We start from the raw sequence: 72089 nt of genomic DNA, 5'->3' as shown, positions 1-72089 counted from the left end.
GATGGATTTTAAAGGAGAAAGGTGGATCTTGGGGAGGCTGACAAGGAGTAAATTACAATAGTCTAAGATTGAACAATGTTCAGCAATGAAGGGCAAAGATAGGCCAGACCTTGGCCCGGGAGTGTTCCACGCACATCCTGTGTAGCAGGTTCAGTGGTGCATTTAATAGCGGTGTTGATGCTGGCATGTGGGGCCCTCTTCATACTTTCCACCCCTTTCTTTGCACATAGTTTTTTGTGGCTTGCAGTCTCTTGTGAGAGCACACTCTACGCAGTGGGGTTTGTGGCACATTTTATCACACAGTTGATGCTGGAGTGTGGGGATGTCCTTCTTTCTGTCCCCTCCTGTGCAGGCAGTGTTTCTGTAGCTTGTATTTCTTTAACAGAGCAAGTCTCACCCAGCGAATTTAGTGCCATGCTTTGTAAAACTGTAGTTGCTGGCGTGTGAGGCTCTCTTCCTTGTTTCTGCCCCCTCATATCCCTGCTGCAAGGGTGGATTTCTTGCCCAATGCGTAGTCAGAGTATGGTCGAGGGTGTCATCCCAGTAATCAAGCTGACTAGGGCGCATTGTCTGATTATTTAAGTGCTTCTGGGCTTTGAAAAAATTACTAATCTTAATTAAAATTAGGAGTGGACGAAGAATTCCGCTATGCCAGCAGAGTTCACTGAGTTTTTCCTATTCCGGGTTCCGCAAAACTCTACGAAGTGCTTGGAGCTGAGTTTTTTCTCTGGAGTGGCTCGCCATCATTAATGTGGCGAGCGCTTGTGATGAAAAATCAATCTTTAGACCTCCTACAGGTGAGGTTTCTCAGCATTGAGAATTATATTGTTTGAGTTGAAGTAGCTGATGCTTGAATACAATGTCTACTCGAGTGGCCGAAAGCAACAGCACACTCTGGTGTGATGTCGAGTGCCATTCTGCTTATTTTACAGAGCAGGACAAGCTCCCAATGCTAAAAATCAGTGCTAGCAGTGCAACTTAACAGACTCCGCCGCTGGAGTAACTCCGCAGAGCGTGGCAGAGTTTTTGTGGAACTTCACGAAATTCCGCGGAGTAAAACTCCACAAACAACTCCCAGGCCTAATTAAAATATTTTTGATTGATAACCACTATGCTCCTGACTACATGTTCATTTTGGAGAAATTGGTTCACAATTTTGTTTACCCACTGCATGAAACACACCGCTATGAAGTATCTTTCAACTGCCGTTTCTTTGACAAATTTACTGTCACTGGAATCAAACCAAGTGCTAAGGACTCTGCTGTGAAGATGTTTGTAGGTTTTATTACCATTCTGAGCTTGCTAGAGGTGATGACTACACACTATGTCGCAGGATAGTTTCCCATGACATTGAAATCCTGTCCTTCTTGCTCACCACCCCATGCTTCTATCAGCTGAAATATTTCTTTCTCACTAGCAGCTGTAATGTTTTTGCTGTACTGTGCCCACACATTTGCATATTGATTTTCCAGATGTACCAGTTGGCCCTGGTACCAAATATCCACCTGGCTTACCATGATGAACTTTCTAGGCAAAATCCGCATTCTGCCATGCGCACCTCTTGTGGACCAAATGTAAGGAAGTTTAAAATTGGAAAAACTTGATCAAGCTGACCTGAAGTTCCACCAAACCCAACTGCTTCCAACTTGTCAAAACCCTCCACCATCACAAGTTCTTTAGGCTTTGGCATTGAAACTGGGCTGACTACCAGCGTTTTGGTGTGCTGCTGAGCTGGGGGCTGATTTTGTTGATGGGAACCTGCGTGTGCTGACAAAAAATAATTTTGCTTTGTTTATATTCGAAGCACACACAGGTCCCCATCAACGAAATCAGCCCCCCACCACAGTGAAATTGGCCCCCAGCTCGACAGCTCACCAAAAAGCCCGGTAGCCAGTCCAGCTCTGATGCCAAAGCCTAAAGAACTTGTGATGGTGGAGGGTTTTGAAAAGTTGGAAGCAGTTGGGTTCGGTGCAACTGCAGGCCAGCTTGATCAAGTTTTTGCATCGCCTTAACATCACACAAAGCCGACATTAAACCTTAGTAGGATTTATCAAGCCACTCAAGGCCAATGCGCATGGTGCTGCATGGCTTGATAAATAAGGAGTAACGCAATATAGAGAAAATCACTAGTATAGTATGCCTCACTGCTGACATGAATCTGTGGACTCTTCCTTTGGAAATTACTGGGATCACTGACATAATGTCGAGGGATCAATTATCGAGGTACCAAAATATTGACACAAAAATATCGAAGTCAAGAATATCAACATCTTATCTGCATCATGGTAAGTACAAAAATATCGGGAAATAAAAATTGATGTCAAAAAAATTGTTGTAAAACATATAGTTTTTTTTTAAATGTAAAAAAATTATGTAAAATAAAGTAAATAATACATATATTTAAAAGAAATATAGTTAAAAATATTAAAACATATTTAAAAATGATAAGTAATACATACAATGTTAAAATAAATGAAACATATACGTATAAAAAATAATATATATACTGACTCCACAGAGAGTAACAGTAGGGAAAGTGTTGGATAGCATAGGGATACAAATTACTATTCCCACTCCAGAGAGTGCAACAGTAGGGAAAGTGTTGGATAGCATTAGGGTAAAAATTACAACCCAGCGAGGGCGATCCGGCCGCCATCCTATTGGGCCCCTTAGTTTTGTTTTTCAAAACAAATTACCTTAAACTTTGTAATTTCTTCCACAAATTTCTCAGTAGTACTATCTTCCACCTCTTCTTCAACACCTTCACTTATCAAACTCTCACTTTGTCTACACTCTTCTTCAGTACTAAAGAAACAAAACTCTATATCATCACAAACATTCTTTATTTCCAATACTGACCCATGCAAAGGAGCAGAGTTTATTTCACTTAAAAATAATGCAGGCCTTTTTACATAGTACAATCTTCTTAATAAATACTGCATTGCAAAGTGATGTACTGCTAGCATTCTCAAGTGATGAAAAACACTTTGACACACATTTCTAGAAAGACAAGCCAGAGAATGACCCTACAAGCCAGTATTTGTTCTCACTTTACAAGGATCTAGTCCTTGCAACATCTTAATCTTTTTTGTTTAATACTTTTTTTTTAGTATAATCCTGTAAGAAATGTTGTAAAATATTGATAGACTCCTATTGTATACTACAAATAATACTACAGCCCCACGTATACACTGGAGATTGTGAACGTCTCCCTTGAACTTCTTCAGCTATCTTCCACATTTCTAGGAACCATCTTTTCTTGTTTAATTGCACAACCATTCTTAACTTCATAAGCACGACCACTGGTATCAACTGCATGAAGTAATTAAATTAAAAATAAGGTTCTGAACTAGAAGTGTGCTTCCATTCACCCAATTTTTTTTTACAGAAGGTAGGTCTGTTAATTAGCCTTTTCCTTTTTCTTTTCTCCTTCATAGAATGCATTGGTTTATCCAAAGTTCGCATACTTTTCAAAACTTATATAAACAATCTTCTTTTCAATTAAAAAGTCTTTTCAACTAAACTTTCAATCTGTTGTTTCTTTTTGTAAAATGCAGATATTTTTAATATTCTTGCAATCTTTCAACAAATTTTGTAGTACTCTACTCTTATAAATGCGTTTCCTAATATCGCGATATGGTTTCATCTTTCTTTCAATATAGATTGTTTTCCCTGGACGTAATTTTCCATTGATTTGTCCATTTTTCATTTCATTCTTCTTTGTTCTACAACTATTCTTTCTATTTTCTGAATTTTTCAAATTCTTTCCAGTCCTTAAAAGTCTTTTAACAAATTATTTTGTTCTCTTACCATGAGTCTTTTTCTCCATTGTCACATGTTTTAGTTCATCCAAGTCCCGCGTTTGTCTCTTCTTTAAATAGTACTGTTTTCTTTGTTCTTTTTTCTTTTGTGTTTTTTTGTCGTGGTGAATCTTTCTGAATAATAATGGAAAATATCTGAAAAAAATAATTTTCAAAATAATGTAATCTTATTAAAATAATTATATACAAATATTCTTAGAATATAGAAGGACTTGTTGTGCATTATAACATTGCTTGTTGGAATTAGCGTTTTGTTTCTTAACAGTGTTACATACAAATCATAATTTAAGAAAGAGACAGTGTGACAAAAAACCAACTAGATTCTTTAATATGAATGTGAAATTCTCTCTGGAGCATAGTGTTTATGTAATCACGAGATTGATCATAGAGTCAATATTGTTATATTTTGTGTGGAAAAGTTAAGGAACAGCCATTTCATTCCTTGTGAAGAAGGTATTAGTGTTCCATAAGTAAACTGCTTTTCTTTACAGGTATGTTGTTATTTAACCATGCTAGTTTAGTTCAAGAGTTCACACGGTTTATCAGGAAAGCTAACTGAGGAGAACGTCTCGTTCCAGGTCTCTCTCCCTGCAGTACCCTTCCCAAATTCCTATCCCCAAATAGCCACTTTTTATCCTCAGTGCAATTAAACTTGAGTCATTGTTACTGGAAGTTGGACTTCTTGAGGGTACTGGTCCTGAGCAACCCAACAATATTTACGAGTTCTGACATTTATAATTAGCACCTAAAGGCATAGATGAGTCATTGAGTACTGCCTAGGTGAATGGATGAATGCAATAGTAGGGCATGGGCCAATGCGCGACTGCAATATTAGTATGTAGGTAATTACATGAGTGCATATGTACACCTGCATGATTGCATGACTGTAGGGTTAGTGGTTCAGGAGCAGATATTTGAATGCTCAGATTTCCAACAACATTAGAAGAAAGGAATTTGCATTTATATTACTCAGGCCAACAGCAGTTTTAGAAACAATTACCAACCACCTAACATTAACACGTTCTTTATGAAGGCTGGTGTAAATGGTAAGTTTGTGGGACATTTAGCAATTATGTATTATCAGCTAAGATTTTATGTGTTTTATGAAATTTCATGTTAATGGTAATATTGTGATGGTTTGTATTAACTTCAACCAATAAAATATTTGCTGGACTGTTCACATGTTTTACCTCAATGGTCACAATCATCAAAGTATCACGTGTCATCTGTAATTGCAGCTAATGCCTTTTATCATAGCAGGCGGTTGCTTCAATTCATAGATTGAAAGCTATCCTGCATTTCCTTGTTTGCATTTGCATGTGTGAGACTTTGTGTAACTTAGAGAAAAGTGTCCAATCTGTTGACCACAACTTTCCTGAGAAGTCAGTGTCATGTTTCTAGGCTGCCACAAATCACCGTAACTTTCTAGGTTTGAGTGAGGTATTGCTAGCTAGCCGAGGAGGTCAGTCCGACCGCTTGCAGTTGGTGTGGGGTTTAGTCAGTCACCCACACACGGTGGTGCTACTGCCCGAAACCAAGCCATCCTATCTCTAATGGAAGAGACCTGTGATGGAAGGAAGCAGCATACAATTTTTTCAAATGTAATCTGGATTTGTGACTAAAACTAACAAAAGTTCTGCTCATTTATGCAGTTGACTTTCCATTTCAATTTACAGCATTCACAATAGGAATACAACTGCAATAACACCAACAGTGAAACTCATGGCAGCACTTCATTTTGTGGCCATGGGATTTTTCAATACACTGTGGCAGTATCTGTTTGTGTGCTACTAGAAGTTTTTTCTTCAATGATGAGTCGCATCTGTAGCTTCATCCAGTTTCCACATAAATCCAGGATTTTGCAAATGTGGAGGGATACATTTATTCTTTGGTTGGAATACCACATGTGGTTGGGGCAATAGATTGTATGTATATTGCCTTGGTGCCACAACACGCCAGGGAACAGGTCTACCGCATGTGGAAGAACTTTCATTCAATCAATCTGCAAGTTATCTGTTTAGCCGGTTTGTATATCTCAAGTGTGTGTGACCATTTCCCAGGGTCAAAACGAGAAGTTTTGCACTATACCCCTGCAAATGTCACAACTTGGACCTGGCTTGTTGATAAGTACAATATGATCTGAGGGTCATATGTTTTATTCCCAGTTTAGGAATGTGCAATGGTATTATTTTTTTTCCATTTGTATTTTTTGTAGTTTAAAAGGCAAAATCTGTCTGTGTTCTTATATACAGTGCAAAACATACGTAATTCAACAAAGTAGACAATTTTCCTAAAATGTAAAGATAAAGCATAATTGTGCAATATTAGGCATACATTTTTGTTTAATCCCTTCCATCATTACAAGTGCACTAACCTGACAAGTAGTCATGACGTCCCAATCATACAATTAATCTACAAAAAATACAAATGGGATTCTTTTTTTTTACTAGTACAATAAAATCATAACAGAAGATAACTGAGACAAATAAAATATATGAGTTAATGAATTGATTAATAAACAAGTGTTTATAAAAAGTACAATGAAATCATAACAGAGGATTACAAAGACAAATACAATATATGAATTATTAAATTGGTGCTTTACTTAGTCATATCTGCAACACAGGGATAGCCCATACGAGCTACATTTAGCCATTGAGAAAATAATTGTTGTCGAGTGGAGACATAATTCCAAATAACGAAAGACTGCCTTGTATGGACTGCCTTGTATGGACATCATGCCTTTTAAGGTCTGCAGCATTTTATGGACTAAACCTTTCACCTAGTTCATGACGAGGGTGGTATCTGCCCGATCGATACTGCTAATAATAACTACACATATGAATAATTAATGAGTACACTCTCCAGGAGGTACACTTCACCATTGACACACAAGGTTTAGTCCCCAAATGTCATCCTCATACTGAACAATGGATAACACACATACATAGACAGTATAAATACAGCACCTCTTTCTATCAGTAAGCAGGAGGGAACCGAGACTTCAAGGCCGACAAACTGATCAGAGACGCTGCGGTTTTGGCATGACATCGCTCCAGCTGACAGTGGTCTAACAATCCCTTGTGGGGTGCCTATATGGAGACCAGAACGGAGTCCCACACTCTGGCTCTTGGATTCTAGGCTATTAGGCTATTAGGCTCATTAGCTCTTTTGCACCTACTCACATGCTAGGTACACTTAGATACGACTAGACAGGCATCTTAGGAGTACACACTTTATTTTATAAATGCATTCTATATTCATGTATAGGTTCATGACCGTTGCATAATGGTAGAACACTACTATTTCTTCTTATTCACTGTACTGCTGGCTCTATATCTCTGTTACAGTGTTACTGTCATAACAATGCACTTATTCTACATGGGAAGAATTACTGTACAATAAATTCTTATTGTAAACACGTTTGACAGTTTTTTCTCTGTATCTCACTGGGATCAAGAACAAGCAAACACGAGTGAGTGGGTGAAAAGTAGTATATTGTTTCCACGAGTTATTGTGTTCTACAGTTTCACAAACTAATCTCTCTGATAACAGGAGATTCTAGTGGCACTTTGAGCTAGCTAATGCCAACCATAGGCTAATATATGCAGCGGGGTGTACAGTCAGTCTGCCACCAGACCCACAGCGTGTGTTATCCGTAATCATCGTAGGTACTTTATGACAGGTTAGTTTTTGGAACTACACTACAATGTGAGAGTTTTATCTTGATAGCGAGAAATTCACGTATGAAGGGCTTTAGGGGTGATAGAAGCAGTCTTGTATATTGATATGGTTGTCTCTTTTGCCCCTGTCGAGGAAACATCCCACTGAATTAATGATGGATTTTAAAGGAGAAAGGTGGATCTTGGGGAGGCTGACAAGGAGTAAATTACAATAGTCTAAGATTGAACAATGTTCAGCAATGAAGGGCAAAGATAGGCCAGACCTTGGCCCGGGAGTGTACCACGCACATCCTGTGCAGCAGGTTCAGTGGTGCATTTAATAGCGGTGTTGATGCTGGCATGTGGGGCCCTCTTCATACTTTCCACCCCTTTCTTTGCACATAGTTGTTTGTGGCTTGCAGTCTCTTGTGAGAGCACACTCTACGCAGTGGGGTTTGTGGCACATTTTATCACACAGTTGATGCTGGAGTGTGGGGATGTCCTTCTTTCTGTCCCCTCCTGTGCAGGCAGTGTTTCTGTAGCTTGTATTTCTTTAACAGAGCAAGTCTCACCCAGCGAATTTAGTGCCATGCTTTGTAAAACTGTAGTTGCTGGCGTGTGAGGCTCTCTTCCTTGTTTCTGCCCCCTCATATCCCTGCTGCAAGGGTGGATTTCTTGCCCAATGCGTAGTCAGAGTATGGTCGAGGGTGTCATCCCAGTAATCAAGCTGACTAGGGCGCATTGTCTGATTATTTAAGTGCTTCTGGGCTTTGAAAAAATTACTAATCTTAATTAAAATTAGGAGTGGACGAAGAATTCCGCTATGCCAGCAGAGTTCACTGAGTTTTTCCTATTCCGGGTTCCGCAAAACTCTACGAAGTGCTTGGAGCTGAGTTTTTTCTCTGGAGTGGCTCGCCATCATTAATTTGGCGAGCGCTTGTGATGAAAAATCAATCTTTAGACCTCCTACAGGTGAGGTTTCTCAGCATTGAGAATTATATTGTTTGAGTTGAAGTAGCTGATGCTTGAATACAATGTCTACTCGAGTGGCCGAAAGCAACAGCACACTCTGGTGTGATGTCGAGTGCCATTCTGCTTATTTTACAGAGCAGGACAAGCTCCCAATGCTAAAAATCAGTGCTAGCAGTGCAACTTAACAGACTCCGCCGCTGGAGTAACTCCGCAGAGCGTGGCAGAGTTTTTGTGGAACTTCACGAAATTCCGCGGAGTAAAACTCCACAAACAACTCCCAGGCCTAATTAAAATATTTTTGATTGATAACCACTATGCTCCTGACTACATGTTCATTTTGGAGCAATTGGTTCACAATTTTGTTTACCCACTGCATGAAACACACCGCTATGAAGTATCTTTCAACAGCCGTTTCTTTGACAAATTTACTGTCACTGGAAACAAACCAAGTGCTAAGGACTCTGCTGTGAAGATGTTTGTAGGTTTTATTACCATTCTGAGCTTGCTAGAGGTGATGACTACACACTATGTCGCAGGATAGTTTCCCATGACATTGAAATCCTGTCCTTCTTGCTCACCACCCCATGCTTCTATCAGCTGAAGTATTTCTTTCTCACCAGCAGCTGTAATGTTTTTGCTGTACTGTGCCCACACATTTGCATATTGATTTTCCAGATGTACCAGTTGGCCCTGGTACCAAATATCCACCTGGCTCACCATGATGAACTTTCTTGGCAAAATCCGCATTCTGCCATGCGCACCTCTTGTGGACCGAATGTAAGGAAGTTTAAAATTGGAAAAACGTGATAAAGCTGACCTGAAGTTCCACCAAACCCAACTGCTTCCAACTTGTCAAAACCCTCCACCATCACAAGTTCTTTAGGCTTTGGCATTGAAACTGGGCTGACTACCAGCGTTTTGGTGTGCTGCTGAGCTGGGGGCTGATTTTGTTGATGGGGACCTGCGTGTGCTGACAAAAAATAATTTTGCTTTGTTTATATTCGAAGCACACACAGGTCCCCATCAACGAAATCAGCCCCCCACCACAGTGAAATTGGCCCCCAGCTCGACAGCTCACCAAAAAGCCCGGTAGCCAGTCCAGCTCTGATGCCAAAGCCTAAAGAACTTGTGATGGTGGAGGGTTTTGAAAAGTTGGAAGCAGTTGGGTTCGGTGCAACTGCAGGCCAGCTTGATCAAGTTTTTGCATCACCTTAACATCACACAAAGCCGACATTAAACCTTAGTAGGATTTATCAAGCCACTCAAGGCCAATGCGCATGGTGCTGCATGGCTTGATAAATAAGGAGTAACGCAATATAGAGAAAATCACTAGTATAGTATGCCTCACTGCTGACATGAATCTGTGGACTCTTCCTTTGGAAATTACTGGGATCACTGACATAATGTCGAGGGATCAATTATCGAGGTACCAAAATATTGACACAAAAATATCGAAGTCAAGAATATCAACATCTTATCTGCATCATGGTAAGTACAAAAATATCGGGAAATAAAAATTGATGTCAAAAAAATTGTTGTAAAACATATAGTTTTTTTTTAAATGTGAAAAAATTATGTAAAATAAAGTAAATAATACATATATTTAAAAGAAATATAGTTAAAAATATTAAAACATATTTAAAAATGATAAGTAATACATACAATGTTAAAATAAATGAAACATATACGTATAAAAAATAATATATATACTGACTCCACAGAGAGTAACAGTAGGGAAAGTGTTGGATAGCATTGGGATACAAATTACTATTCCCACTCCAGAGAGTGCAACAGTAGGGAAAGTGTTGGATAGCATTAGGGTAAAAATTACAACCCAGCGAGGGCGATCCGGCCGCCATCCTATTGGGCCCCTTAGTTTTGTTTTTCAAAACAAATTACCTTAAACTTTGTAATTTCTTCCACAAATTTCTCAGTAGTACTATCTTCCACCTCTTCTTCAACACCTTCACTTATCAAACTCTCACTTTGTCTACACTCTTCTTCAGTACTAAAGAAACAAAACTCTATATCATCACAAACATTCTTTACTTCCAATACTGACCCATGCAAAAGAGCAGAGTTTATTTCACTTAAAAATAACGCAGGCCTTTTTACATAGTACAATCTTCTTAATAAATACTGCATTGCAAAGTGATGTACTGCTAGCATTCTCAAGTGATGAAAAACACTTTGACACACATTTCTAGAAAGACAAGCCAGAGAATGACCCTGCAAGCCAGTATTTGTTCTCACTTTACAAGGATCTAGTCCTTGCAACATCTCAATCTTTTTTGTTTAATACTTTTTTTTTAGTATAATCCTGTAAGAAATGTTGTAAAATATTGATAGACTCCTATTGTATACTACAAATACTACTACAACCTCACGTATACACTGGAGATTGTGAACGTCTCCCTTGAACTTCTTCAGCTATCTTCCACATTTCTAGGAACCATCTTTTCTTGTTTAATTGCACAACCATTCTTAACTTCATAAGCACGACCACTGGTATCAACTGCATGAAGTAATTAAATTAAAAATAAGGTTCTGAACTAGAAGTGTGCTTCCATTCACCCAATTTTTTTTTACAGAAGTTAGGTCTGTTAATTAGCCTTTTCCTTTTCTCCTTCATAGAATGCATTGGTTTATCCAAAGTTCGCATACTTTTCAAAACTTATATAAACAATCTTCTTTTCAATTAAAAAGTCTTTTCAACTAAACTTTCAATCTGTTGTTTCTTTTTGTAAAATGCAGATATTTTTAATATTCTTGCAATCTTTCAACAAATTTTGTAGTACTCTACTCTTATAAATGCGTTTCCTAATATCGCGATATGGTTTCATCTTTCTTTCAATATAGATTGTTTTCCCTGGACGTAATTTTCCATTGATTTGTCCATTTTTCATTTCATTCTTCTTTGTTCTACAACTATTCTTTCTATTTTCTGAATTTTTCAAATTCTTTCCAGTCCTTAAAAGTCTTTTAACAAATTATTTTGTTCTCTTACCATGAGTCTTTTTCTCCATTGTCACATGTTTTAGTTCATCCAAGTCCCGCGTTTGTCTCTTCTTTAAATAGTACTGTTTTCTTTGTTCTTTTTTCTTTTGTGTTTTTTTGTCGTGGTGAATCTTTCTGAATAATAATGGAAAATATCTGAAAAAAATAATTTTCAAAATAATATAATCTTATTAAAATAATTATATACAAATATTCTTAGAATATAGAAGGACTTGTTGTGCATTATAACATTGCTTGTTGGAATTAGCGTTTTGTTTCTTAACAGTGTTACATACAAATCATAATTTAAGAAAGAGACAGTGTGACAAAAAACCAACTAGATTCTTTAATATGAATGTGAAATTCTCTCTGGAGCATAGTGTTTATGTAATCACGAGATTGATCATAGAGTCAATATTGTTATATTTTGTGTGGAAAAGTTAAGGAACAGCCATTTCATTCCTTGTGAAGAAGGTATTAGTGTTCCATAAGTAAACTGCTTTTCTTTACAGGTATGTTGTTATTTAACCATGCTAGTTTAGTTCAAGAGTTCACACGGTTTATCAGGAAAGCTAACTGAGGAGAACGTCTCGTTCCAGGTCTCTCTCCCTGCAGTACCCTTCCCAAATTCCTATCCCCAAATAGCCACTTTTTATCCTCAGTGCAATTAAACTTGAGTCATTGTTACTGGAAGTTGGACTTCTTGAGGGTACTGGTCCTGAGCAACCCAACAATATTTACGAGTTCTGACATTTATAATTAGCACCTAAAGGCATAGATGAGTCATTGAGTACTGCCTAGGTGAATGGATGAATGCAATAGTAGGGCATGGGCCAATGCGCGACTGCAATAGTAGTATGTAGGTAATTACATGAGTGCATATGTACACCTGCATGATTGCATGACTGTAGGGGTAGTACATCACTAGACTCTGGGTGATTCCATGCCTGCAAGGGTAATATCTGGGGGATTACTGAAATACATAGCAAGTGAGTGGATGATTTTATAAGTTCATGAGTACCGCCTGGGTGATTACTGAACTACTAAGATACTGCCTCAGTGATTACAGAAGTGCAAAGTTAGTGACTGAGCGATTTTAAAAGTACGTGAGAAATTACATAAGTACACAAAAAGAGCTTTTGTGATTGAAAGAGTACAAAGGGACTAAAGGACTATATAGGTAACGCCTTGGTGATTGCATGACTACAGGGATAATGCCTGGGGATTTACATAAGTACATACCAAGTGACTGGGTGATTTTATAAGTGCATAGGTACTTCTTGGGTGAATACAGGACTATTGAGGTAGAGCCTGAGTAAATAAAACAGTGCAAAAGTAGTGCCTGGGTGATTTCATAACATCATGACTCCTGCCATATTGATTACATGAGTACAAAGGTAGTGCCTCCATGATTTAAAGAGTGCAGCAGTAGTGCCTGGGTGATTATATAGGTAAATAACTAATACCTTAGTGATTGCATAACTGCATAGATAGTGTCTAAGTGATTACATCAGTGCAGCAGTAATGCCTGAGTGATTACAGCGCTGCATATGTAGTGCCTGCAGCATTGTAAGACTGCATGGCGAGTACTTGGGTGTTTTTATAGGTGCATGGGAGTTTTGCCTAGCCAAATACAAAACAGCAGACTATTACATAACTCATAAATATATAAATAACTACAAAGGAGTGACTACAATTTATGGCAAAAACACATAAGGGCTAATGTCTTCAACCAAAGAGATAAAAGGCAAAATGAAGAAACGTGAAATGTGAAAAAGTATACAGAAAAACCGTAGAGGTTTTTAAGAAAACCCTCACTCACCCACCTAGTGGGTGACATGATTCATCATCGGATTCCACCGGGCGTGCCGAATGCCTACCCGGTGTGCTACAACACCTGTAATTGCAGTGGAGCTGGTTTTTCGTGAGTCAATAGTGAAATAGTGATAAGTGTAGTTAAAATAGAGTGAACTGTGGCCAAAAAGTTATTTTAATGAAGGCACAGCAAGCTCTAGTTAAAATCAAATGTGGACAAACAATTGACCATTAGTTTGAGCCAACTGTGTCCATATAGTGATCAAACGGTCGACATGTTTCTGCTCAAAATAGCCAAGTCGGCTGAGTTTTCATCAGGAGCACATAAATAGTGAAAGAAGTGTCCACTGGGTGGTGTACACACGCTAAGAAGTACCCTTACCTCAGTGGTGAATGTGAAAACATGCACAAATTGTAAAACTCACAATTTTGTACCGGACTGTCCTGGCAATTCCAGGTGTCCGAAAGTGAAAGCAATTCGCGCTTCACTTCATGGGACCAGTGGTGGGGGCTACTTCGCGTTGGAGGTATTCGCTCCAAACGACTCCCCACATAAGACCTAGCTTGCTCGCATCCACCGCCCGAATGACATAACTGAACTATAAGTGTGTCCATATTGTGAAAAGCATGCATATATATGTCTCTACATTTTCAAATCATCATGCAATTGAAAAAAATATGTATAAAATATTTCTGAAAGATAGTGAAACCTATAAACTGAGACATATACTACATTAATAACACCTTATATGAGCATCTTTAAAAACACAATTTTGTGCTGCATCTTCCCTATTCTATCTAAAATTATGTGGCATCATTCATCTATACGTGTCTACAGACTAGAAAAAAGAAGCCTAATTAATAACACCTTATATGAGCATCTTTCAAAACACAATTTTGTGTTGCATCTTCGCAATTCGATCTAAAATTATGCGGCATAATTCAACTATACCTGTATTCAGACTAAAAAAAAAGCCTAATTAATAACACCTTATGGGAGCATCTTTCAAACCACACTGTTCTGCTGCATGTTCATCATTCGATCTAAAATTATGTAGCATCATTCAACTATACCTTTCTACAGACTAGGAAAAAAACAATTAATAACACCTTATGGGAGCATCTTTCAAAACACAATTTTGTGCTGCATCTTCACCATTCTATCTAAAATTATGTGGCATCATTCAACTATACCTTTCTAAAGACTAGAAAAAAGAAGCCTAATTAATAACACCTTATGGGAGCACTTTCAACCCATTTACTAGTCCTCACAGTCTGGAACGTACCACATAAAAAGCAACAACAGTTCTTTGTTATATATCATGCACCTTCAAATGTATAAGACAAATGAAAATACATAAATAAGTAGAAACATACTTGGGACAGAAATCCATGCACACCGAGAACATTCGACACAAACCCAACCATCTAGTTTTTAGGAAACGGCTGAAGACTCTCCTGTTTCGCTGAGTTGTGGTTTCATGCCTGGGTCTAAAGTGCTGGGATGCCTTCGGGTAGCCATGCGCTATACCAAGTTTGTAATCATTCATTCACACCTTAAAACTTTTTATTTTTTTATTTTTTTATTTTATTGAAGTTCTTGGTAACATCTTGATCAAAACATAAAGAACATATTTCCTAAACACACAAACAAAAGAAATTTTTATACACAGATTAATCAAACTACAATCCCCAAATTTTTTCAAACTTTTTCATCCCCCCAGTTCTCCGAGCATAAAGTTGTTCTCTTGTTCGAACTTTCTTCATTTTCTGCAACCATTCCTGAAACAGAGGAACCTAAGTTGAACGCCAATTCTGGAGTACTAATGACCTAGCCACTGCCATTACAATATATATCAGTTCTACAGGATGATCTAAAAGTAAAAGTTCCGGATCAAAGCCATATAGCATTAATTTAACATTCCAAAAAATCCTAATCTTATAATATAGTTGAAGAAATGTGAAAATGTCATCCCAAAATAGCTTAATTTTATGGCAATGAACCATTATATAAGACCAGTTGACTGGATCATAATGTAGACATCTAAAGCAATTTGATGAGGCATTGGTATACATTTTGGCAATGGCCGCCGGAGTACGATACAAAAGCCATTTGCCAAACAAAAGCATTCTGCGCCAATTGGCTCCCCTTAATAAACTAAAATTAAATTTATTAATGGTTTTCCAGGTATTAAGGGATAACCCATGGTTCTCCTGTTTCTGCCATTTTTTCATTGCTTTAGAGCTCAGACCCCCTCCCTACTCTGTGCTAAACAGCTTTTCCATTCCCCCGGTTTCTTTACCCGTATAACCCAAAAAAGATCCTTATTCAACTGTGTAGGATTGCTAATGTGTAATGGGTCCATTTGTTCCAGACTTTTGTAAATCAGATTGTAGGAACCTATCAACAAAAAATTCCCCTGAATTAAACATACCATTTCTGCCAAGGTTATCCAGGATCCATTCTTAACAAAATCTGACAATGTGGTGAACCCAGCACGCTCCCAATTTGCAATTATTCCTGAGCCAATTTTAATCCCTATAAATGCAAAAACACTCATAAGGAGAGGGAATATCTTTTAAGCATAACATTACGTCTTTTAAAAAACCAATTCAAAGTCTTGTAGCGAACAAATTTAGGTGATTTGGGAACCTGAAGAGGGGAGGGGATTTGGATCTCAAGGCAAATTAAATCGTAAACATTTTCTGGCTAAATACTGTGCAAAATAACCATTGTAATAATCTTTAGGATTGGGTAGGGAAAGACCTCCGTGCTCTGTGTCCTCATAGAGTGTCCCTATTGCAATTTGAGGCGTCTTTTTTGCCCACACAAAGCCTGAAAACATAGATTCTACTTTCGAAAAAAATGCACCAGACGAAAAACAAGAAATGGTAGAAAATAAAAAATTAAATAGAGGGAGTACTCTCATTTTTATCAGTGCTACCCGACCAAGAATTGATAATGGCAACGGGTTCCACCGTGCAAACATTAAGCGCACCTTCTGAAGAAGAGGAACAAATTAAGTGTATATAAATGTAGAACTGAAGCCGAAAAAAAAAAATATATATCTTTTGGGTCTTTGATTAATGCAGCCCCCTATATCAGGCTGTTATTCGGGGTCTATCCCCCCACAAACCAGGATTTTCGTCTTTTTTTTGTTAATCCGATAACCCCCTAAGGCCTCGAATTCTTCAAAGATCTGTAAGGCCTGCGTTTGTGATTGCATATCAGGTTTAATTAGTAACATAATATCGTCGGCATATAATTTAATTTTGGCCATAGAGGGAATAGGGGGGTCGACACTCACACAATTCCAAATTGCGGCCGCTAATGGTTCGAAGAAAAAAGCTAAAAGAATAGGTGACAAGGAACAGCCTTGCCTCGTGCCCTGCTTGACTAAGACTGACCCTACCATGGCTGCATTGATTACCACATTGGCTTTAGCACCTGTATATAGATTCTGAATTAAATTATTAATTTGTTGTGGGATCCCAAAATCCTGCAAAATAATGAAAAGTGTTGCCCAAACCACCAAATCAAAAGCTTTTTCCGCATCAAATAGTAAAATTAAAGCCGGAACTGCCCGTGTCTCAAAAATAATCCAAGGCCTCAGTCAGATAATGTGTGTTCGTAATTAATTGTCACCTGCAATAAACCCATTTTGATCAGGGTGAATCAAATTTGCGGCAATAGTGTTAAAACGTATTGATAATAGTTTTGTGGTGATTTTGTAGTCGGAATTTAATAATGTAATGGGTCTATATGAATTTGGATCCTTGGGTTCTTTCCCTTTCTTTAAAAAACTCACTACGGTGCCTTCCTGAAAAGACTCTGGAATTTGACCGCCATCCAATATAGAATGTAATAATAACAAGAGAAAATCAGAAAAGGAACTAAAGAAGACCTTAAAAAACTCGTCGGGAAGCCCATCCGGGCTATAAGCCTTGCCATTTGGGAGGTCCATTATCACCGACTCCAATTCTTCCTTAGAGAATGGGCTGGCCATTCTCACTTGGTCAGCTTGTGTAAGAGTGGGCAATGCGTATCTACCTAGAAAATCGAATAACTTATGATGATCAATAATATGATGCTTACTATAGATCGTTTGATAGTGAGAGAACATTATTGAACCAATTTCTGCCGGCTCTGCTGTCTCTCTATGTGTTATTGGGCATTTTAAAGAACATATCAAATTTGCCGCAGCTTGCTCTTTAGCCTGCCAGGTTAAAAATGTACCTGTGAAGTTACTTTCTTCATAGATTCTTTGTGTTTGTCTATGAAAGATCTCTTCGCTCTGGGCAAAGAAATTGGCACTGAGTTCCCGCTTAGCTTTATTTAATTGTTTTTGAACGCTAATAGAGGGGTTACATTATCGTTGTGCATTTAAAACCTATTTCTTATTTCTCTTAAAGAAGACCAGTCTGCTGCATCTTTTCCAATAACTATACCCCGGATAAAGGCTTTCAGGGAATCCCAGATAATATGGAGAGGGGCCGTGCCAGTGTTGCGAGCAAGAAAGTCTGTAATCTCTGATTTTAATAGGGCAACCCAGGTTTCATCATGCAAATGTGTCTTATTAAATACCCATTGTTTAGGGACTCTAAAATTTTCCCCCAGATCAAGCTCAATAGCTAACATCGCATGGTCAGAAAAGCCATTATGTAAAAGTTTCTGATAAGAAAAATTAAGTTGCCTGGAAACAAGAAAAAAATGAATGCGGGAGAAAGACTTAAACCTGCCAGACCAACAGGTGAAATCTTTTATTTGTGGATTTGTGTTCGCCAGGGGTCACATAGATCAAGTATTGTCATATTATTGGAAATAGATTTAAGTGATTTAGGTTTAAGCTGTTTTTTTGAAAAAGTAGTAGAATCTAATTTAACATTCATAAGAATATTAAAATCACCTCCGATAACAATATCTTCTCCCACCATTAGCAAAGACTGAAACAAATCATCATAGATCCGGGAATTGTCATCCACTGGGGCATAAAAGCTAACAAAGGTAATCGCCCTTTGTCTATTTTTAACCTTACATGTGTCCCAGCACCAACGACCTGAGCCACAGAGCCTGTCTGTAGAATGTCAACACCCAAATTTTTATTTAAAAAAAAAAGTGCAACTCCCTGTTGGGATGCTGTAAACGAAGAGAAACCCCGATATGAGGCCCAGATTTTAAACACGAAGAAATCGTCTATTTTGGCAGCTGGGATGTGAGTCTCCTGTAGCATTATTACAGCAGATTTTCAGTTTTTATCCATGTCTCTATAGCTCGCATTTTTTTCTTATTGTTTAATCCCTTGGCATTAAAGAAGATTATTTTAAGACACCGACTAATAGACATTCATAATTACAAAAATAAACATTTTTTTGAAAGATGATGCACATTTTCTATTCTACCGCCCTACCTTATGTTAGATATATCTGGCCAATAAGGCCCATAGCACAAAAAGACCAAGCAACGAAAAGCACCAAAAAGTTCAATTTTCTTTTTCCCTTTTCAACCCCTCCACCCGTGTTCCCCAACCCCACCTTCCCCTCACCCGTGGCCCATCTCCTACTCCTATTTTACTACCCCACGCCGGCCACTGAGCCTTAACCCCTAACATTGAGGTGTCTTGTTATTAAACCCCTTAACCCACCAAACACCCTTCCCCAAGCTCCATCCCCCACAAGAATAAAAAAAGTTCCTATTCAAAGAGGAAACCAAGCTTATTTTTGGGAATTTTCTAAACCTTTTGGAAAAAAAAGAAATTAAGTAAGGTAAAGTCAAGTAAAGTCCTTCTAGCCACACCAGATCTTATTGAGCAGCTCCTGTGCTTCATCGACATCTGTCAGCATGTAGAATTTGCCCTTGACTAGAACGTTTAATTTTGACTGCTGAGCAAACGTAGCTTGGGCACCCTTGGCTCTGAACGGCTGAAGAAATTTTACGAATTCCTTCCTTCTCCGGGCTGCAGCAGCGGACCTGTCCGAAAAGATTCGACACATTGTAGTGGCATTGGCGGGGAACTGTCTCTGTTTAATGGCTCTCGACAAAATCGTCTCTTTTACACGGACATCCGCAAAGTTAATCAAAATAGTGCGGTGGAGCGTAGAATTGGGAAAGCGCTGGGCTGGAACCCGATGAGCTCGGGTGATCGTTAAGTCTCCCTTGAATTCAGGAATTCAGGAATTACTTCATGCTGAAGAAAAGAGGTAACCCAGTGAACCATATTTGACCCCTCTATTCCTTCCGGAACCCCTATTATTTTTAGATTGGATCTTCGGTTATAATTTTCCAAATCATCCAGTTTGGTTTCTAGAGCCTTAGAGGTTTGGATCATGATTTTAGCATCCCTCTTAACCTCCGTCATTTTATCCTCCAGACCAGAGATTCTACTCTCAGCCTCCTGAAGACGAGCGGGAAAAGTGGACACCAGATCATCGATTTTGTCCAATCGTTGATGTATCACAGTCAGTTTAGATTTCTGAAACCGTTTCAGTTCCCTCACCTCGTCTAAAATCAAATTCAGCATATCTTTAACTGACATCTGAAGCACCCCCACAGTCTCAGTATCCATCCCTAAAATTGGGCTAAATGGATCCGCAATACCCGCAGATTTGAGGTCAAGTTGTGGTACTGTGGATTTTATCAAAACATTCCCTCCTTTACCTACAGGTGGTGAGCTTTTTCCAACAGAAGGTAAGAAATTAAATGGTATGGTATCAGCTGACTTTGATGTTAAGCCCACGATTCCAGGAGGAGCCATAACTGCGGATGTCACTGGTATTTCTAAGATATGGCTTGAACCTGTAAAAACTATGGGTTGAACCCGGCTACTGGGTACCACCATGCTAGGCTTTTTCTCGAACAGAGGAAATTGTTTGGGGATTTTAAATACCGCAGGCGTCTGAGCTTTTCTATCTTCTTTCAGGCCGTTTTGGATAGATAACCCGATCTGAGCCGCCTCAGAAGCAGTATGATTATCCATTCCCTCTGCGGGCTCCTCCAATGCCATGTCACCTGAGCTGGTTAGAACAGGTAAAGGTATAGATATGAGGGGATATTCCAGCTCATCTGAGCTCTCAGAGGAATGGGCAGAGACCTCGTCCTTATCCGCCCCTTTATCTGTCTGTTTAGCTACTTCAGCTGCCTCTCTAGCTTGTTGGCGACGGGCTCTTGCTTTAGTACGTGCATTCAGTAGTTTGGACATAATGTATTAGGTTCTCTAGCAATATTCTTTGGCAATGTCTTGGAACAACACATAAAGACTCAGCCAGAAGCGCCAAACGTTTTGGGAGCGAAGGGCATAAGATCAGAAAAGAAAAAGGCCTCAAATCTGCTGTCAGCAGTCTCGAATTGACGAATCGACGAATCCTGGAATCCTGAATGCTGTGACAGATGCTTAAGTGCTGCCCCAACTTTCACAGAGCCCCCAAGAGTACACAGGGCATCCCGTTGATGCTAAGCGCGTAGGGTCCCGTTGCCCCCCACACGTCGGCCGCGGCAGTTGACAAGAGGCTTGCGGCGGCAGAGATGAGACCGGCTCTGGACACAAGAAATAAGGAAAAGCAGCAAGCTTTCAGGTAAAGTTCAGGTAGGCTTATTTACACAAAGGAAAAAACCATGACCGGACTTAACTGCATCAGGCTGCCAGTCATCAATAGTCTCTCATCTACGAATCCTCCATAGATAAATCAATGATGCGCTCGGCAGGGTGAAGCAGGGCTTATTGTACAATTTTCACCCTTCCCCTCGAGTGCCCGCAATTCCACAGAGTCCTCCGAGGAACGGAGCTTTCGACAGGCTCCTGCCGCTTAGAATGCTGGGACAGGTATCCCCCCTCACACAGCAGCTAGAAGGCTTGAGGTGGCGGGGGAGACCAGCTCCGGATACCAGGAGCGAAATAGCAGCATCCTCCTGAAGCAGACTATAAATTGCAGGTAGTCTGTCTCTCCAAGCAGTTATAATATAAAATGCTGTAATGCTTATTCTGTGCAGTCACGCCAGCCAGTTTATCCATTTGTTAGCATGCTAGCATCCAAAGACAGAGTCGGCTCAGCAAACACCAGCACAAAAACAGGAGCAGTACGAACGCCAGCCAGCTGCCGCCATCATCCTCATGGGGGGGAGGAGGGAGGGAACAGGATGCTCAGGTGCTACGTGGAGGCGTGGAACTCAACCGTAGTGGCCCCCATACCTTAAAACCTGACAGACTCCACCTCCAAATGTAAACCAACAGCTAAAATCATACAGTATACTACAAATGTACATATCCACATACTAAAACAAACTTACATAATCACTAATCCATCTTCCAAAATACACATAATACTATACAGAGTCTTTTCCAAACAACATTTAAGTACAATAAAAACAAATTACAATATACATCTCTACATTTAATAATATATTTCAAACACCACAGATTTTGAATAATTGTAAAATGTGTAAAATATACCTAATACATAATACATCCTCACAAATTTAAAACTAGCCTTCCAAAATTGATTGGTAGAATTTAAAATATTACAAACTCCTAAAAGGTTTTCTTTTGCACACAATACTTATAGGGCACTAGTCTCAGCAAGGTAAATCCAGTAATGGCAAACTTTCCCCTTCTTTCTCCACACAAATACATGTAACAAATCACACTGCTTCCTAGATTATTTCAAATTGTAAAACACATTTCTAATGGTTACACATATTACCCCTTACCAACTGACTTCTAAACTGCTTCTAGATTTTTTTAAAGGCACAACTCTACTGTGCACCTCTGCGATGGAGCCGTAAATTCATACAGGAGTTCAAAAATATATTACAAATAAAAATACCACTCTCTTTCAAGAACACACCACTTCTAAATATACTATGGACTTGGGAAATCCTACTTTAACAACATTTCAGTTACATATAAATTACAATTTCACATTTTAAGTCCACAGTGAAGTTTCAACCCTACCTCTTTCTGCCTAATTCCAGTTTCCATGGTAACAGTTCATGGAACATTCAACTAAACTGACAGGTCACAAGTTCACCATATTTTAAAGTTCATCACACAATGTTGCAAATGCAAACAGCAGGTGTGGTTGACTTTGCAAACTATGACGTTATCCTTTCTACTGTACCTTTCAAACATTTTTTACTAACCAATACGAAACATGCTTTATAAAGAAATTAACATGCACCCTAGTTTTGAATACACAATGGGGCATATTAGCAAAGACCGGTGTTAAAATTATCGCTGTTTTATCAGCAGGAAACTGTAGATAAAACAGCGATAATGGGCTTGAAAATATGCCCTTGTTAATTCCCATAGAAGCCCATGTTCACACAAGAACATGGGCTTCTATGGGAATTAACAAGGGCATATTATCAAGCCCATTATCGCCGTTTTCTCTGCAGTTTCCGGCCGATAAAATGGCGATAATTTTAACACCGGTCCTCGATAATATGCCCCACTGTTCTTGAACAGCCAATCAATTCAGTGCCATGAAACCATCCGGTGTACGTGCGCTTTATAAATCATTTTTAACATTAACATTAACAGTTCTCTACTTTTTAAAAAACAGCATCTTGTCCACCATTTTACATACCTCTCATTTTACCAACTTACTACCTCAGCTACAGACACCTTTTCATTGCTTCCAGGCATCCTTTCAAGGCGCTTACAGTATGGATTGTTCAGCACAGCTATGTTTTCTGTTGCAAAAGGTATGCTTAACGCAGAAGTATTGACAAAGACCTAGCTGTGCAAAATGTGGATATTAAATGGATTGCACAGAGTTGATTAAAGTGGTAAAAATGGATGCCTTTGGTTAAAACCTTTTTGCATCACCAACCCCCTGACCTCATGAATGTGCACTGTGGTGGCAATGACCTAGGCACATTGACTGGGGTAGGTCTGGAAATGCTTATGAAGGAAAGCTTTGCAGAATTGATGTTGCTTTTTCCCTAAACTGTCTTTGTATACTCTAACGTATGCCAAAGACAGAAAGGGATCTGGTCCAATCAATCCTGTGCACAGATTGAAAAAGCTACAAAGAATGTCAATAAAGCTGTTTCTGCTTACCTCAGAGACCATATGATGGGCTCCATATATAACAACAATCTACGTTTTGATATGGATGGCATCTATAAGAGTGATGGAGTGCACATCACAGATCAGGGAAACAGAGTCTTTCTCAACAACCTAATGCTCTGCATCTGCACTTGCATGTACAACACACTCACAATAAAAACAAGGGTCTTTTTTTAGAGCCACCCTATAACTTAACACAATTTTTTTTTTACACATGTAATTTTTTTTTTTGAAGGGGGGATTCGCACCTAGCGAAAATTCACAAAACAAAAGCAAAAACTCAATGCACTACACCACAACACACTTCAAATATAACTCTTATTTTTAAATTTTATATATTTTTAATAACTCTATCAATTGTAATCTTGTCCTTAACTTCAATCACAGTACCTTTTTAAAAGAACTTCAGAAATACTACCTTCTACATTATATACTACTTAATTATTTATTTAAGGTGGGGCAATTACATGGGCGGCTGCGCTGAGAGCTGTGTTGGAGTTGTGACTCCAAACTCGAAACAAAAAAAGGAACCCCCTCCAATTGTTTCATTCTCTCACCAGGGACCCTATCCCCTGGGGCCTGTCCTCACCATTGGGGACTTTTGGGGGAGCCCCAATGTCCCCACGGTCCTGCGGCCTCTTGCGGGAGCCGGCATTGCTTTTGAGCAAGAAGAGCTGCTGACATGCAGCTCCCCTTGCTCAAAAGCAATCCTGCTTTGCTTCGTTGAAGAGAGAGCAGGTTCTCCTGTGTCAGTCAGTGGGTACGTAGTAAGTCATTTTGGTTTGTCTATGATTTCAAAAATGGTAGTCTCTATTTTAGAGTGGGTGTTTCAAAGCTTATATTAGGGTGTGAGGAGGTGCCTAAAATTATCGGATGGATGATGTCATCAGTGATGTCATTTGAGATGTCATCAGTGATGTCACCAGTGATGCCACTGACCATGTTATGAGCGATGTAATATGTGACGTCATTATCAATGCATTGCGGGGCGCAAGTTATAGCTAACTCTACTAACTATAACGGTCAAATTTCTCTGGTTTGTAGGAGTGAAATGTCCAACTAACTATAACGTCCCTGAAACCTATGGTTTTTTTCAGTGAATTTCTAAGGTTTCTTAAATGCTAATTTCTAAATATAACGTCCCAGAAACCTATGTTTTTTTCAGTGAATGAATATGTGAAATCGTTTTTTTCTACAACTATATTTTTTACATCAATATTTTTTCCTGATATTTTTGTACTTACCTGTTTAGGTATAGGGAGTGGATAGTTTTTCATTCTATATTTTTTCATCAATATTTTTGCATTCTGTATTTTTTCATCAAGATTTTTTCATTCTATATTTTTTACATCGATATTCTCTCCATGAACCCTCCGTGAGGGGTGCCCAGTTTGTGTCCAAGATGAGGTCCTACACTCTTACTAACCAGGTAACAGCGTTAGATCATCCACAAAGGGGTTTCCTGGCAGAACTTACATTTACACCTGAGATGCTTAGGTTTATATTTGCCCTGTAGAAGTACAGTAAATTGCTATAATATTGTGTATAATATTGCATATGCCTTCATATATGAATTGTCTCAGCAAGATGATGTAAGTCTTTGTATTATTCACCCTCTTAACATTTATTATAACTTTTGCCTGCTTCTGATAACCAGTCAACTAACAAAAATAGACAGTATGATGCTGGTGTAATGATGGTGAAATATACACAACCTTTCAGCTCACAATAGTCGACAGTACAATGCTGGTGCAATGATGGTGAAACATACACAACCTTTCAGCTCAGAATAGTTGATAGTACAATGCAGGTGCAATGATGGTGAAACATACACAACCTTTCAGCTCAGAATATTCGACAGTACAATGCTGGTGCAATGATGGGGAACATACACAACCTTTCAGCTCACAATAGTTGACAGTACAATACTTTTCAATGATGGTGAAACATACACAACCTTTCAGCCTTCCATCTAACAACAGTAGACAGTACAATGCTGGTGCAATGATGGTGAAACATACACAACCTTTCAGCTCAGAATAGTTGATAGTACAATGCTGGTGAAATGATGGTGAAACATACACAACCTTTCAGCTCAGAATAGTCGATAGTTCAATGCTGGTGCAATGATGGTGAAATACACACAACCTTTCTGCCTTCCATCTAACAACAGTAGACAGTACAATGCTGGTGCAATGATGGTGAAACATACACAACCTTTCAGCTCACAATAGTTGACCGTACAATACTTTTCAATGATGGTGAAACATACACAACCTTTCAGCCTTCCATCTAACAACAGTAGACAGTACAATGCTGGTGCACTGATGGTGAAACATACACAACCTTTCAGCTCACAATAGTTGACAGTACAATACTTTTCAATGATGGTGAAACATACACAACCTTTCAGCCTTCCATCTAACAACAGTAGACAGTACAATGCTGGTGCAATGATGGTGAAACATACACAACCTTTCAGCTCAGAATAGTTGATAGTACAATGCTGGTGCAATGATGATAAAACATACACAACCTTTCAGCTCAGAATAGTCGATAGTACAATGCTGGTGCAATGATGGTGAAATACACACAACTTTTCTGCCTTCCATCTAACAACAGTAGACAGTACAATGCTGGTGCAATGATGGTGAAACATACACAACCTTTCAGCTCAGAATATTCGACAGTACAATGCTGGTGCAATGATGGGGAACATACACAACCTTTCAGCTCACAATAGTTGACAGTACAATACTTTTCAATGATGGTGAAACATACACAACCTTTCAGCCTTCCATCTAACAACAGTAGACAGTACAATGCTGGTGCAATGATGGTGAAACATACACAACCTTTCAGCTCAGAATAGTTGATAGTACAATGCTGGTGAAATGATGGTGAAACATACACAACCTTTCAGCTCAGAATAGTCGATAGTACAATGCTGGTGCAATGATGGTGAAATACACACAACCTTTCTGCCTTCCATCTAACAACAGTAGACAGTACAATGCTGGTGCAATGATGGTGAAACATACACAACCTTTCAGCTCACAATAGTTGACAGTACAATACTTTTCAATGATGGTGAAACATACACAACCTTTCAGCCTTCCATCTAACAACAGTAGACAGTACAATGCTGGTGCACTGATGGTGAAACATACACAACCTTTCAGCTCACAATAGTTGACAGTACAATACTTTTCAATGATGGTGAAACATACACAACCTTTCAGCCTTCCATCTAACAACAGTAGACAGTACAATGCTGGTGCAATGATGGTGAAACATACACAACCTTTCAGCTCAGAATAGTTGATAGTACAATGCTGGTGCAATGATGATAAAACATACACAACCTTTCAGCTCAGAATAGTCGATAGTACAATGCTGGTGCAATGATGGTGAAATACACACAACTTTTCTGCCTTCCATCTAACAACAGTAGACAGTACAATGCTGGTGCAATGATGGTGAAACATACACAACCTTTCAGCTCACAATAGTTGACAGTACAATACTTTTCAATGATGGTGAAACATACACAACCTTTCAGCCTTTCATCTAACAACAGTAGACAGTACAATGCTTGTGCAATGATGGTGAAGCATACACAACCTTTCAGCTCAGAATAGTTGACAGTACAATGCTAGTGCAATGATGGTGAAGAATACACAACCTTTCAGCTCAGACTAGTCGATAGTACAATGCTGGTGCAATGATGGTGAAACATACACAACCTTTCAGCTCAGAATAGTTGATAGTCCAATACGGGTGCAATGATGGTGAAACATACACAACCTTTCAGCTCAGAATAGTCGATAGTACAATGCTGGTGCAATGATGGTAAAACACACACAACCTTTCTGCCTTCCATCTAACAACAGTAGACAGTACAATGCTGGTGCAATGATGGTGAAACATACACAACCTTTCAGCTCACAATAATTGACAGTACAATGCTGGGTCAATGATGGTGAAACAAACACAACCTTTTAGCCTTCCATCTAACAATTGTAGACAGTACAATGCTGGTGCAATGATGGTGAAGCATACACAACCTTTCAGCTCAGAATAGTTGACAGTACAATGCTAGTACAATGATGGTGAAGAATACACAACCTTTCAGCTCAGACTAGTCGATAGTACAATGCTGGTGCAATGATGGTGAAACATACACAACCTTTCAGCTCAGAATAGTTGATAGTCCAATACAGGTGCAATGATGGTGAAACATACACAACCTTTCAGCTCAGAATAGTCGATAGTACAATGCTGGTGCAATGATGGTAAAACACACACAACCTTTCTGCCTTTCATCTAACAACAGTAGACAGTACAATGCTGGTGCAATGATGGTGAAACATACACAACCTTTCAGCTCACAATAATTGACAGTACAATGCTGGGTCAATGATGGTGAAACATACACAACCTTTCAGCCTTCCATCTAACAATAGTAGACAGTACAATGCTGGTGCAATGATGGTGAAACATACACATACTTTCAGCCATCCAGCTAAAAAAAGTAGAATAGTCACATCCAATATATATGTCTATATGTACGGTGCCGTGCTAGCACAGTGATGATGAAACACTCTTAAATCAATTGCAATGCAGCTAATTAAAGGCACACTTATAAGAAACTAACAAGTCTGGATAGAGCACCTCCTCCTGGAACATAACTTTCCACAGAGCTGGGAGGCCCACTTCAAACTCTCCAACACCCTCTGTGTGAATGGCACAACTGAGTGGAGTGGCAGGTTTGGGCTGATGGCCGCTCAGCACAACTCTGTTGGTGAACTTTACTTTTGCAAACGCATCCCCACTTTTTATATATTAAAATTTGGCTCACACCACATTCAGTTCCTTCCCACAGGATCTCCGCTGTTATCAGTGTTTACAACTTGCTCTTACCGATACTGATTGATATTCCAAACTAGGCTACTCCCAGTCTCGTTCAAGGTCACTACACATGTGTTTACCTAGTGATTAAACACAACACCTGGGTAGCACATTTAATTTTGTCTTGTGGAAAATAGCAAAACATGGGCACTCCTGGGCATTCAATATCTGGGAGAAATTTGGAAAATACAAAAAATGATAGACTTAGAGGAAATGCAATTATAATATCAAATGTCAGACTCGCAAACATTCCGGTACATACAACTGAAACATGTTCTAAAGACACACCTGAGCCGGGAGAACAATTGCCAGAAGAAGCCATGCTCAAATATAAAATATTGGTAGACTCAATACCAGATAAGGCAACCTCCCTTATCAAAAAAAAAATATGAATATCACCCCAGTCCCTTAACTAGTCCTCAGGGAGAAGTGGGATTCGGATGATGGATCCTAGAAAAGGATGACTGGTTGGAAGTTACCCAGAGCCCCACAGAGGTAGCAATAAGGGTATATTTTAGACTGATTCTAATCAGAATTATACATAGATCCTACATAACCAGAGCAAGACTCAAGACTCAATAAAATAGGCAAATGCGACTCAAACAAATGCACAAGGGGCTTTGGGGAGGCGGGCACCTTCTTCCATAAAATATGGGGCTGCCCCGGGCTGCATAGATTCTGGAGCACAAATATAGCGCAAAGTCAATTCAAATTCAAAAATATCTTTATTCGATTGTTTCGGTGCAATCATAAAAGTACAGATAAAATATCATGTTTATATAAAAATGCACAAGTTCATTATATTCATAAACATGAATACAAAGGGCGAAAACAATTTCATTTATAAAGTGCAAGTTAAATGTCCCTACGTTTCCTAATATTCATTGCATTTTTTTAAAGACAAAGTTGTTGTTGCTACAGATACATGATTGTCCAGGGCTTGAATATTGATCATCGCCACACGACAATGACGAAGTCCTAGTTCTCTTAATAAAGGCAATAAAACAGTTTTCCTCATTTCATCATATAATTTAAAAAAAGAAATACATGAATGGTACTCTGGGGGGAGATATTATCGCAAGGGCAGAAAGGTAGATCGTGCGTCCAGTTATTAATTGTAGGAAAACTAACCAGTCTGTGGAGGATATTAAATCTGAAAGATGTAAGCAGAAAACGCTCATAATTATTTGTTACATGGATTAAATAGGGATGAATCTTAAAAGTTGTTAAAACCAATTGATGCTGCTGGATAAAGGGTTTTAGGACCTCCACAGCAGTCCTATTGGAGTCCAAAAGGGCTAAACACTATTTCTTCAGATCTTTTCGTGAAATTGCTGAAATATCAGTGGGATTAAATAAGTATTCTTCTCTCCCAATATCTTTAAGTAAATTAAAAACATACTTCACCCATGGGATTTTTGTAGCACCCTCCAATGTCAAAATATCAGTCAGGACATCTCTGTTTAAGTGTGTCGCTTCTCGGGTCCAGACTCTGTGCCATAGTAAAACTGGCTCTATTTTAATGAGAGAAGTAATGTAACAAAGGCCAAGTTCTGAATGACAATTAAAATTAGATGAGCTTTTGGGAAGTGCCAATATATATTTTAAAAAGGAATTTTCAGGAACCTGTATGGGCGCGGGGTTAGCAAAACCCCAGACCCCGCTGCCATAGGTAGCGCCAGCTACACATTTAGCTTTATAAATTTTAGTCAGTTCCACAGGGGGTCTAGTTCCTAGCCTACTGGAAAAGATTTTGAGAGCGACCGTAGATCTTAAAAGCTCAAGCTTTTTGACAGAAATAGCTTGAGACCACATCTCATTTTGGGCAAAATGTATCCCAAGATAGGGAAAATGTTTAGCAAATCTCAATTTTTGCCCCGCTTTGAAGATTGGTCTCTTGGATTTATTTTGCCTGCCACAATACATAGTGAAAGTCTTTGATGTATTGACTTTCAGGCCCAACTCTTTCATAAAGCGGCAGAAACTGTCGACCACGCGCTGTAGGCCTACCTGAGTACATGACATGAGTACAGCGTCGTCAGCGTACAAAAGTGCGGGTATTGGGCGGCCGCCTACAAAGGGAGGATCCAAATTATCTTTGCACAAGACACCTTCCAGTCCGTTTATGTACAAGTTAAAAAGGAAGGGGGCCAGGACACAACCCTGCCTGACCCCGCTACTGATTGGTATTGTGTCTGTGCGCTCTCCGTTTAGGTCAAAACGTACGCGGGCTGACGCGTTACTATAAAAACGTTTAAGATAATAAATAATGTTGGATTCAACCCCAAGATGTTCCAGTATAGACCACAGTTTAGAATGTACCACACAATCAAAAGCGGCCGAGAGATCCACAAAGGCCAAAAACAAGTTGCCCTGTTTTGCCCTCGTGTATTTACCGACCAACATGAGCAAATTCAAACCCTGCTCTACTGTCCCCAGACCAGAGCGAAAGCCATACTGGAGATCAGACAGGGCAGAGTTTTCCTCAGCCCATTCCAAAAGTCGGTCTAGGATAATTCTGCCCGCAATTTTAGTGAAGGAGTCCAATAGGGAAATAGGCCTATAACAGGCAGGATCCTGTCTATTTCCCTTTTTGTAAATCTGGACGATTACAGATTCCTCCCACGTGGGCAGGAATTCAGCAACGCAACTGACGTTAAGCACCTGAACCAGAAGGGGCGCCCACAGAGCTGGAATACTCCTAAATAGATCTATGGGAACCCCGTCTGGACCCAGGAGCCTTTGCGCCCTTACTTCTATTCAGGGCCTTTTCAACCTCCTCTAGGGTAAAATACAAATTACTATTAAGGGGATAGTCGTCAAGGGAGGTCAAAGACCTCACTTGACCTTCTTCATATTCTTCTCCTTCATAGACTCTTGCGAAGTGTCTGACCCAATCTGAGTTGCATATAGCAATATCTATTTTCGGACCAGTCTCCTCACTAAGAAAGGGAGTTCTCACAATTTTCCAAAAACTCACACTGTTATTTGTTGTGGAGGCTGTATGAAGAGCTTCCCAAGCTTCGGACCTCAGAGTATTTTTCTTATCTTTAATTGTCTCTTTGTAATCCTTCCTAAGTCTGCGAATTTCCTCGGCTGATCTAGGATTATTATGCAGGGCCTTTTTTAGAGTTGCATAAGCCTTGGTACATCTAGAATCCAACCATCCTCCCTCCTTCTTCCTATTCTTAAATTGCCTAGGAAGGGGGTATTTAATTTCATTCGATATTACCAGGAAGGATGCAAGGCAAGTTTCAGGTGATAAATCTGTCTCTAAACACTTATTAATTTCTAGTGAACATTTTTCAACCACTGGTTTAATTATCTCTGCCTCATTTATCATGGCCCATTTTAAAGTATATCCATTAGTTTTGCCAATTGCCAAGTCAGCATCTAGGCTATTACATTCTCTATTGTTGATTAATATTGGGGCAGTAGGTAGAAAAATAGACAGGCATAATGGAAAGTGGTCACTCAACGCTATATCAGGAACATTAAAGGAGTGGATTCTGTTCCTGCAGTTATTAGAAATAGTGATAAAGTCTATAGTTGTAGAACAACCTCGACCATTAAATGTTGGAACTACTATCGGAGCGGAAATGCACATTTCATTAACGAACCCTAAGTCAAAATTGGCTAACAAAGAATTAAATTGATCCCCTAGAAAATTATGCTTAAAATGAAAAATGTCCCTGGCCTTCATCTCGTGCTAGGCCACACCTGTTATCCTTAGTTAATTCGCACAAATTACAGTTAAAATCTCCTAACATGATTACCATCAATTTCTGTTTAAAAATGTTTCCTTGCTTAAGTAAAACCTTGGTCAATTTCCTCAAAGACGCTAGTAACATCGTCAACAGGAATATTATTATATATATTAACAACAATTTAGTTTGTTAGATAAATAAATACTCAGACCACCCTTATGTCTCCCATGGGGGACGGCTACAGCTGGGGTACAAAATGTTCGATAGCCGTTCAAGTGCACTGGTTCCAGGGTCCATGTTTCTTGAAAACAAAGCAGGTCTTGCAATTCAACGAAGTTCCTCCAGATAGCATGATCCATGATGACATTTTGAGAACCGGTCGATCTTTTGAAGGGGTAGACAAGGCTGCTGGGGACAGAGGGATAGAGCTAGCATGTAAAGGGGGGGCTAGCTGGTTGTCTCCCCAACCCATGTGATCTTCTGTCGCCAGACCTCCCCCCAGGGCTCCCCATCTTTACACATAGTTGACACTGATAATGGTGTATTCTCCCCAAGTACAGCTATGTTTTCCCTCGTGCAGAGTTCACAGTAAGAATCGTTATCTGTGCCTTGGACAGTGGGGTTAATAGTAGTTAACCTCAGTCAGTCAATGTTTTCCAGACCGCTAAGAGTGTCAAAATAATTGAATGTAGGAATTCCATAGCTTCTAGCCCATGGCTCTTCCGAGTTCCTAATCGGGTAACGGACAGAAGCAATGCGTCTATTTGGTCGAGGAGGAGGGTAAAAGTAGCCAAGGGGAAGAATATTGACAAGATGTGGGTCGTAAATCCCCGTGGCCGCTCTCTCCATCACAGTGTTAACCAATTGAGGGGATCGAAATGATAGGACCACACAATCACCCCTCAGTGTTTTAGTTGAAGTGCCTATCCATCTTGCTCGTCTAACCATTTTAAACTCTGAGAAAAGATGGCTTTTAAATCCTACCCTGGATGACAAGAAGTAAAGGGATTTATTTCTCAAAGTTTCCCAATTTTCATCTGTATTAGGTGAAAATGGAGGTACATTTGCCAAGAGCACAGTATACGGTGTTGCTTCTGGTGGGAGATTTCAATTAAAGAGGTTCGGCGTTACTCCTTCCTCAAATTGATCTTCTGATGTTCTATGTTTGTGAGGTGGTATGAGCGAAAATGCATTCGGGGCTACAAAAGGTGAGTCAATGGGCCCCTTATTGTGGCTAATATTATCTCCTCTTGAAGTACTGTGATCAGGTCAATCAGTAGATTTTGGATTGATATGTTTAGTTTTAGCTAGCACTTTGGATGGGGCTGATGTTTTGACTGGAGCTACCACTTTAGGTGGAGCTGGCACTTTTGCAGCAGCTGGGGTGCCAGTTTTAGAACAAGTAGCAGTAGGGTGAGGTAGGGTCTTAGTCTTGCTTGGAGACAGCTGTTTATCAAATTTACCCTCAATGCTGGTTAGCCTCAATTCTATATCTTTGACCTTTAGCGTAATCTGTTCCAGAAAAGTCAATAAAAGAGTTTCCATTCTTTGCCAGAATGAGTCATCTGTTACGTCCCTATTAACGACTAAGTGGGAGACAGTCATTGGTTGACCATTATCCTCACTTACACTACTCCCATTAGGATTTCCCGGGACTTTGCTCTTTTTAGATTTAGTGTTCTTTGTATGAGTTTTATTAGTTTTACTATATTGCCTTGCTCTAGCAGAGTGTTTTTGCTTGGATCAATCAATCAATCAATCAATCAATCATAACATTTGTATAGCGCACTACTCACCCGGCAGGGTCTCAAGGCGCTTGGGGGAAGGGGTCTGCTATTGCTCGAACAGCCAGGTCTTGAGTTGTCTCCTGAAGGCGAGATGGTCCTGGGTCAGCCGAAGGTGGATGGGGAGGGAGTTCCATGTCTTGGCCGCCAGGTAGGAGAAGGATCTACCTCCGGAGGTGGCTCTTCGGATGCGTGGTACGGTGGCGAGGGCGAGGCTTGTAGAGCGTAGCTGGCGGGTGGGCGTGTAGAAGGTCAGGCGGTCGTTGAGGTACTTGGGGCCCAGGTCGTGGAGAGACTTGTGTGCATGGGTGAGGATACAAAGGGGAGGTTGCTGTACTGTTCCTATGTAGAAAGGAGGGAAGGTTAAACTGGCATGACCAAAGGTGTTTGACTAACACCATGGGGCATCCATTATGTTGGATGTATTTGCCTCACACACCCTGAAGGATGTCATGCTTCATCATCGGCGTTTGCTCCTCGTCGGGGAGGCGGTGCAATCCCCGACGGGCTCACCTCAAGAGGGGCTCTTTGGCGGAGATCTTTTATCCAACAGCCTTATGGTGAAGTGGGGGTGTGTGGGCAGGAGGGTATGAAAAGATTGGATGATTGCTAAAATGTAGCTAGGGGTACCGGAATTAACTTTATTCTGGGGGTCCCCTGGCTGCAATTAAAATGTGGGACTAGCTTACTAGATGTCAACAAATTAGGTTGAGTGATACTAGTAAAGACTAGGAGTCAAAGTGGTCAACATGTTTCTCGCTAGGGGTCGAGTCACCCGCGATTCATCAGGACCTTTACAAACAGTGAGAAAAAGGGGGGGAACATGCTCGTGTCATGTATGCGGTGCGTGTTACCTCTATGGGGTCTCCTATGCCTAGACATAGAGAAAAGGAACAGCAATGATTAAAACATTTCGCAATAATCACAAAATAAATGTTATGTCAATGCCAGATAGTGGAAAATATGTGGCATGCTGGCGGTATTGTGGATCAATGAGCACAATAATTGCATGCCTCAAAACATTGAGTGAGCAAAGTGTATGTGTACGGCACACTCAACTACTTTGTGAATAGAAGGGATCAAAGTGCAAGAAAGTGAGGTTAAAACCAGTGGTAAAAACAGAGATAAAAAGCAGCAGTTTCTGAGGGGTGTTGCCCATTCCTATATTGATATATATTTATATATAATACAAATGTTGTTACACCTTAATTAGAAACTAAGTACTAAACACCATGTCTTTGGTTACACTCAGATGAAGGGTTGGTCACCAGGTCAAAATCACATGCTAATATCTTTCAAACAACATAAATAGGATGTACTGCATTCCCTACTCACCCAGGGGTCAAGGACTAGACACCACATGAGGGTCGGCGGGAATGGATAACAGGGGCGAGCCCTTTGGTTGAGGCTAAAGGAAGGTAAATGAAGCGGTGGCGCCGCTGTTAACAAGCGCTATTCAGCAGGTGTCGTTTCTCTTGGTAAAAGCCTGCAAAGTAGCTGGTATAGAATCCGCTCGCCTCCTCCCGCTCGCTGCCCACGCTTACCTCTGCAAGCCCGTATCCTGGCCGTGAGACCTACCCGTCGCCGCCGAGCTCGAGTAGATGAATGAGCTCGGCGGGCGGGTTCATTTAAACAAACAAACGCGGCGATTGGCGTGCGCAGCGCGTCATCGTCAGCGTCAGCGTTAGGTCATGTGATTAACTCCGTGGAGATGGCGGCCATCTTTAAACAGTAAACAATAATGACGCCGCATTGGATTATTCCTATCTGATGGCACATGAATGTGTTGGTGGTGTCTAAAAGGCCAAAGTAGCACCAATTTACAAAGAATCTGAACATTAGGACGCGGCAGATATGCTGAGTCCGAGTGTTCTATTAAGTATATGTATACAAAGGGGGAGTTTGGGTCTTGCACTGGGGGCTTGTGGGTCTTATGCTGGGTAGTGTCATGGGGGCCATGATGCAGTAGGCAACTAATCTTGTGTAGACAATCAATGGTTAGTAGAATTGACTGCAGGTAGGGTGGAGAGCAAAGTATCTTCTCAAAAAACTAATTGTTCAACACATAGATGGACCCTGGGAGGCGGGCCGATTATGATACAAAGGTGTGTTAGCCCTAAGTGATGGTGTCAATAGGGGTTAGTGAAGTTACAATTAGTGGTGCTATTTAGTCAGATACTTGTTTGGGACATATATACATAGTAGCGAGAAGGTTTAGAGTGAGTACCATGGAATATCTTCATTCAAGCCATTTTTGTCAGAGGACAGTCGGTGTACCCATCTCTGCTCTTTACGGAACAGGGCGTTTTTGGGGCAGTTTGGGCTGTGTTCGAGTACCACCCATTTCATGGAGTCTTCATTGTGATTATTATCCACAAAGTGTTTGCACATTTTAGTATGAGTTTTTTTGCAGCGGAAATTGCTGCGGTGTTCGGTGATGCGGACTTTGATGGCCCGGGTAGTCATACCAATATATTGCAATCCACATGGGCAGGTTATCATATAAATGCAATTAGATGTGTTACAGTTGGTGTGATGTCTGAGCTCCCAATTGAAAGACTCAGAAAGTTGGATAGTTTTTAGTGTCAAGGTGTATTTACAGACCCCACACATGCCACAGGGGTAGTGCCCTGTCACGGGAGGTAAATGCCATAGGGTTTGCTGGGTTTCTTTCCGGGCCTTCTTGGGTCTGGTACTGATGAGGATGTCCTTTAAATTCTGGGACCTTTTGAACGCGAATCTCGGTTCTTCTAGTACCATATCACCTGTGTTGAGAATGCCCCAATGCTGTTTGATCGTATTCCTGATCTGGTTGGAGAGTGGGGTAAAGGTGGTCACACAGGTGATAGGTTGATTCTCGGCTGGTACCTTCTCCTTTCGTTCCAGGAGTGCCTCTCGGTTGTTATGGCATTTACCTCCCGTGACAGGGCACTACCCCTGTGGCATGTGTGGGGTCTGTAAATACACCTTGACACTAAAAACTATCCAACTTTCTGTAACACATCTAATTGCATTTATATGATAACCTGCCCATGTGGATTGCAATATATTGGTATGACTACCCGGGCCATCAAAGTCCGCATCACCGAACACCGCAGCAATTTCCGCTGCAAAAAAACTCATACTAAAATGTGCAAACACTTTGTGGATAATAATCACAATGAAGACTCCATGAAATGGGTGGTACTCGAACACAGCCCAAACTGCCCCAAAAACGCCCTGTTCCGTAAAGAGCAGAGATGGGTACACCGACTGTCCTCTGACAAAAATGGCTTGAATGAAGATATTCCATGGTACTCACTCTAAACCTTCTCGCTACTATGTATATATGTCCCAAACAAGTATCTGACTAAATAGCACCACTAATTGTAACTTCACTAACCCCTATTGACACCATCACTTAGGGCTAACACACCTTTGTATCATAATCGGCCCGCCTCCCAGGGTCCATCTATGTGTTGAACAATTAGTTTTTTGAGAAGATACTTTGCTCTCCACCCTACCTGCAGTCAATTCTACTAACCATTGATTGTCTACACAAGATTAGTTGCCTACTGCATCATGGCCCCCATGACACTACCCAGCATAAGACCCACAAGCCCCCAGTGCAAGACCCAAACTCCCCCTTTGTATACATATACTTAATAGAACACTCGGACTCAGCATATCTGCCGCGTCCTAATGTTCAGATTCTTTGTAAATTGGTGCTACTTTGGCCTTTTAGACACCACCAACACATTCATGTGCCATCAGATAGGAATAATCCAATGCGGCGTCATTATTGTTTACTGTTTAAAGATGGCCGCCATCTCCACGGAGTTAATCACATGACCTAACGCTGACGCTGACGATGACGCGCTGCGCACGCCAATCGCCGCGTTTGTTTGTTTAAATGAACCCGCCCGCCGAGCTCATTCATCTACTCGAGCTCGGCGGCGACGGGTAGGTCTCACGGCCAGGATACGGGCTTGCAGAGGTAAGCGTGGGCAGCGAGCGGGAGGAGGCGAGCGGATTCTATACCAGCTACTTTGCAGGCTTTTACCAAGAGAAACGACACCTGCTGAATAGCGCTTGTTAACAGCGGCGCCACCGCTTCATTTACCTTCCTTTAGCCTCAACCAAAGGGCTCGCCCCTGTTATCCATTCCCGCCGACCCTCATGTGGTGTCTAGTCCTTGACCCCTGGGTGAGTAGGGAATGCAGTACATCCTATTTATGTTGTTTGAAAGATATTAGCATGTGATTTTGACCTGGTGACCAACCCTTCATCTGAGTGTAACCAAAGACATGGTGTTTAGTACTTAGTTTCTAATTAAGGTGTAACAACATTTGTATTATATATAAATATATATCAATATAGGAATGGGCAACACCCCTCAGAAACTGCTGCTTTTTATCTCTGTTTTTACCACTGGTTTTAACCTCACTTTCTTGCACTTTGATCCCTTCTATTCACAAAGTAGTTGAGTGTGCCGTACACATACACTTTGCTCACTCAATGTTTTGAGGCATGCAATTATTGTGCTCATTGATCCACAATACCGCCAGCATGCCACATATTTTCCACTATCTGGCATTGACATAACATTTATTTTGTGATTATTGCGAAATGTTTTAATCATTGCTGTTCCTTTTCTCTATGTCTAGGCATAGGAGACCCCATAGAGGTAACACGCACCGCATACATGACACGAGCATGTTCCCCCCCTTTTTCTCACTGTTTGTAAAGGTCCTGATGAATCGCGGGTGACTCGACCCCTAGCGAGAAACATGTTGACCACTTTGACTCCTAGTCTTTACTAGTATCACTCAACCTAATTTGTTGACATCTAGTAAGCTAGTCCCACATTTTAATTGCAGCCAGGGGACCCCCAGAATAAAGTTAATTCCGGTACCCCTAGCTACATTTTAGCAATCATCCAATCTTTTCATACCCTCCTGCCCACACACCCCCACTTCACCATAAGGCTGTTGGATAAAAGATCTCCGCCAAAGAGCCCCTCTTGAGGTGAGCCCGTCGGGGATTGCACCGCCTCCCCGACGAGGAGCAAACGCCGATGATGAAGCATGACATCCTTCAGGGTGTGTGAGGCAAATACATCCAACATAATGGATGCCCCATGGTGTTAGTCAAACACCTTTGGTCATGCCAGTTTAACCTTCCCTCCTTTCTACATAGGAACAGTACAGCAACCTCCCCTTTGTATCCTCTGTACCGGACACAAGCTGTGACTGGACCTTCCACCATCTTTGGTGGTAATCTGTGTCCACTGATCAGAAGATCAACCTTCCTCCCTCTTTTTGATAAATGCATGGGTGAGGAGCCTGAACGTGATCCTCTTGCTGACGGGAAGCCAGTGCAGGTCCCTCAGGTGGCCGGAGATGTGGCTGCGTCGGGGGATGTCCAGGATGAGTAGGGCGGAGGCGTTCTGGATGCGTTGGAGTCTTTTCTGTAGCTTGGCTGTGGTTCCGGCGTATAGGGTGTTTCCGTAGTCCAGTCGGCATTGACGAGTGCCTGGGTGACCGTCTTCCTGGTTTCGGTCGGGATCCATTGGAAGATCTTGCAGAGCATGCTTAGGGTGTTGAAGCATGATGAGGAGACAGCATTGACTTGTCTGGTCATCGAGAGGGAGGAGTCCAGGATGAAGCCCAGGTTGCGTGCATGGTCTGTTGGCTTGGGAGTGGTGCCCAGGGCGGGGGGCCACCAGGAGTCGTCCCAGGCGGAGGGCGATGGTCCCAGGATGAGGATTTCCGTCTTGTCTGAGTTCAGTTTCAGGCGGCTGTTCTTCATCCATTCAGCGACATCTTTCATCCCTTCGTGTAGGCTAGTTCTGGTGGTGGCGGGGTCTCTGGTGAGGGAGCGGATCAGTTGGGTGTTGTCAGCGTAGGAGATGATGTTGAGGCTGTGTTGGCGTGCGATAGCTGCAAGAGGTCTCAGGTAGACATTGAAGAGGGCGGGGCTGAGTGATGCTCCTTGCGGTACGCCGCAGATGACTTCGGTGGCTTCGGATCGAAACGGGTGGAGGTGGACTCTCTGTGTTCTTCCGGCGAGGAACGAGATGATCCACTCCAGTGCCTTCTCTTGGATACCGATGTTGCTGAGGGGTTGAACTAGGGTGCGGTGGCAGACAGTGTCAAACGCTGCAGAGAGGTCTAGGAGGATGAGGGCCGCTGTTTCCCCGTTGTGGAGCAGGGTTCTGATGTCGTCGGTGGCTGCGATGAGAGCGGTCTCGGTGTTGTGGCTGGCTCGGAAACCGGATTGCGAGGGGTTGAGGGATCAGTTTGTCTCGAGGAAGGCGGCAAGCTGTCTTCTTGATGACTTTGGCAGGATAAGGGAGGAGCGAGATGGGGCGGAAGATCTTGAGGTTGGTGGGGTCCGCTGTAGGTTTCTTCAGTAGGGCGCTGAGCTCGGCATGCTTCCAGCTCTCCGGGAAGGTGGCGGTGTTGAAGGAGGTGTTGATGATGTTCCAGAGTTGGGGTGCGATGGTGGAGTCAGCCTTGTTGAAGATGTGGTGGGGGCAGGGGTCGGTTGGAGATCCGGAGTGGGTGGTGTTTATCGTGCGGGCTGTGTCTTCGGTGGATCTGGCCTTCTGTCCTCTAGTTCTTACACGGGGACTGTCACTAATATATAGGATAGAAGTTTGGCTCCCTAGAGTATCGTGTCCCTCGTTTTCTAAATTCTCCTCATTTAGTGGAGTAGAATCATTGTTCTGATTACTGGGACGTAAAGAGAGCGTTACAAATAATCGTGTAGTTGAGGGCAATAGGACATTTACATCCGTTGAATCCCTAAGAGACCTATCATTTATTGGTGTTATGCTATTTCTTCTGGGTAAAGCAACAAATGAGGGGGCTAGCAAGGATTCCTGGGAGTTGGTGGTTAACATAGACAAGTTTGGGTTAGGTAAAAGGGGAGGGAGGCCAGGTGGCAAAGAGAGACGTCTTTCTGTGCTTTCAATAGCAGAGGCGACCACCCCAATTGTCTGCTGCAGCATTCGGTCTATTGCTGTAAGTGTGAGTAAGGGGGGGTTGACAGTAGCTTTAAACTTTCCAATGGCATGGGTAGGAGTATTTTTCCCCATGTTTTTTAGTAGTTGATCTAGGTTTATGTAAAAGGATAATACAATAATCAAAATATGACTAAAACCTTACACTAAGAAGAAACGTTTTACTACAGTGATTGCATCAAGAAAAGTATATAAATAAAGATAATACGGCATTAACAGGAAAGGTTAAAAACAACAATAGTTACTTCTATATGAGCCGCGGAGTGAAGCAAATGGGATTGTAGGTCGAAGGGGGTGGCCCAGCCTAGCCTTGGCCAGCCCCGGACGGCCACAGACGGCCCGCCCTTTGCCCGGGCTTAGCCCCGGGCGCTCCCGCGATGCTGGGGTGAGAAGTCTTTTTATGCACCTCCCAGGGCTCTAGTGACGGCGTCAGAGTGCGCCGCCGCAGGTGGTGTAGGAATAGCGAGTCCTCCGCTCGGCGGCCGCTAAGATGAAAGTAGCTGCGGCGGGAGGACTCGCAGTGCAGGGCGCTGACGGGTCCCGTGAACAACAACTGGGCAAAAGCAGGTCCTGAAGTCTGGTCCCAGCAACAAATGCAGAAATCAAAGGCCGCCGCAATGTCAAAGGTGGTAGGACTGGCAGTTCCAATGGATGCCTGATGGCACCTACTATGTGTTCTGGGAAAAATATGCTGACCAACACATGCTAAATGTGGCTGATGCTAGCAGATGTAGTGTTGCCATACGAAATATTGTTAGAGCATGGGTAAAATCACGGCCACCAACAGTGAGGGAGTGGGAAAAAGACCTTGATTGGTGCTGTACAGCAGAGAAAATAGTCTACCACGACCAAGGCAGTCCACGAAAGTGGGGAAAATTGTGGGGAGTGTGGGTTACAAACAGAGGACTGTAACTATGGATCTATATCAAGCTGCAGAATAAGCAGGGGTTGAGAATATTGGGGTGAATGCAATAAAAGATGGGCTGTCAGCAGATCTACAATTGGGATGTACAAATGTGGAACGGATGAAAAATCCTCCATGGGAAATATCACATGGAAGAATAAATTGATCGGTGTTTGTGTTATTGTAGTAATGATAAATGCAAAATTAAAGTAAACAAGTGTCACAAGATTCTCTGCACAGATGTATGACGTTACAACGCATACTTTTACCACGCATGCCTTTACAACGCGGTATTTACAACAAAAACCTTAACAACGCATGGTGCTTTGGGGTGCTGGATAGTGATAAGTTTAATTTACTATTCCAACTCCTGTCCCCGTGGACACTAGGGAAGGTGTTGGATAGTAAATTAAACGTATTCCCTATCTTAGAGCGCCCCCCAGCGCAATGCGTTGTAGTGGTTTTCATTGTAAATACCGCGTTGTAAAGGCACTGCGTTGTAAAAGCTGCGTCATAAAGGATGTTTCCCTCTCTGCACACTATACCCTTTATACTACAGTGACTCATGCTCACCACACCGGTTTTCCCAACATTCTGTTTTTAGCACACTATGCGCCATTGGCATAGACGAGTTTTGAGAAATGGGGATTGGACCAGGACCACCAGAACGGAAGGACAATACCATCTCGACCTACATGGTTGGACCATGCCTGTGTCTAATCATAGAGGGCAACATAGAGACAGGTAACAATGGTGACACCCAAACATCGCTGGCATCTTTGGTGCTGCAGCCTTCTTTCACCTTTCCCTCTTAGTTGCTAGGGCTTCATGGTGTAACTCCCTCAAGTCTTTTAAGGTTTTCCGCAAGTGGTGGAGTGTGTTAGGTTGCGCTGCTCACACAGATTTTAAGCACTTGGGGCCTCATTTATGAGGCTATGCATCACTTTTACGCCGCTGGTGTGTCACTTTTTGTGACGCACCAGTGGCGTAAAAAATTCGCCTTGTTGTGCCATGTTTACAAAGTGATTCAGAAAAGGGAGTGGTGATGAACAGAGTGTCTGAATTAAGCAGACCACTCTTACCCAGTCCAAAGATCAGGGCTTGATCCATCACCGTTTTTTAGCTCACTTCACCATCCCAGCTCAGAACCTGGCTACATGCAAATTAGTCTGTCCCTGGCCCAGTGCATCATGGGAACAGGGCAGACCAAACTACCAAGCCAATTCTTACACTGGGAAGGAAACAAGCTTCCGGGGACCGGTTTCTGGCATTTCAGCCGTCTTCGGCCCGGCTTGCTTGAATCCTGATGGTGCAGTGAGCAAGGGACTCATGTCTGAGTATACCCTTCCACGCTGGACAAAATGATTCAGAAAAGGGGGTGGTGATGAACAGAGTGTATGAATTAAGCAGACCACTCTTACCCAGTCCAAAGATCAGGGCTTGATCCATCACCGTTTTTTAGCTCACTCTGTTCATCACCACCCCCTTTTCTGAATCATGTTTACAAAGTGACGCATCTAGGTAGATGCGTCACTTTGTAAACCCATGCGCCACATTATACCTGCGGCAGGTATAATGTATGCAAGGGGGGGCGTATTGACGCAAGAAAGGATCGTAGAAGTGACGCAGCAAAATCTATGTGATTTCATTGCCCCACTTCGAGGACACAAATGCGTCAATTTCTTACGCCTGCCTCACAGCAGGCGTAAGACTGACGCATGCCATTTCACATGGGGCTTGCCCCATGTCAAAGGATACATTGCTGGAGTTGGGTCACTTTTGAGACACACTCCAGCAATGCGTCACTTTTGCTCCATACAGATACGTCAGAAATACTGATGTATCTGTAACTCCCTGCACAATGATGCGTCATACTGTAAATATGACGCATTATTGGTGTCGCAAGGAGGGCGCAGTGAAAAGTGACGCATCGCTGTTTTCATGCTGTGATGCGTCACTTTTCATAAATGAGGCCCTTGGAGTTTATCCTGCACTCTAAAATCAGCACAAACAGCACTCTGCGTCACGCCGGAGGGCACTGCTTCTTTCAGCCGCTCGAGTAGACATTCCACCTGAGAGGCAGCTTCCTTGTTGTGAGCAGCAGATTTATCAACGCGAGCAGTCGCGACCTGCCACAACTGCCCGCATCACTTCACAGAGATTTGCGGCTTCCTCACAGAGCGCAAAGTGGATAAAACTCTGCAAACTCTGCCGGCGCATGGAATTCTTCACCCACCCCTTGTTTTGTATAGTGTTTGGTAAGTTCTCTTGTTCCCTTTCGTTTCTGTCAAACCACATTCCATTGTGTTCTACTTTTATCTCCTGTGACAGTTGAGCCGACTCTGCTTGAGGTTTTGACGTGGCTTCAAGTTGTGCACGTTCGTTCCAATATACGTATCTTCAAGCTGTACCAGTTTCATACTTTTATCAAACAGATAATACATTATATTTCTCACTACTTTTGCATGCCAGAGTTCAGAACCTGCAATTCTGATCTTTTTTTTTTATTAGGAGGGCCCCTTGACTTGAGTGTTTCATTCTTACCCACTTTTCCAGGCACACAGCAACACAGGACTAATGTCTAATTTTATTCCCTCATTCTCCATATACTTATTTTATGCATCTGAAATTCAGAATTGCAAATGAAAACGTTAGGTTTAGCATTAATCACTTACAATATGGTGAGCATTTACTGTAAGGGCCTCAGTATCTTGGAAGTGGTAAATACTCTTCCCTTCATCACGTGTCTTGTTTCTGTAATTCCTTCTCTATGGACCTCACAGTGGTAGGCGTCCTACTTCAGGGCCATGAAGCACTACATACATGCTACATAGGGAGCAGCAACGTACTCCCCAAACCCATAAAGCGCCTTAGGAACCCCGAGCTGATTAAAATGTATGTATAAATGCAAGTACTATTCAATGGCTTAGACAATGCTTTTTATTTCTTCTTACGGTGCTCATTACCCCACAGTGTTAAAACATTCTGCTGTGGCACGTGTCTGTATGTTCCGACGTCTCTGTAGTCCATTCGGCTGGTGGTGACGGCCTGTGTCACGGTGCATCTCGTGTCATTTGGTAGCCACTTGAAGATCTTGCATAGCATGTGCAGAGTGAGGAAGCAGCTGGAGGAGACGGCGTGTTGTAAATGATGATTCCAGCAAAGTTGGAGGGAGGGGGTGTGGGGCCCAGGTCTGATGGCCACCAGGATTTGCTCCATGTGTTGCCGGTGTTGCCAAAGATCAGTACTTCCTTCTTGTCATTGTTCAGCTGCAGGCAGTTGTTCTTTATCCCGTCTGCAACATTTGTCATGCATCTGTGGAAGTTGGTTCTGGTGGCAGTGGGTCTGCTGTGGTATTATTCAGCCTGCTGCAGCATGGTTCAGTGTGCTGTGAGGTGGCTGAAATGATGTTCTTTGTCACCATCCTACCCACAAACTTTAAAGAAGTACATGAAATAATAGAGATAAATGTGTTTGTCGTACTGGTGCATTTATCTAGTGATGCTAAGTTTCTGACTTTCTCACTTTCAGACCTGCATTCCGCTTTCTTCGGCACGCCATGGCTCTAATCTTTGCCGTAGAAGAGATCAACAGAAACCCTGAACTCTTACCAAACCTCACACTGGGCTACCAGATTTACGACTCTTGCACCAGTGAGATGAAAGCACTTCACAGCGCTATAAATTTATTATCAGCTAAAACAGAAGCAGTTCCAAACTATGGCTGTCAGAAGAAGGACATACTGTGTGGGTTCATCGGAGACTTCTCTTCAGCCACATCCTTACCAATGGCTGAACTTTTGGGGATCTACAGGTATCCACAGGTAGGAGGTGCTCATGACTTTTGTAAGTTTTGTATTGATAGGAGTTTTCAACTAAACTGAGATGGAATTTTCCAGCATCATAAGAGACATGAAGTGACTGACTACATATGCATAGTTTTAAGAAGATAATTTGAAAATATTTATTTTTGTTATTAAGAGGTTATATAAAAAATATGGTAATATTTTTGTGTTTCCTAATTGATTTAGTACATAATTTATTGTGTTAATTGTTTTTAAGAATTTGGATATTAACTGATGGCTAGAGGGTTCGACACTCAACATAGTGTGACTCTGAGCAAATCACATTCAAGATGGCCGGCGGATCAAGTCTGCCCACCACCCTAGTGGTGCCTGGGACCACCCGTTTGTATGGCGGCAGTCCCACATGTAGCATTAGGATGTGACTGCCACCGTGTCAGTCGCATCTTGCATCTTTACCATTGCGGCAGGAGCTGCTGGCTGCAGCACTCACCTCAATGTTAAAAATTTATGTAGTGCCTTTCTTTGTACTACATGGCAGACACCACATGGTACCTGCCACTTAGTGCAGGGAAATACAGGGGGTACTATGGGTGCCAGCGCTCAAGGAATGGTTTCCCGCCTGCACACATTCTGGTAAAGTGTGTCTACCAATTTGTTACAAAATCAATATGTTTATTAAAACAGTGCCAGCAGCTGTGAGCTTATGGGCTTGCCTAAATGTCCTGTGATCAAATGTGCAAGAGAGTGTTAGTGAGCAAGTCACTTATGGTTGATATATAATACAGTTTCAAAACACTTTCAAAACATAAGAAATTTGCTGAATAAATTTAAATCAGTACCCAATGTATTATAATCACATTGATGAAAACTTTAGACATCACAATTGTACTTTACAAAGTCCAATATCACCATGTTCAGTACAAACAGAAAACAGAGCTCCTTGTTTAACTATTCTTGAAATAGGACCCAATGCATTTTGGGTTTCTAAGAACCCTTCTTCATGGGTAAACTTTCACGATAACATGATATGAAGGAAACCACCAACAGAACAGTCAAAAAAAATAGACGAGGAAAAGAAAAACTAATTTCTTATGTTTTGAAAGTGTTTTGAAACTGTATTATATATAACCATAAGCGACTTAGGGCCAGATGTAGGATGCCTAATATCTGTCGGTAACGGCCGAAATTAGAATTTCGGCCGTTACCGACCGGTATTAGGCTTTTCAGATGTAGGGGTCTAATTTAAGGATTCAGTAATTTACCGAATTGGTAATTTAAGGAATCGGAAAATCACTGAATTCTCAAATACCGATTCGGTAAATTACCGAATCCTTAATGTAGGAAGCACTCAAGTGAGTGCTTTTCACTTGTAAGGATTTGATATTTACCACCAACTCCAAGTTGGTGGTAATTATCGAAAACCCTAAAAGAAGCAATTTTGTGCTTTTTTCAACTGTGCCATGTGGCAGACATACATTCCCTTAGGGAATGTATGTGTGCCACATGTGCACCCATGCACTATACCGGGGTGCAACAGGGTGTCAATGCGACACCCTGCCACCCTTGTAAGTCTACCCCCTTTTACCGATTCGGTATTTACCGAATCGGTAATTATCATTCATTCCTATTGGCCTCCAGGCCTATAGGAATGAATGGGGGAATACCGAATCGGTATTCACCAAATGTTACCGATTCTGTAAAATTTACCGAATCATTAGCTACATATCATTTACTGATTCTAAAATACAGAATCTGTAAAATTCGGTATTTTAGAATCAGTAAATGATACTCACCTACATCTGGCCCATACTCTCTAACAGAAACCTTAGGGATCATCGCAGTGCGCTGTGAGTTAGGAACGGAGATTTCCACTTCCCCTGTCTTACCACCCCAGCGCACCACCACTGCCCCAACACAAAGGGGGCCCATAACAGGCCCCCGAAACCAATCGCCACCAGCCTTTCAATGGCGGCTCCACTGCCATGGAAAGGCTGGTTGAAGCCAGCATCGTAATTTGGCTTATGGTGCCTGCTAGGTACCGGCACCATTTTACAGATGCAGACTGCTCCGCCTGGCATTCGGAATGATTGCCTGTTGCGGATCCTTGGTAGGTGGTCTTTGCTTCGCCACTGTTGCGGTCCGATTCCCCCGCCATCCTATTTTGGCCGACAGGGAATCATTGTCTGATGGGGGAGGGCCAGCCACCGCACAGTTGGTGGTGGCGGGCCTTCCGCCATCGTAATCGCCCCCTTAATATGCCCGCGCCTAAAAAACAATAATGTATCCATCTGTGACCCAACTGGTGCTCATGTAAAGGCCTATGATACCTTCTGGTCGGGTTCGCACTATATAAAACTCAAAAGTAATATATTCATACCTTATCAATTTAATTGTGCTATTTTTTGAAACAATGTGTGTTGCTATTTTATTCTGTGTTTTTAAATAAATATCTTTTTGAGGTTGTTGGAATTTTAGGTTAATATGGTGGGAAAAGTTTGAAAACTATTTTTGTTTTGTTCCCCAATATATTTTAGTTTATTTTATGTATAATTTTAAATGTCAATTGCCTGTTTTTACTTTTTCATAATTTTCTACAGACACATATTTATTGGCTAAGTATTCTATATAGATTTAATTGACTTTGTATTCATTTAGGCTATGGAAATTATACTCTGAGAGTTCTAAAGTTTAACAGGGTTGAGAATGGTAAATCAGACCCACTCCAAAGTCAAGAACTTTTTTACTGTTGTTCAAGTTGTAAGCTAATTGTAAATTCAATGCTTCTAATACTTACCCTATTATTGGTTTGGTTGTTTTGAGACTAGTAAATTGGATTCTGCCATGTAATGTATTTATCTGTCTCTTTAAACATGTTTCAATAGATAAGAGCCTCTTGACTTGATTGATGAGCTCTCAAGGGTATCAAACAGAAGCGGAATCCGATGATAATGGGGAAGTGAAGGCAAATGTGGTTGTGTCACTGTCAGATATGCAACAAGTGAATAAATCCTCTCGTTGCAAGGGGGCTTCAGCCTAATAGCACCCCGGCCTTCTTTTTAAAATCGTTGATGGATCGCTCTATGATGCATACTTTGCAAATGATATCATCCCAGATACAGGAAGAGGCTCACTCCTGGCCAGGGTCAAGTAGGTCACCTCAGCACTTTTGTCTCATTGCATTATTGGATATTGAAATCAAAATAGAGCAAAGTGACTTTTAAAAGAGTCGAACAAGTGGGCTACTGAGCAAAAACAAAGTCCGTTTTCTCAACTAGGATTTGTTAAATGATGCAGTACTGAGGACAATCTCTATGAGCTGTGAACTCTAGTAGAGAACAACTTGCCAATTAAAGAGTGTTTGCAGTAATTTATGTGGCCTTTATTGATTTTACTACAACATTTGACAATGTCAATAGGGGTGTTCTCTGGGTAACTTGCAATGAATTGGGCATTCAGCCACACTTATTGAGGGAAATCATTGATCTCTATTCAAGCACCTGGGGAAAGATAAGACTTACATCCAAATGGGTCACCTCAGAGAGCACGTTTATGAATAAGGGCTTTGTTAGACTTGGGGGTCTCTAGTTGGCAGAGGAGTCCAAATAAGGACCTTTGCATCTAGTCAAGGTAAGGGGAATACACTGCTAAAATAACCCCTGCTCACCTCCTTGTTAGCTTGGCAAGCACAGTCAGGCTTATCTTAGAGGCAGTGTTTAAAGTATTAGCACAAAACCAACAGTACACTACAAAAGGAGACAACACCAGTTTAGAAAAATATCCAATATTTTTATGTAGTTAAGACAAGACCGGAAACGATAAAAGTACACAATACAGTACTTAGAAATCAAAATACCCCTGAAAAAGAGTTCCTTGAAGTTGATAGCTCCCTCTGGGCTATCACAGCATTGTGAACAAACAAACCCAAACAAAATAGTACCTTTTTAAATGCAGGGTGTCAGTGACCTCTTGTTGAGCTTCCAAAAGCACAGCATCCACAGGCATCGGTTTCAGAGTTGGGTGCAGGAGTCGTCAGGCCCTTAAAGTCACACGTGTTGCAGATCGATCTCCTCTCGGTAGAAGTCACGAGTGCTGTCGTCGGTAGGCATCGGGTGCTGGGGTGCGAAGTGTAGCCGTGCAGGGCCCACAGGTCTTGGTGCGAGCAGCAACTCAGTGGCAGCGTCAGATGGCGTCGTCGTTGAGACCAGGGTCACAGTGGGAAGTGGTGCGGTGCTTGTCGCGGTGCTGGCAGGTCACGGTATGAGCAGCGGCATTGCTGAAGCGCTGTTGTTGTCTGACGAACTGGAGTCAATGGTGCTGGCATCGGTAGGCCAAGGCTGTGGTGCGGGATGAGGGCGGTGCGTTCTGCAACCATACAAACTATGCCATCAAACCACGGTGCAAGCAGCGGCGTCGATTTAGGCAAGGAGTATCTTCATCGTAAAGCAAGGTGATGTGGGGTGTGGTGCCCACAGGTTGCAGTGCAAGCAGCGGCTCGGGCGTCAGTGATACCATGGGTCATGGATTTGCGGCAGTGGCTTCAGTTCCCAGTGCTGTGGTCAGAAGAACTTGCTGTTCCTGGGACGTCTTGAACAGGGGTAAAGCTCTACCTCAAGCCCTTGGAGAAATTCACAAGAATAGATTGCAGAAAGTCCAGGCAAGTCCTTTCACTGCTCAAGACAGAAGCAGCCACTGTGGGCAAACACAGCAAAGCACTCAGCAAAGTGGTAGTTCCTCATCACAGCTTCTCCAACTCTTCTTCTTGGTAGTCTTCGTGGTAAAAAAGAGTTCTAAAGTCCTGAGGGCTGGGCCCTAATATGTATACCACCAAATTCTTTGTTCTCTGAAGTCAGAGAGTGTCTGCAGCGCTAGAGGTGCAGAGTGGTGTGTTCCCTTTTGTCTCCTGAGGAGGCTATTTGGAGATTGTTTACCCGTTTGAGTGCCTGGAGTGGGAGAGGCGCTCCTTTTTGCCGCCAGAACCGAACTATTGCCATATTTGGGGTACTGCATGTCCCAGGACTCTCTTGGCTGCCGCACACCTGGGCCGGACAACCGACATGCCCACAGCCTCAGGCGCCTACATAACACCTTGCAGCACCCGCTACCGCGGGTGCCGCAGCGCTTGAGGTGGAGAGTAGTGTGTTCCCTTTTTTCTCCTGAGGAGCCTATTTGGAGATTGTTTACCCGTTTGAGTGCCCTGAGTGGGAGAGGCGCTCCTGTTTTGCCCCCAGAACCGAACTATCGCCATCTTTGGGGACTGCATGTCTCAAGACTCTCTTGGCTGCCGCACACCTGGGCCGGACAACCGACACGCCCACAGACTCAGGCGGCATTTAACCAACTCACCATTCGCGTGACGTGGGAGCGCGCGGGAGTTCGCCGGGAGAAGCATTGTGACTGCATTGTGACCAGAGCTCGTTCTGGTAATTATTTAAATTCCCATTTAGGGGCTACAAACGGGGAAATATAATTTTGCGATGACCGCTCTAGTGTCTAAGCAAAAGCCATCCCCAAAACCTCCACTACCCAGCCTGACAGCAATAGATCGGATGCTCCAGAAAACTATTGGGTTGTGGCTAAAGCTATAGAACACACAGAACGCCATCTCTCACTCCCCGTTGGGTCTCTTCGACCCCTTGCTACCTACCAATATATCCATGACAACTATTAATTCTCAGGATTCTCTACTGGCTCCATCTTTTGTTTCTCTCCCAGGGTTCCACCACGCCCTAATTACTCACACTAGTCCCCCCACCAGGGGCCTAGTATATCAGGAGTTTTTGCTCCAACCAACCAGGTTATCCCTGAGCAATACTACCTTTTTAAACGAGTCAACACCTGACCCTTCCCCTCAGGCAGAGGACCTTATACCTAGTGGGCTCTGTGATAAACCTATAAGCCCATTTTCGGTCCCTACTTTTTCTCTAAGTATGAACAATGACAGCCCAAGGGTAACTACTAGAGGGCAAAAAGCTAGGCACATGTCAAAACATATTAACATGGAATCCATACCTACAAGGACCGTAAAGGGGAGCACGGGTGGCCAGAAACAAAGAGGCCTGCAGTGAAATTGAATACAACGAGAGGTAAAAACGCTATTAATAGCGTGTTAGTAACAGTATCCTCTCCTAGTAATGATGGTGGTCCTCAGGACGCAACCATCGATAACTCAGCTAGTTCTGCACCTTATGAAATCTCTAATGGCACCCCTATTGGAAAGGCTAAGGTGTATAGGAGTTAAAATAGATAATTTGGAGAAAGTATTGAATAGTGGCCCAACTACCACAGGGAAATCAATTAGTGTAGCGAGCACACTCCCATCTCTCCCATGGAGTCCATTTCTCTGCTACATAGGGTGAGTTCTGGGTCTCCCAATGATTGCTGTCCTCCCCAAATTCTCAAAGATGATTTCTTGGCCTGCCCTGATCCTCCGCTAGCATTGCTTAATAACTCCCTCGCTACCGGCATAGTCCCAGATTTCTATAAACAGGCGGTCGTGGTCCCTATACTGAAAAAAACTAATGTCGACCCCACGAACCTGAGTAATTTTAGGCCAATTTCCCTTCTTCCTTATTTAGGGAAAATACTGGAGACATATGTCACTCGTTGTCTGAGTGCGTTCATTGAGAGATCGTCCTTTTTGGATGATAAGCAAGCTGGCTTTAGGCCAGCCCACTCAACCGAGGCGGTCATTGTGGCTGTGATGGACACATTGAGGAAAGGTGTCGACAAGAACATCTCCCAGGCACTTGTCCTGCTGGATTTGTCGGCAGCCTTTGACATGGTCGACCATGCGATATTGATCAACCGTGTCAACAATGTGGGCATTCAAGGCTTGGCCCTCAAGTGGGTTAGATCTTTTTTACATCAGCGGTCTCAAGCTGTGCACTTGTCCACCTTTTCTGCTTCTTACTCCCCCTTATCCTGCGGAGTCCCTCAGGGCTCTGCCTTGTCGCCGCTTTTATTTAATTTGTATCTGCAACCTCTCATAGCTCCTTCCGTAATACCCCGGTTACCATCTTTAATTACGCCAATGATTTGCAGGTGATCTTCCCCATTGACTCTTCCCTTTCCTCTTGTGTCAATCTTCAAACCACCATGCTTGACATTTCGGAGTGGATGTATCACAGCCAGTTGACACTGAATCCCACCAAGACTGAGCTAGTGCTGATAGGCCGGCTGGCTAACCCCTGGAATACCAACTTTTGGCCCCCCTCTCTTGGGTCCCCGCCTAGCCCTGTCAATTGGGTAAAGAGCCTTGGTATAATTATATCCAGCGATCTGTCTATGAGGCCTCAAATTAATGCAGTCACGTCATCCTGCGTTTTCCACCTTCGCAGGATTCGTTAAATCAGTAGGTTTCTCACTACGGATGCGCTTATTCTTGTTATCATGGCTCTTATCACGTCCCGTAATGACTATGCCAACATTCTTTAAGTTGGGATCCCTGGCTACCATCTTCACCGCCTGCAGCTGGTACAAAACCAGGCAGCTAGACTGGTTTTTCACCAGCCTAAACATCAACATGTCTCGCCGCTGCTTAGGAGCCTACATTGGCTCCCTGTGGCTAAGCGCTGCATGTTCAAACTTGGTTGTACGATCTTCAAGGCCCTGTCTGGTCAAGCTCCTGCCTTTATCTCTTCTAGCCTAAAGTGCTATGTGCCTCAGAGAGATCTCTGCTCCACCTCGTACAACATTTTGGTTGTCCCTAAATTCAAACGGAAAAAGCACGGCGGGCTGTGTTTTTCTTCCTAGTTCCCAAGTTCTGGAATTCCCTCCCGATTTCCTTTCGACTCTGCTCTAGCTGTGACTGTTTCCGCAAAATGCTTTAAACTCTTCTCTTTTAACAAGCCTTCGAGTAACTCCTGCACCTGTTTCCCGTATTTGTTTGAGCGCCATGAAACCGTTGGGTGACCGTGTGCGGTACAAATGATTTTAACATAACATAGCATAACATAACATAACATATCATATCATAACATAACATAACATAACATAACATAACATAACATAACATAACATAACATAACATAACATAACATAACATAACATAACATAACATAACATAACATAACATAACATAACATAACATATCATAACATAACATAACATAACATAACATAACATAACATAACATAACATATCATATCATAACATATCATAACATAACATAACATAACATAACATAACATAACATAACATAACATAACATATCATAACATAACATAACATAACATAACATAACATAACATAACATAACATATCATATCATAACATAACATAACATAACATAACATAACATAACATATCATATCATAACATATCATAACATATCATAACATAACATAACATAACATAACATAACATAACATAACATAACATATCATAACATAACATAACATAACATATCATAACATAACATAACATAACATAACATAACATAACATAACATAACATAACATAACATAACATAACATAACATAACATAACATAACATAACATAACATAACATATCATATCATAACATAACATAACATAACATAACATAACATAACATAACACCAAGTCTACTGTCTTGCAACACCGCCCTACTGCACAAAAAACAGGTACAAACAGTATTACTCCCTCCTTACCTGATCGCAGACCTCTAACTAAACAAACAACGATCACTGCGGATACCGCGGGCAGGCCCTGGCAGAAAATCCCGAGGTTGGTAGAAAATAAGGAAAAGGAAAGAGTGGAGGGCACCTTAGGCCAGGCCTCTGATGACGTGGGACACACGAAAGTGAACCCTAGATTAGTAAAGGACCTTTCCCCGACCACCAACCCAAGGAGGTCTTTTACACGCATTGATCTACCCCCGCAATCACTGCCATATACAGTAGTACTAGTTGGTGTTCGGAATTATGCCAAGGTAGACAAGAATTCTACCCTGAGTTAAGAAACAAAGCGGCCCACTGGCTGAATAAGAACAGGCCCCTACCCCCTGATTTACCTGGGCAGATATTATTCGCAAGGAGGTTAAGTTGGTTGGGTCACAGAAGAAAGGATCTCTCTGGGGATTGCAATGTCATTAACTTTGGGGATAGACGGGTGGTAGAACACATATGTAATTGGCATGCCTAGCTTAGCAAGAGCAGTATCCTTACCAGGGATTTGAGTTTCTTCTATCCCCAACTTCCCCCCTTACAAACTACTAAGCACTACAGGGGATTTGCAAATCCAGACCTGGTGGACGGGGTGGGGCTGAGATACAACATCACGACCTTTAACAATTTTGATAAGCTCTCCGACCTGGAACGGGTGGATTGACTTGATCCTAGGGGCTCGATTCAATCCACAATGGCCAACACACCTGTTCCTTCTCTACCCCTAGCTAATTCGGACTACGGTGGGCATTAAATGAAGAATTCCTTCCAAATACTACCCAGGCCAGCCACTACGAGGTTGACGTGGGAATAGATCCCGATCCTGTTACAAGTAGTGCCGACTCATCCCTGAACTTTTTATTTTGGAATGTTGCGGGCTTTGCTTAAAGGTTGTGAACGGCATCTGGTTAGATTTCGTCCACAACTATAGTATCATAAATTTACAGGAAACATGGGCAATATCTAAGCTACACATAGACGGCTACAGGACATTTTTTCTCCAGCGCTACCTACTCCTTCTGGTAGGGCAAAGGGTGGACTGGTTGCATACGTTTCCTACACTTTGCAGTTCACAAGTATAGTCCCTGTTAAAATGGATTCAAACTTCCAAATACTTACTCTTCATCAAAATAACACCAACGCCCTTGCAATTGTGAATTTTTACAACAACTTACGCGTGGATGATTTAGTAAACACAATAAAGTAAATAGGTCTCTGTCTCCACAAATTATCCAACAAGGTACGCAAAGAAATGACTAAAATTTGGGGCGGGGACTTTAATCAGACCCTTTGCAAACAGAGTGCCAATTCAGTCTGTACACAAATTCGCACCTGCAGGCAGGCGGTCATAAGCTGGATTGGTGTTGCTTCGAACATTTTTATATGCTGCGGTGTAAAATTCATGACGCAAATAGAGACTCTTCTTTCAAAAGTTGAAAAGTTGAATGTGTTTAAGACTGGGGCCTGGAAAGTATGTGTTTTTTGAAAAATATAAAAATTTTAGGAATAAGAATTTTAATTCTCTTTTAAACCTGATTGTTATTTGTATATGTATACTTTATGGTTGTGATAAACCAAATAAAGTTAAATTTGACAGACTGACAGTCTGTGGGATAGTGGACGAAAATGGCGACCCGGTAACCCATTTTCCCCACACCGCAGTCGGGCACTGTCTAAATGAAACCCTGTGTGGACTAGATCTTGCCCTCTCCAATGACTTGGTGAATCCCCCTGTACCCGTTATACCCACCTATAATGGCAGAGGCAGACCAAGCACTATTGACTTTATATTTATTTCGAGGACAGCGGGAAGGGATCTATTAACTTGTAAAACTCACAATATCATTGTCAGTGACCACTATCCGAATAGCATCTCCTTAAAACTTCCTAAGAATCATGTCAGGCCAAACACCAAAATGCTTTTGAGCCAAAATAACCACTTGATGGACAGTTTAAACGACTACTCACTGAGGTTGGAAAAAGTGGATCCGCTGGCTATTACAACAAGCCTGGTCACAAATTTTAGGCAGGTGTTTGCAAACTGTATTGATCCAACCACTACGAGTGAGGGAATCATGGCTAATTTTTCAAAATTGATTGTATCAATTAGGGAAACCCTTTTTGTTAGCACGAAAACTGGTAAAACTAGACCCAAGGGATGGTTCGACAGTTCCTGTACTAAAGCCCACCAGAATCTAAAAGCAGCTTTAAATAACAAGGACAGAATTCCAAAGGACATAGCAGCTCTCAGGAAGAACTATAACCAGGCCCTAAAATCCAGGAAGAACACTCTTAAAAAAGATATCTGGACACAACTCCACAGGTTATGTACCCTGAGGGACAGTGTCGCCTTCAGGAAGGTTGTGAAGTCCCCTTTCTTATCAGATGCAACGGCTAATCCCAGCATTGATGCGATTGATGAACAGCCGTGGGTTGATTATTTTAAGCGGATATTCAGCCTCTCCTCAACCGCAAACCAACCAACTACAGCTGGGTTAGATCTAACATCCTTCCCGTTGCCCATTCGCATAACACACGAGGAGGTAGAGCATGCCCTAAAGGCCAGCAAAAACGGCAAGGCACCAGGCCTCAATGGCGTCCCAATTGATCTTTTTAAGTTCAACATGGATCTATGGTCGCCAATCTTACCTAGGGTTCTCCAAGCATCATGTGCCCTGGGACTCATTGAATCGTGGTCCCAATCAATCCTTGTGCCTATCTTTAAAAAAGGGGATTGCCAATCCCCATCTTGTTATTGGCATATCTCCCTCCTGGATTCATTAGGGAAAGTGGCCGGCCGTGTTATTCTAGAGCGCCTTCAAAAATGGGCTTCAGACAATAAAGTTTTGTCTGATCTGAACTTTGGGTTCCATGAGGGACTGGGAACCACAGAACAAGCCCTCAATCTATCTTTATTGATAGGGAAATACGTTAATGCCAAGGGAGGGGGCTCTGTACATGGCTTACGTTGACCTTTCCGCAGCATTCGACTGTGTTAACCACAATAAGCTGTGGACCATTCTGGCAGATATGGGAGTAGAGTCTTCCCTCATAATATTCCTGCGTGAATTATACACAGATGCCACGGGGGTGAGTTAACAAAGTCGTTTAGAGTGGAGCGAGGGATGAGACAGGGCTGTGTCCTGGCCCCGTTTCTATACAACTTACACACCAGCGGCTTGGAAAAAGCCAAGTTGACGGGTTGCCAAGACCTCCCCACTATAAATGCGCGCCCCAATCTCACTGTCCCCTAGTGAGATGAGGGTAATTTCTGCTGGATCCCCACCCTCCTGTGGGCACCCCTCCCCCAAGTGCTATACTCACCAACTCCTTGGTCGGCCCATCAGTGGGGGGCTGTTCCCTTTTGGACACTTGGGGTCCTGCTTCAAGTGACCCACCTGCTCACAGGCAAAGCACGCGTGGTCGGTCTCTGCAGGCTTTCTTTAAGAGACCACAGCTTTCTTGTCTCCTGGGGAGGGTTACCTTTATCCTTGGTGTTAGTTTAGGGTCCTTTAGAGAACTCCTGTGTTTTACCCTTGTGCCCCCACTCTTCTGCTGGGGACCCTGCTCACCTTTGGCTGAGTCACCCCATACACCTTCTTGTGAACCCTGGTATTCACCCAGCAGTCCACCTCTATATTAAGCCTCCTGGGGTCAGTCAGCTTACTATCAACTAGGTGCTGATGCAGATCTACAAAACATAGACTAGACAAGTGCTCGCATGGAATCAAAATAGAGAGACCCTGAAAATCTGTCACATGACTGCCCTTCACCCAGCCATCCAGTGACCTGCAAAATGAATCTACACGTTCCACCCAAGTGTTGGCATCAGTCTTCTTACTGGACCTAAACTGATCCCTGTACTTTTCAGGAGTGAGTCATTGCCTAGTGAGGAGAGTGTTCTTCATGTCAGTGTAGGTGAGGTTCTTCCCCTTACCTAAAGGTTTCAGAGATCCCTTGCTTCTTCTGGAAAGAGAGGCCACAGCCTGACCCCCAAATTCCTTTCAGGGACCCCTTCCATGTGAATAGATGATATGCACCCTTGAAACCACCTTTTTATGTCATCTCCCTTTTTGAATTCCTTGCCTACATTCTTGAAAATGTGCACAATCCTGTCTTCCTGCACTGAAGATTTGCTGCCACCATCTTAGCTGGGCCTACTCCTTAAGACATCTCTCATTATCTAAGATCATCTTCCTTTCTTTCAAGGCTATTCTTTTCTCTTCCCTCTCATTCTCCATCCTGAGTTTCTCCAATTTGAACTTCCTTGCTCCGCGCCTGTCCTCTAGCTCTTCTGGGGACAGGCCATTGCTGCCAGGTCTGGAGGTTTCCTCATCCCAAAAGCACATCCACACTAGGAGTAGGCTCCTCTGCCTTTCCACTGAGATCTCCAGATTGCCCACTGGCATGTCTGGCTGGTACCCAGGCCCTCAGTGCCTTTTGTAGCTCCTCCTTCCTAGTCAGGCCTCTGACTTGGACCTTTAGATTTTTGAAAATTGCTTTCAATTGTTCCACATTGTAGGATTCCAACCAATCCTCCTCAAAGGCATCCTCCAGGGATGCAAGAAATGATGATCTTGATTCAGGCATGATGAAGTAGCAAGTTCACGGTGGCAAGATCAAAAATAGGCAAAAAGAAACAGAACCAGTATTTGGCATGTAATGGTCTGCGATATGGTAGTAGGGCACACCAATCACTGTAAGTCAAGTGCAAACACAAGTCCTATCCCACCGCTGCCACCAGTGTTAGAAATGGGGATCTCTAGTTGGCAGAGGTAAGTACCTTTGTCCAAATAGGGACCCTTGCTTCTAGTCAGGGTAAGGGGGATACACTCCTAAAATAACCCCTGCTTACCCCCTTGGTGGCTTGGCATGAGCAGTAAGCCTTATCTTAGAGGCAGTGTGAAAAGCATTTGCACATAACCAACAGTAATATAGTGTAAGCACTACAAATTGACACCACACCAGTTTAGAAAAATATCCAATATTTGTATATACTTAAGATAAGACCAAAACCTAACACTGGGCAATGAACTCCACTCGGCTAGAGGAAGTTGCAGAGATTTGGTAACTACGCATTTCATTGAAAACACAGAATTCATACAAGAATTCCCACTCTGCTACTCAAAAGAGTTATCTACTGTACCCACAACCCTTTGGTAAATCAAACTTTACATCTACATGCTAAAAAGCATATAACCAATTCCCAAAAGTGAACTTTGAAAAACATCAGACAATGAGAGAGGTGATGATTTCGGGGTCACCCCTTACCTAGGAAGGGGCAAGCAGATGCCTTGAACACAAAGAGTACATAATGCTGAACGGTTCAGTGGTATTCCCATTCTTCTAGGACCACACCAAGCAAAGTTATGGGCAAAAATACAATGCTAACCAAAGGCCCAGCCAAGCATTATGGGGCGAGATTCTAGAGTTTAGTGAGTATTATAGTATTAGCTCTCAGCTGAGCCCAAGAGCCAGCCCCTTGAGGACTGTTTTGATATTGGATACTATAATATTTACTGCACTCTAGAATATCATCCCATAATGCTTTGCACGGCCTTTGGTCTATCCTGCCAAACCAGTACCCCCATATCCCTGGAAGTGGCATTAAGAGGGGCCTAATTTATTTGGAGACCCGAGGCAGAATGAACTTCCATTTTTAGAAGGCTTCCCCAGCCATTGAAAGTCGGGGCCCAATTTGTGTTGTCACAGTTTCTTGTAATATTACAAACGAAAGTCATCAGGTTTTGCCAGAAATCATGTCACCTCGGGCATCCTCCAACTCTTCCAGCTCTAGCGGGTGATCTATAAGGTACCTGTCAGAGGGAGAAAGAGTCAACAGTAGGATGTCTTCAAGGATGGGGCAAGTGGACTTCCTCTCAGGCCTTGGACACTAACTACAGAAGGACCACAAATGTGGAGGCAATGGATGTAGCCGCTGAGCGTCTGGCGCTGTCTGGTTCAACCTCACTTGGAACCGCCCTGGCCACCAAAGTGTGTGTTATTAGCAAGTATAGCAACTTGTCAGATTCATCTCCCCATTCATGGGCTCTCGTAGTGTGGGCCATCCAGTATTTTCTGGCCTCATCCAGAGAGAGTTGCTTGAGTGTGGCAATGTGAATAGTTCATGGTGAGTAAAACTAATTTCCCAAAAATGTCACTCACATTTGGGCATGTGTATCTTGGACCAGTTAAATGATCGCTCTCTTTAGTTGAATATGTTCGCACATGTTGCACATTTAGCACAGGTGGGGCACTAGAAACCTCTCAGTGCTCTGTATGTAATCTGGCCACTTATGGGCAGGTGTCTAACATAATGTGTCTATTAAAAGTGTCTTTGAATGTTCTGTTGCTCTTGTTTCAGATCAGCTATGGAGCTCTTGATCCTCTCCTCAGTAACAAATTGAGATTTCCATCCTTCTTCCGTACTGTCCCGAATGAGGTCTCAGTGTACGCAGGAATCACTCAGCTGCTAAAACACTTTGGATGGACCTGGGTGGGGATCCTGGCCTCGGCCGATGACAGCGGAGAGAGAGCGATGCGAGACCTGAAGACGATGATCACCCAGAGCGGAGGCTGCGTGGAGTTTTCCTATACGTTGCCCACAGACTTACCTTCCCTTAGTGCTAAAAGGATTAATCAAATTATTCATGCCATACAGAACTGCACTGCTCAGGTTATCATCATCTACAGCACCAGCGCATCAATGACAAGACAATTTCTTTATAGTTCTTGGGAAAGGGTGCCCCATAAAATTTGGATTGGAACCGTGAGCATGTCTTTTTCTAAAGCGAGGTCCGGAGTAGATGACCTGACTGTATTAAATGGGTCCCTGACTTTCTCCATCGAGGAAGGACAGATTGTGGGATTTCAAGATTTCCTCTATGATGTGGATCCAGTGAGGTTTCCAGATGACAATGCCCTGTGGGAGCTCTGGGTTTCAATATTCGGATGCATCATGGCCTCTAAAGCTGATTTGGTCCATCCATATTTACCACATTTACCTCTATGTTCAGGAAATGAGACCCTCAGAGTCTACGACCTGCCCTTCATCAACGCCTTCACTTATCGGTTCACCTACAGTGTATACACATCTGTCTACGCTTTGGCACACGCCTTACATGACATGTATGTGTCGGAGTCCAGATCAGGATCTGGTGCTGGGAGCCCCAAGCAGGACTTCAAGCCCTGGAAGGTGATGGGTTGTTGCATGTCCTGCTCAAGGCACCCTGACCATTCTCCCACAAAAACAGATAATCAGTCTTGATGGCTCTTTCATTCCTTATCTTCTTCAGTTTTCCTTTCATAGTGATCAATTTACTTTTGTAGTTTTGTCTCATTTTTGAATTTTCTTTGAATGTCTCTGTTAATAATATTCTGCCTGATTTGGGGATTTCAGAAATGCCTTATGCTTATTTCCAAGTCTGTGCATTCTTTTGGTAAATGATACCAAGTTAAGAATAACATTTTAACTCCAGCATTACATGAAGGTTGTGAAGTTACTTTGTTCCCTTCATTTACACCTCAGTTCACCTTGTCTTTGACCTTTAGATCCAACTTTAACGGTAAAATACCATCACATATTCTTAACGGTGAAATACCATCACTCCGCATTTTTTACTCCACATACTTTCACTCCTCATACCATTAGTACGCAGGTACCTTTACTCCGCATTTTTTCATTCCGCATGCCTTCATATATTATATGCTTTTATCTCGCATGCTTTTATGACGAAAATCATTTTAAAAGCATGATTGGTAAAAGTATATGTTTTAAGGTAAGTTGTAAGGTAAGTATATGGGTTTTTTTTGGGTTCAGGGGTATTTTAAGGGTGGTTTGGGTTATGGGGTGCAGGGGTATTTAAGGGTTAAGGGGTACATGGGTATTTTTAGGGTTCAGGGGTAGGTTTGCGTTTTGGGGTACAGGGGTATTTTTAGGGTTCAGGGGTAGGTTTCCGTTTTGGGGTACAGGGGTATTTTTAGGGTTCAGGGGTTGTTTTGTGTTTTGGGGTACAGGGGTATTTTTAGGGTTCAGGGGTAGGTTTGCGTTTTGGGGTACAGGGGTATTTTTAGGGTTCAGGGGTTGTTTTGGGTTTTGGGGTACAGGGGTATTTTTAGGGTTCAGGGGTTGTTTTGGGTTTTGGGGTACAGGGGTATTTTTAGGGTTCAGGGGTTGTTTTGGGTTTTGGGGTACAGGGGTATTTTTAGGATTCAGGGGTTGTTTTGGGTTTTGGAGTACAGGGGTATTTTTAGGGTTCAGAGGTTGTTTGGGGTTTTGGGGTACAGGGGTATTTTTAGGGTTCAGGGGTTGTTTTGGGTTTTGAGGTACAGGGGTATTTTTAGGGTTCAGGGGATGTTTTTGGTTTTGGGGTACAGGGGTATTTTTAGGGTTCAGAGGTTGTTTTGGGTTTTGGGGTACAGGGGTAGTTTTAGGGTTCAGGGGTTGTTTTTGGTTTTGGGGTACAGGGGTATTTTTAGGGTTCAGGGGTAGGTTTGGGTTTTGGGGTACAGGGGTATTTTTAGGGTTCAGGGGTTGTTTTGGGTTTTGGGGTACATGGGTATTTTTAGGGTTTAGGGGTTTATTTGGGTTTTGGAGTACAGGGGTATTTTTAGGGTTCAGGGGTAGGTTTGTGTTTTGGGGTACCGGGGTATTTTTAGGGTTCAGGGGTATGTTTGGATTTTGGGGTACAGGGGTATTTTTAGGGTCAGGATGGGTTAGTGTTTAAGGGTGCTGGGGTATTTAAAGGGACTAGGGTGGAATTAGTTTTTAGGGTTTTTATATATATATTAAATCAAGATATATATCTGTAACAGCGCTCCGGGCAGCGATCCGGTCCGCTTACTTTTCGCGTTTCGGAACTTTGCGTGCAGAAAGCTGATTGGCTCTCCGGTGTCTGTCAACATTCTAAACAGTCCGGAGCGGCCGCCATCTTGTCTCTCGGTAGGATCGAGAGAGAAGAAGAGGTGAAAAACGAAAGGGGAATTTAATGAAAGGGGGCAAGGTATCCCCCTCTTGACCCCCTAGGAATGTTGTTGGGGTTATTAAAGGGTCCCGTGGGGAAAAGAAAAAAAAAATGATTTTTTACGGTAGAAGCGCTTCACGGGCCGCGAACTGGGCCGCAAACTGGTAGCGAAACGGGAATTCGCCATTTTGTGCTTCGTTTTAATTGTTTAGAGATAAAAATTATCGCCGCACATCGGCCACAATGCATGAGTATCGTTGAAAAGTCAGCGATATTCATGCATTATCCAGCAAATGCTCTTAGCCGTGTTATCCACCTTCCATTGGATAACATGGTTAAAAACTGCTCTGTGCGTGAGCTTTTTTTTTTTTTTTTTTTTTTTTTGCTGCGTGACGTTTGTTAACGTTCGATTCGATGGAAATCAGGAAGTGTTGACCACCATTTTGTCACTGCGAGTAAATATTTTGTTATAAATGAATCCTTATTGAAAAACATTGTCTGCGCCATCTTGCCTTTTTGTCCAATGCCACAATTTTGTCGTGCACGGCAGCCATTTTAGATGCCTTGACCAGGCCCACTCTCTGCACGCCGCCGATCCTCAGCATGGCTTCCCACCCTCGCAAGCATCTCCCCCACGCACTGGTCATCCCCGCTCTGTCTCTCATGCATGGGCCATATACTTCCCCCCATCTGCGCTGCTCTTCTCTGAGAATCACACCCTGTGCCCTCCCGACACCTCTCTTTCACCCTATTCACTACCGCACCCTCTGACACTCCTCTTCCTCTGTGTCCGATTGTCCAGGCCGGACCTAGGCTATCACCTACCCCTGCGGATGTAGTTTATGGCCCCAGCTGTAGAGAATTCAGACATGCCAACCCTCCCGATTCAGGCGTGTGACTACTGATTTTAGTGCTAGTCTCCCGCCTCCCGATTTCTGCAAGCAAAAACTCGGGGGCATATTACGAACAACTAGCGATAATTTTTGTCTCTTATTTGTTTAGAGACAAAAATTATCGCCGCACATCGGCGATTTTTATCGCAGATAAACCTTGCTATTATCGCAGAAAAGTCAGCGATATTCATGTATTATCGAGCAAATGCTCTGAGCCATGTTATCCACCTCCCATTGGATAACATGGCTAAGAACTGCTCAGGGCAGGTGTTAGATTTTGGAGATATTCGCGCTTTGCGCGAATATCTCCAAAGTTGGTAATAGGAGATAGCGATGTTAGGGACTGTTTCCAGTCGCTAACATCTTGGCACGCCCGCTTTGCATGTCATTAGTGATAAGTATCACTGACATGCAAAGCGGGGCCCAAGATGGTCGCTAACTCCTTTTAGCTGTCACTAACTGGTGTTAGCGACAGCTTGGTAATAGGGAGATATTTTTATCTCCGCTTTCTTGGCTTTTAAAGCCAAAAAAGCGGAGATAAACCCCCTTGATAATATGCCCCACGATTCCTTGGGGGTTTCAGCTGACAGGGCTTGGTATTGTGTTACATGGTAATTTTTCCAGGAAACGTCAGAGGGTCGATGCAGGGGTTCTAGAAGAGGTGATAAACCATTTAAGCCTCATGAACAAGCGCATGGTCTTTTAAAGATTTGTGAAGTACTCGGGGCGGCGGTGTGTGTGTGCCCTCTTTCAGGAGCGGGCGGGGGGGCACTGCCAGCAACTTGCTAGGTCAGGTAGTGTTCAACACGTGCATCACCCTTTCTCTGCCTGCTATTGCGCTCCATGCTTCGGAAAGGTAAGAAAAAGAACGTGCATTTGAGTTTGAAATGTCCGATCCTGCAGCAGCACACTTCCAAAGCCCACACATGACAATAACCCGATTCAAGGCCCCATTCACCCGTTTTTAAAAATAGATAACACTCCAACAAAGTAAGATTATAAAACTTTATTAACTATTAACTATAACGAACGGAACAAAAACTAAAAACATTTAAACATTTTTCAACACAAAAAGCAACAATGGTTAGAAGCTGTCTTTTGTGCGAATAGTCCCAAGGCAGCACAACGTGCAGAGTTCTGGACGGCACCCAGGTGATGTCGCCTGGGTGCCGCACTGGTTTTGGGATCCTACAATGCAGCACAGAAAAACAGCGTGGGGCGTCCCGGGTGGTGCGGGGGGAGGCCTCGTCAGTAGCGGTCTGTTGTGCGAATAGTCCCAAGGCAGCAGAACGCGTTGAGATGTTGATGGGACTGTGTCCAGTGTCACATGGCTGACACAACATGTACGACAGGCACCCAGGTGATGTCCAGTAAACTGCCGCACTGGTTTTGGTATCCTACAATGCTGCTCCGAAAATTGGCGTGCGGCGGCCCGGGGGTGGGGGAGGCGGCGTGAACGGGCCTCCCCAGGTGGCGGCCATCTAGCTGAGTTGCGCTCGCTTTTGCGGCTACAGCGTCTCGCTCACCATGTTGTTGAGTTGCTTCCACTCTTGTAGTGCAGCGATAGGCGGCTGCCACATGGCTCTTAAAATGGCGGACGGCTCCTCGGTTTTGGGCCTGGTCCACTGAAATGGCCCTGGGACACCTTGGAACTCGGACGCTTGCCTGCTAGGGCTTGGGCTCCATTCTCGAAAAGCGTCCCCTCAGCCGTGAAGATTCTACAAAAGTTTTGGGGGCCCCCGACTCCCGCAGGCTTCCGGTGGGGAGCGGCTGCCATGATTGCTCGCGGAATGACCACGACGGAGCCACGAGATGGTGGTGCTCTCATGCTGACGCCAGCTTCAGTCTGAATGATCCAGAAACAAGGTGGGGCTTTCATCGTTTGGGAAAAAAAAATGTTCTAAACCAATGAAAAGTGTTATTTTTAGGTCATATGACCAAGCCTTCCATCTTTAGGAAACCAAAAGTAAAATGAACCAATGAAAAGTTTTATAAACAAGTCACATGACCTGTTATGCGGCATAGGGCTACAAAAAGCGTAGAAAATCCGTTGGCACGTGAGGCGGCGTCAGTAGCGGACCGATGTGCGAATAGGCCGAAGGCAGCACAACGCGCCGAGATCCGGATGGCACCGAGGTGGTGTCCAGCAAATTGCCGCACTGGTGTGGCCATCCTACAATGCTGCGCCGAAAGACGGCGTGTCCAGCTGAGTTGCGGTCACTGTTGCGGTACAGTGAGTCGAACGCGCCGAGATCTGGATGGCCCCGATGTTGTGTCCAGCAAGTTGCCGCACTGGTGTGGCCATCCTAAAATGCTGCGCCGAAAGTCGGCGTGGGGTGCCCCGTTGGCTTATGAGGTGATGTCAGTAGTGGACCGATGTGTGAATAGGTCGGAACCAGCACAAGGCGCCAAGATCCGAACGGCAAGTCCTGGATGTTGAGTGCCTCAGTTGAGAGTTCTGAGCAGTGCTTGTAAGACTATCTGAAGTTTATTATAAGAATCAGAGTAAGTTGAAGACTGTCTGAAGCTTATTTGCACCTTTTGCAGCTTCACTATTGCCCAAGGTGGTGTTCAGCGGAACTTTTTTCCTTTTCCTTTCTGCTTCTTTTCCTACAATCCGTTTCATCTGAAGACACGACCAGGTCCCTGAATGTGTGTAGGGGGACGCTATTGAGTGAATGAAAATGGCGGCTTGTCCAGCTGAATTGCGGTCACTGTTGCGGTACAGTGAGTCGAACGCGCCGAGATCCAGGACCGATGTGTGAATAGGTCGGAACCATCACAAGGCGCCAAGATTCGAATGGCAAGTCCTGGATGTTGAGTGCCTCAGTTGAGATTTCTGAGCAGTGCTTGTAAGATTGTCTGAAGCTTATTTGCATCTGCTGCAGCTTCACTATTGCCCTTGTGTGGCCAAAGGTCGCACATGACATAGGCGGCCGGCTCCCGAGGTCCGGCGGAACTTTTTGCCTTTTCCTTTCTGCTTCTTTTCCTACAATCCGTTTCATCTGAAGACACGACCAGGTCCCTGAATGTGTGCAGGGGGGCGCTATTGATTGAATGAAAATGGCGGCTTGACACAAAGCTGACTCAAGCGTTACTGTTGATGCTATACAGACAAAAATTGGTTTTCAGTTTGTACATTCTTCATGTTTTTTTTTTCCATCCAAGTCTGATTAAGAGTTTGTAGAAAAATGGCTTCAGATTTTCCACATACTACTCTTCAACATTCTTCCTAAATGTAACAATGTGAAACTCACTAGGAGAACGGCTGTTTCTGTTTCCTTTCAAAATGCTGCCAACAATATTTTCTGAATGGAAGACACCATCTTGTAGCATAAAGGGCCGAAAGGGGTTCTGGTCTGGCCGATGGTTGGTGGAGACATTTTGACTATATTTTGGACCTGCCCGGCCTCGCCCAAAATGGCGCCGGTATAAATGGGACTCGTAACTCCTTGCCCGCAAATGTATATCTAGAAAATGTTATTGTAAGTGGCCCTGTCCTATTTTAATTACAAAATGTATGTCCACCGATTCCGCAACTGTTAGACACCTTAGTTCTTGCAACCTAATGGCCCGCTCGTTACGTTCCTCTACAGTGTAAATGTCTCCTCATCATATACGATTTCAGTTTGCTCCGTGGCCGGCCCACGTGGTTATAGGCCCGTATCTGTATACTGACATTTTCACAATAAAGGTTTTTAAAACAAAACACGGTAGTAGTATTTACATTGGTAAAGTTTTTACTTTTAGTCACTGTTTTCGAATCAGTAAAAGGCAAGTGAAATAAAGCAGTCCAATTACATGACGGATAAAAGGTATAATATGTAGGAACGCAGTAAAGATAAATGGTCAAGGGCAGTTGTGTTTTTCATGTCTGCAACATAAAGTGATCGATAAGAATCTGATAATCAGGCGTATCGGCGACTAAGACAGCAGGCCGAATCTCTTTTACTCAACGGTTCCGTCATGGAAGGAAGAAACGCCCTTTTTCTCGAAAAAGGAATATATTTTACTTGCAAGACAGTTGTAAATTTTCCGGGAAAGTACATTAGCCTGGAATATTATAACATATGTTTGAAAAAAAAATATTCGAAAACAATAAAAAGCGTAATTTTTAGGTCATATGACCAAGCTTTTCATCATTAAATTAACAAAAGTAAAATGAACCAATGAAAAGTTTTATTAACAAGTCACATGACCTGTTATGCTTACGTTACGCGCTGCGCGCTGCGCCTCGGATCACTTCCGGGTGCGCTAACGCGGCGTGTCATATAACGCATTACGCGACAACGTAGGTCAAGAATATAGTCAAAATGTCTCCACCAACCAGCGTTCAGAACACAACCCCTTTCAGCAGTCCAAAAAGTTCTGTTAAATGACAACAGAGGGGACAGGCAACAAGAACCATCAGTCAAAGAGGGGAGGGCAAGTTCTTCTCTTCCGGGTCATGTTGGGGCGCTACCGGAACTGATCGAATTGGTAGTCTACAGTGTTTCTGGATGTTTCAGACTAAAGCTGGCGTCAGCATGAGACCACTACCATCTCGTAGCTCCGTCGTGGCCATTCCACGAGCAATCATGGCAGCCGCTCCCCACCAGAAGCCTGCGGGAGTCGGAGGCCCCCAAGACTTTTGTAGAATCTTCACGGCTGAGGGGACGCTTTTCGAGAATGGGACCCAAGCCCTATCAGGGAAGCGTCCGAGTTCCAATGTGTCCCAGGGCCATTTTAGTGGACCAGGCCCAAAACCGAAGAGCCGGCCGCCATTTTGAGAGCCATGTGGCAGCCGCCTATCGCTGCACCGCAAGAGCGGGAGCAACTCAACTACATGGTGAGCGAGACGCTGTAGTCGCAAGAGCGGGCGGTAAACAGCTGAATGGCGGAAGAGGCACAGTGTAGCAAAAGCGGGTGGAATGGCAACTAAAACGGTAAAGGGGCGCCCCACTACAGCTTGTCTTCAGGTGAAACGGATTGTGGGACAAGGTCCAGAATTGAAGAGTCATCAAAAGGCAAAAAGTTCCGCCGGACCCCGGGAGCCAGCCGCCTATGTCGGGGGCGATCTCAGGATACACCAGTGCTATAAGACTTGGGGAGGGTGTCGGAGCCAAGCGTCTTATCCGAGTCCATGGCCATCACACCGCCCCTCAGGGGCCTCCGTCAAGCTGTTTAGGAAGGTAACATATCACATTGTTTTCTAATGCAGTCAGGTCCACAAACGACACTCACTTACTTTGAGAATAGTGAAGCTGCAGTAGGTGGAAATAAGCTTCAGACAGTGTTACAAGCACTGCTCAGAACTCTTAACTATGGCACCCAACATCCAGAACTTATGCTATTTGAGAATGGCAGTGACATCGAAGCAACTCAGGGACCAAAACCATTAACGTACTTTCACGTATGAAAATCTTACTTGGGGAGGGGGCAGGAGCGAAGCGCCCCCTCCCAGTCAGCGCCACCACACCGTATGTTGAAAATTTGAAGCCATCGTTCTACAAAGTCAACCAAACTTGGATTGAAAAATCTAGAAAAATGTACAAACTGAAAACCAGTTTTGGTCTGCTTAGCATCAGTAGCAACGCTTGAGTCAGCTTTGTGTCAAGCCGCCATTTTGATTCAACAAAGCACAGGCATTGAAAAAGGCTCAAACTCAGAACTCTGAACTATGGCACCCAACATCCAGGAGCTTGCCATCCGGATCTTGGAGCCTTGTGCTGCTTTCGATCTATTCACACATCGGTCCACTACTGACATCATCTTATAAACCAACGTTATGTAAATAGTTTTTTAATAAAATGTTTTACCCTGTTTCTTTGCTGGTGTGTTGTCTATATTTTTAATATTTGCATAGGGTTTGTCATTATTTTGTGCGGGATGGGTGATGGAGCCGAGCTGTCTTGCAGCCCTCATGGTGTGGAGCTCAGTTCATCTCACTATTTTCGTATTTCTCATGAAGGGTTGTTCCTAATATTTCTATTTTAGCGAGGTCAAAAAGAGATCCAATTAGTGGCCTACTGATTTTGCTCGATTACTTTTATTTTTTTACACGATTTTTCACTATCTGCAAAGACTAAACAGAGTATTGCGACTTTGTGCTTGTTTGTAAATAGAGAATGATCCAAAGAGAACCAATTCTAAAACAGTAAATGCTTGGACAACAATCAATCAAATGGAGAGACAAGCAGGCACGACGGATTACAACGGGGGCAAAGGCTTGCGTTAACTACCGTTCACTATCTGCAAAGAGAGAGTACTACTAAGACAAAAGAGGGGAGGGGGGGGTGCAGCGTTCAAAGCACATCAGCGTGCATAAATACGAAAATGTTTTTATCTATCACGTACTTGACATTTTAAAGCTTTTCATATTTGCTATTAAAAAACCAATGAAATTCACAGAAAAAACCATAGGTTATAGTGGATATATAGTTAGGAATTTGCATTTACAAAACCTTGAAAATTCAATGAAAAAACCATTGGTTTTAGGCCATATATAGTTAGGGATTTGCATTTACAAAACCTTATTTTACTCGCATAAAACCATTGAAATTCCATATATAGTTATAAGCGCTAACTATATATCGCGCACCCGCAATCCACTGCTGATGATGTCACATATTACATCATTCATGACATGGTTAGTGACATCACTGATGACATCACTGATGACATCTCAAATGACATCACTGATGACATCACTGAAAACATCTCATTTGACATGACTGATAACATCACTGATGATATCATTCATGTGATAATACGATGAACCTCTTCAGACTCTAATATAACCTTAGATACAATCAGTGTAAACAGACACTCACAGACTGTCACTCATCCATGGAGTTACTCACACACCTAGTCAGTCATGCAAAAAATCAATCACACCTCCATTTCCTCAACTATACAGTTATACAAAATTTACTTATTCAAACATATACTAACACATATTTACTCTATTATACAATCCCTGATACAAGTTCACAATGATCCATACAGCCACTCACACATTCACTGGCTCTTATGCACAGTTATTTATATATGTCAACTCTCACATGTACTGTGTTTTACATATGTACTTACTTTGACATGTAGCACTGAGATATCCATTCACTCTCCAATGCACTCATGCACACAGTCAACCGCCCATACAGCTGTTTCCACATGCACTTTTGAAACCATACATCTAGTGAATCAACTGCTCACACATCTATGCACAGAGTCATACACCTCCCAGCCACCTACACACACACTCAGTATCCCATACAAATACTTGGGCAACCAATCAATAACCCATATAGTTACTCATATAGCTACTTATCAACACATGCAACAGTTCACAGAACAACAGACATAATGATGCACAAATTAAGACAGTTTAGTCACTAACCCATGCACTCAGTGAGACACATTTAATCACTCACTCATACAGTCAGTCATGCACCTACTAAATCCTTCATCCAGACACTTATATATCCACTCATTCTTCAATATGTAAGAGATATTTTAACTTTACAGAAACATACAGTCACTGCATGTTGTCATCAGTGATGTCATCAGTGATGTCATTTGAGATGTCATCAGTGATGTCATCAGTGATGTCACTAACCATGTCATGAATGATGTAATATGTGACATCATCAGCAGTGGATTGCGGGTGCGCGATATATAGTTAGCGCTTATAACTATATATGGAATTTCAATGGTTTTATGCGAGTAAAATAAGGTTTTGTAAATGCAAATCCCTAACTATATATGGCCTAAAACCAATGGTTTTTTCATTGAATTTTCAAGGTTTTGTAAATGCAAATTCCTAACTATATATCCACTATAACCTATGGTTTTTTCTGTGAATATATATATATATATATATTACCTACTGGCGGTCGCCAGTAGGTATATATAGTTAGGAATTTTTCTCTATGGGATTTTTGAAAATTCTATGTCTAATAACTTTGGCGTTTGTGGACGGAATTGGCTGAAATTTTCAGGAAAATGGAACATTTTGTTTCTGAGCAGCCCCTGACAATTTGGGGGGGTTTCATCAAGGGGGGGCCGAGAAAAAAGGGGGGTCCCAAAACGCTTTTTTCCCATGTTAATTTCCATAGGGCGGTTGGCCTCACTTTTAGCTCGAACGGCTGAATGGATTTGC

General features: G+C 42.5%; 1 protein-coding gene across 1 annotated transcript; it reads left to right on the top strand.

Annotated features, from left to right (window-relative positions):
- Positions 1-45181: 45181 nt before the first annotated feature.
- LOC147725215 (vomeronasal type-2 receptor 1-like) lies at positions 45182-61360 on the top strand. The gene is made up of 2 exons (XM_086918204.1): positions 45182-45466; positions 60458-61360. The coding sequence occupies exons 1-2, from the start codon at positions 45203-45205 to the stop codon at positions 61358-61360; spliced, it is 1167 nt and encodes a 388-aa protein (XP_086774330.1). The 5' UTR covers positions 45182-45202.
- The last annotated feature ends 10729 nt before the right edge of the window (positions 61361-72089 follow it).

Source organism: Lissotriton vulgaris, chromosome 4_1 (assembly GCF_964263255.1).
Source record: "Lissotriton vulgaris chromosome 4_1, aLisVul1.2, whole genome shotgun sequence".
In the NCBI taxonomy this organism is placed as follows: domain Eukaryota; kingdom Metazoa; phylum Chordata; class Amphibia; order Caudata; family Salamandridae; genus Lissotriton; species Lissotriton vulgaris.
The sequence above is the reverse complement of the archived record's forward strand: the minus strand, read 5'-3'. Positions and strand labels throughout refer to the sequence as shown.

Coding starts and splice junctions, on each gene's coding strand:
- LOC147725215 (XM_086918204.1), top strand. CDS start 45,203: ATGGCTCTAATCTTTGCCGTAGAAGAGATCAACAGAAACCCTGAACTC. Junction 45,467..60,457: donor GGATCTACAGGTATCCACAG/GTAGGAGGTGCT, acceptor CTCTTGTTTCAG/ATCAGCTATGGAGCTCTTGA.